Source organism: Arachis hypogaea, chromosome 5, assembly GCF_003086295.3.
Source record: "Arachis hypogaea cultivar Tifrunner chromosome 5, arahy.Tifrunner.gnm2.J5K5, whole genome shotgun sequence".
NCBI classification, from domain to species: Eukaryota; Viridiplantae; Streptophyta; class Magnoliopsida; order Fabales; family Fabaceae; genus Arachis; species Arachis hypogaea.
The window spans coordinates 44545359-44617447 of record NC_092040.1 but is presented as its reverse complement, the minus strand read 5'-3'; the positions used below and the strand labels follow the sequence as shown (position 1 = coordinate 44617447).

Here is a 72089-nt window from a genome sequence, read left to right as displayed (position 1 = left end):
TTTATTTATTATTAATTTTTGAAAACCTTTATAACCTTTTGAATCCGCCTAACTGAGATCTACAAGATGACCATAGCTTGCTTCATACCAACAATCTCCGTGGGGATCGACCCTTACTCACGTAAGGTTTATTACTTGGACGACCCAGTGCACTTGCTGGTTAGTTGTGCGAAGTTGTGACAAAGTGTGATTCACGTTTGAGAGCGCTACTAAGTCTTTGGTGTCATTGTTGATGATCACAATTTCGCCTAGCAAGTTTTTGGCGCCGTTGCCGGGGATTGTTTGAGTTTGGACAACTGACGGTTCATCTTGTTGCTCAGATTAGGTAATTTTCTTTTTATTTTATTTTCAAAAATTTTTCAAAAATCTTTCAAAAAATCTTTACTTCTGTTTTCAAAAAATTATTCTAAATTTTTAAGAATGAACTCTAGTTTTTCATAAAGCATGTTGAAGCTTGGCTGGCTGTAAAGCCATGTCTAACTCAATTGGATTGAGGCTTCCCCTTATCAGTATATGAAGTTAGATGAAGTATCAGCTGTTGTATGTCTGATTTGTATGCTAAAGCTTGGCTGGCCATTGGCCATGTCTAATTCCTGGACCGGAGCTTTAGACTAACATTGCAAAGATTCCTGGAATTCTTATTAAAATTTTGAATTTTTTATTTTATTTTTCCTATATGTTTTCGAAAAAAATTAAAAAAAATCATAAAAATCAAAAATATTTTATGTTTCTTGTTTGAGTCTAGTGTCAATTTTTAAGTTTGGTATCAATTGCATGTTTTTAAAATTTATGCATTTTTCAAAAATTCATGCATGTGTTCTTCATGATCTTCAAGTTGTTCTTGATAAGTCTTCTTGTTTGATCTTCATATTTTCTTGTTTTGTGTCTTTTGTTGTTTTTCATATGCATTTTTGCATTCATAGTGTCTAAGTATTAAAAATTTCTAAGTTTGGTGTCTTGCATGTTTTTCTTTTCTTGAAAATTTTTCAAAAATAAGTCTTGATGTTCATCTTGACATTCATAGTGTTCTTGCATGCATCATGTGTTTTGATTCATAATTTTCATGTTGTGAGTCATTTTTTTGTTTTTCTCTCTCATCATTAAAAATTCCAATCAAAAAAATATCTTTTCCTTTTTTCTCTCATAAATTTCGAAAATTTGAGTTGACTTAGTCAAAAAATTTTTAAAACTTAGCTACTTCTTATAAGTCAAGTCAAATTTTCAATTTTAAAAATCCTATTTTTTCAAAATCTTTTTCAAAAATCAAATCTTTTTCATTTTTTTATTATTTTCGAAAAAAAATTTTAAAATTTATTTTCGAAATCTTTTTCTTATCTTTATTTCAAAATTGAAATTTTACTAACAATTAATGTGATTGATTCAAAAATTTGAAGTTTGTTACTTTCTTGTTAAGAAAGGTTCAATCTTTAAATTCTAGAATCATATCTTTTAGTTTCTTGTTAGTCAAGTAATCAATTTTAAATTTTAAAAATTTAATCTTTTTTAAAATATCTTTTCCAATCATATCTTTTTAAAATATCTTTTTCAAAATCAATTTCAAAATCTTTTCTAACTTCTTATCTTCTCAAAATTGATTTTCAAATCTTTTTCAACTAACTAATTGACCTTTTGTTTATTTCTTATATTTTTCAAAACCACCTGACTACTTTTCCCTCTCTAATTTTTGAAAATTCCTCCCTCTTTTTCAAAATTCTTTTAATTAACTAATTGGTTCAAATTTTGATTTTAATTTTAATTCTTCTCTAAAAAATTTTTGAAAATCACTAACCCTTTTTCAAAATTATTTTTCGAAATTCTCTCCCTCTCATCTTCTTCTATTTATTTATTCATCTACTAACACTTCTCCTCTACTCAAGAATTCGAACCTATCCTCCCCCTTATGTTTGGATTCTTACCTTTTCCTTCTTCTATTCCTTCTTTCTTCTACTAACATAAAGGAATCTCTATACTGTGACATAGAGGATTTCTCTTCCTTTTCTGTTCTCTTCTTTTTCATATGAGCAGGAACAAGGAAAAAGGCATTCTTGTTGAAGCTGATCCTAAACCTGAAAGGACTCTGAAGAGGAAACTAAGAGAAGCTAAATTACAACAAGCTAGAGACAACCTTACTGAAATTTTCGAACAAGAAAAGGATATAGCAGCCGAACCCAACAACAATAATGCAAGGAGGATGCTTGGTGATTATACTACACCTACTTCCAAATTTGATGGAAGAAGCATCTCAATTCCTGCCATTAGAGCAAACAATTTTGAGCTGAAGCCTCAACTAGTTGCTCTAATACAACAGAACTGCAAGTTCCATGGACTTTCATCAGAAGATCCCTATCAGTTTTTAACTGAATTCTTGCAGATCTGTGAGACTGTTAAGACTAATGGAGTAGATCCTGAAGTCTACAAGCTCATGCTTTTCCCTTTTGCTGTAAGAGACAGAGCTAGAACATGGTTGGACTCACAACCTAAGGATAGCCTGGACTCTTGGGATAAGCTTGTCACGGCCTTCTTGGCTAAATTCTTTCCTCCTCAAAAGCTGAGCAAGCTTAGAGTGAATGTTCAGACCTTCAAACAAAAAGATGGTGAATCCCTCTATGAAGCTTGGGAAAGATACAAGCAAATGACCAAAAGGTGTCCATCTGACATGCTTTCAGAATGGACCATTCTGGATATATTCTATTATGGTCTATCTGAGTTCTCTAAGATGTCACTGGACTATTCTGCAGGTGGATCCATTCACCTAAAGAAAATGCCTGCAGAAGCTCAAGAACTTATTGACATGGTTGCAAATAACCAATTCATGTACACTTCTGAGAAGAATTCTGTGAATAATGGGACGCCTCAAAGAAAGGGAATTCTTGAGATTGATGCTCTGAATGCCATATTGGCTCAGAACAAAATGTTGACTCAGCAAGTCAACATGATTTCTCAAAGTCTGAATGGATGGCAAAATGCATCCAACAGTACTAAATAAGCATCTTCTGAAGAAGAAGCTTATGATCCTGAGAACCCTGCAATAGCAGAGGTAAATTACATGGGTTAACCTTATGGAAACACCTATAATTCCTCATGGAGAAATCATCCAAATTTCTCATGGAAGGATCAACAGAAGCCTCAATAAGGCTTTAATAATGTTGGAAGAAACAGGCTTAACAATAGCAAGCATTTTCCATCATCTTCTCAGCAATAGACAGAGAATTCTGAGCAGAGCTTCTCTAGCTTAGCAAATATAGTCTCTGATCTGTCTAAGGCCACTTTAAGTTTCATGAGTGAAACAAGGTCCTCCATTAGAAATTTGAGGCACAAGTGGGCCAGCTGAGTAAGAAAATCACTGAAACTCCTCCTAGTACTCTCCCAAGCAATACAGAAGAGAATCCAAAATGAGAGTGCAAGGCCATTGACATTGTCAATATGGCCGAATTCAAGGAGGAAGGAGAGGACGTGAATCCCAATGAGGAAGACCTCATGGGATGTCTCCCAACCAAGAAGGAGTTCCCTATTGAGGACTTAAAGGAATCTGAGGCTCATATAGAGACCATAGAGATTCCACTAAACCTCCTTCTGCCATTTATGAGCTCTGAGAACTATTCTTCCTCTAAAGAGGATGAAGATGTAACTGAAGAGCAAGTTGCTCAATATCTGGGAGCTATCATAAAGCTGAATGCCAAGTTGTTTGGTAATGAGACTTGGGAAGATGCACCTCCCTTGCTCATTAGTGAACTAGATACATGGGTTCAACAAACTTTACCTCAAAAGAAACAAGATCCTGGTAAATTCTTAATACCCTATACCATGGGCACCATGACCTTTGAGAAGGCTCTGTGTGACCTGGAGTCAGGTATAAATCTTATGCCACTCTCTGTAATAGAGAAACTAGGAATCTTTGAGATACAGGCTACCACATTCTCATTACAGATGGAAGATAAGTCAGTAAGACAAGCTTATGGATTGGTAGAGGACGTGTTAGTAAATGTTAAAGGCCTTTACATCCCTGCTGATTTCATAATCTTAGACACTAGGAAGGAGGAGGATGAATGCATCATCCTTGGAAGACCCTTCCTAGCCACAGTAGGAGCTGTGATTGATATTGACAGAGGAGAGCTAGTCCTTCAATTAAATGGGGACTACCTTGTGTTTAAAGCTCAAGGATCTTCTTCTGCAACCATGGAGAGGAAGCATGAAAAGCTTCTCTCAATACAGAGTCAAATAAAGCCCCCATAATCAAACTCTAAGTTTGGTGTTGGGAGGCCACAACCAAACTCTAAGTTTGGTGTTGAATCCCCACATTCAAACTCTAAGTTTGGTGTTGGGAGTCCACAACATTGACCTGATCACCTGTGAGGCTCCATGAGAGTCCACTGTCAAGCTATTGACATTAAAGAAGCGCTTATTGGGAGGCAACCTAATTTTTATTTATCTAATTCTATTTTTATTTTTATTGTTCTTTTATGTTTTATTAGGTTCATGATCATGTGGAGTCACAAAACAAATACTAAAATTAAAAACAAAATAAAAAACAGTAGAAGAAACAGCACACCCTGGAGGAAGGGCTTACTGGCGTTTAAACGCCAGTAAGGAGCACCTGGCTGGCGTTCAATGCCAGAACAGAGCATGGATCTGGCGTTGAACGCTAGAAACATACAGCAATCTGGTGTTTAAACGCCAGGACTACACCCTGAGGAAAGCTGGCGTTAAACGCCAGAAGCAAGCATGGAACTGGCGTTCAACGCCAGAAGCATGTTGCAGACTGGCGTTGAACGCCCAAAACAAGCATAGAGCTGGTGTTTAATGCCAGAAACAAGCATCAATCTGGTGTTAAACGCCAGAATTGCATGCAGAGGGTGTTTTACACGCCTAATTGGTGCAGGGATGCAAATCCTTGACACCTCAGGATCTTTGGACCCCACAGGATCACCTCAGGATCTGTGGACCCCACAGGATCCCCACCTACCTCAACTTACCTTCACTCTTCTTCACACAATCCAATAACACTCTTCCCCAAACACCCTTCGCCAATCAACTCAATCTCTATTCCTAATTACCCTTTCACCACTCACATCCATCCACTCTTCCCCAAAAACCCCACCTACCTTCAAAATTCAAAATTTCTTTCCCACCCAAACCCACCCTAAATGGCCGAACCTACTCCCTCTCCCTTCACTATATAAACCCTTCTATCCTTCTTCATTTTCACAAACCACAACCCTCTCTTCTTCACCTTGGCCGAAACCACACCCACTCTATTTCCTCCATATTCTCTTCTTCTTCTTTTTCTCTTCTTTCTTCTTTTGCTCGAGGGCGAGCAATATTCTAAGTTTGGTGTGGTAAAAGCATATCTTTTTTGTTTTTCCATAACCACTTATGGCACCTAAGGCCAGAGAAACCTCAAGAAAAGGGAAAGGAAAGACAAAAGCTTCCACCTCCGAGTCATAGGAGATGGAGAGATTCATCTCTAAAGCCCATCAAGACCACTTCTATGAAGTTGTGGCCAAGAAGAAGGTGATCCCCGAGGTCCCTTTCAAGCTCAAGAAAAATGAGTATCCGGAGATCTAACATGAAATTCAAAGAAGAGATTGGGAAGTTCTTACCAACCCCATTCAACAAGTCAGAATCTTAATGGTTCAAGAGTTCTATGCCAATGCATGGATCACTAGGAACCATGATCAAAGTATGAACCCAAATCCAAAGAATTATCTTACAATGGTTCGGGGGAAATACTTAGATTTCAGTCCGAAAAATGTAATGTTGGCATTCAACTTGCCTATGATGCAAGAAGATGCACGCCCCTACACTAGAAGGGTCAACTTTGATCAAAGGTTGGACCAAGTCCTTATGGACATATGTGTGGAAGGAGCTCAATGGAAAAGAGACTCAAGAGGCAAGCCGGTTCAATTGAGAAGACTGGACCTTAAGCTTGTGGCTAGAGGATGGTTAGAGTTCATCCAACGCTCCATCATCCCCACTAGCAACCGATCTGAAGTTACTGTGGATCGAGCCATCATGATCCATAGCATCATGATTGGAGAGGAAGTAGAAGTTCATGAAGCCATCTCTCTTGAATTCTACAAAATAGCCGAAAAGTCCTCCACCATGGCAAGGCTAGCTTTTCCTCATCTTATTTGCCATCTATGCTACTCAGCTGGAGTTATCATAGAAGGAGACATCCTCATTGAAGAGGATAAGCCCATCACTAAGAAGAGGATAAGCCCATCACTAAGAAGAGGATGGAGCAAACAAGAGAGCCCACTCATGGATCCCAAGAGATGCATGAAGAAGCTCATCACCAAGGAATTCTGGAGATGCCTCAAGAGATGCACTTTCCTCCCAACAACTATTGGGAACAACTCAACACTTCTCTAGAAGACTTGAGTTACAACATGGATCAATTAAGGGTGGAACATCAAGAGCACTCCATCATTCTCCATGAGATTAGAGAAGATCAAAGAGCAATGAGGGAGGAGCAACAAAGGCAAGGAAGAGACATAGAAGAGCTCAAGGACATCATTGGTCCATCAAGAAGAAGATGCCACCATCACTAAGGTGGACTCATTCTTTGTTCTTATTTTTCTGTTTTTTTATTTTTATGCTATATGTTTGTCTATGTTTGTGTCTTTACTACATGATCATTAGTATTTAGCAACTATGTCTTAAGGCTATGAATAAGTCCATGAATCCTTCACCTTTCTTAAATGAAAAATGTTTTTTATACAAAAGAACAAGAAGTACATGAGTTTCGAATTCATCCTTGAATTTAGTTTAATTATATTGATGTGGTGACAATACTTTTTGTTTTCTGAATAAATGCTTGAACAGTGCATATTTTTGATCTTATTGTTTATGAATGTTAAAATTGTTGGCTCTGGAAAGAATGATGAACAAGAGAAATGTTATTGATGATCTGAAAAATCATAAAATTAATTCTTGAAGCAAGAAAAAGCAGTGAAGAACAAAGCTTACGAAAAAAAAGTGGCGAAAAAAATATGAAAATATGAAAGAAAAAGAAAAAGCAAGCAGAAAAAGCCAATAGCCCTTAAAACCAAAGGGCAAGGGTAAAAAGGATCCAAGGCTTTGAGCATCAATGGATAGGAGGGCCCAAGGAAATGAAATCCAGGCCTAAGCGGCTAAATCAAGCTGTCCCTAACCATGTGCTTGTGGCATGCAGGTCCAAGTGAAAAGCTTGAGACTGAGTGGTTAAAGTTGTGATCCAAAAAGAGTGTGCTTAAGAGCTCTGGACACCTTTAACTGGGGACTTTAGCAAAGCTGAGTCACAATCTGAAAAGGTTCACCCAGTCATGTGTCTGTGGCATTTATGTATCCGGTGGTAATACTGGAAAACAAAGTGCTTAGGGCCACGGCCAAGACTCATAAAAGTAGCTGTGTTCAAGAATCAACATACTTAACTAGGAGAATCAATAAACACTATCTGAACTCTGAGTTCCTATAGATGCCAATCATTCTAAACTTCAAAGGATAAAGTGAGATTCCAAAACTGTTCAGAAGCAAAAAGCTACAAGTCCCGCTCATCTAATTAGAACTAATATTCATTGATATTTTAGGATTTATAGTATATTCTCTTCTTTTTATCCTATTTGATTTTTAGTTTCTTGGGGACAAGCAACAATTTAAGTTTGGTGTTGTGATGAGCGAAAAATTTATACGCTTTTTGGCATTGTTTTTAGGTAGTTTTTAGTAGGATCTAGCTACTTTGAGGGATGTTTTCATTAGTTTTTATGCAAAATTCACATTTCTAGACTTTACTATGAGTTTGTGTGTTTTTATATGATTCCAGGTATTTTTTGGCTGAAATTGAGGGACCTGAGCAAAACCCTGATAGAGGGCTGACAAAGGACTGCTGATGCTGTTGGATTCTGACCTCCCTGCACTCGAAATGAATTTTCTAGAGCTAAAGAACTCCAAATGGCGCGCTCTCAACGACGTTGGAAAGTAGACATCCAGAGCTTTCCAGAAATATATAATAGTTCATACTTTGTTCGAGTTTAGATGATGCAAACTGGCGTTCAACACCAGTTCCATGCTTCATTCTGGAGTAAAACGCCAGAAACACGTCACGAACCAGAGTTAAACGCCAAAAATACGTTATAAGGCGTTTAACCCCAAGAGAAGCCTCTGCACATGTAAAGCTCAAGCTCAGCCCAAGCACACACCAAGTGGGTCCCGAAAGTGGATTTCTACATCAAATACTTATCTCTGTAACCCTAATAGCTAGTTTAGTATAAATAGAACTTTTTACTATTGTATTCAGTGTCTTTTGGCCACGTTTTATCTTGGGATTATTTTTGGATTACCTTATGATCCTCTGATCACGTTTAGGGGGCTGGCCATTCGGCCATGCCTGGACCACCATCACTTATGTATTTTCAACGGTGGAGTTTCTACACACCATAGATTAAGGGTGTAGAGCTCTACTGTACCTCAAGTTTCAATGCAATTACTACTATTTTCTATTCAATTCAGCTTATTCTTATTCTAAGATATTTGTTGCACTTCAACATGATGAATATGATGATCCGTGACACTCATCATCATTCTCACCTATGAACACATGATTGACAACCACTTCTGTTCTACCTTAGAACGAACGAACATCTCTTAGGTTCCTTAATCAGAATCTTTGTGGTATAAGCTAGAATTATTGGCGGCCATTCTTGAGAATCCGGAAAGTCTAAATCTTGTCTATGGTATTCCGAGTAGGATTCAGGGATTGAATGACTATGACGAGCTTCAAACTCACAATTGTTGGGCGTGATGACAAATGCAAAAGAATCAATGAATTCTATTCCGACATGATCGAGAACTAACCAGCAAGTGCACTGGGTCATCCAAGTAATACCTTACGTGAGTAAGGGTCGATCCCACGGAGATTGTCGGCTTGAAGCAAGCTATGATTATCTTGTAACTCTTAGTCAGGATATCAATAATTCTCAGATTTAATTGTAAAATGTAAAAGAACATGAAATAAATACTTGTTTTGCAGTAATGGAGAACATGTTGAGGTTTTGGAGATGCTCTATCTTCTGAATCTCTGCTTTCCTACTGTCTTCTTCTTCATGCATGCAAGGCTCCATCCATGGCAAGCTGTATGTTGGGTTTCACCGTTGTCAATGGCTACCTCCCGTCCTCTCAGTGAAAATGTTCAACGCGCTCTGTCACAGCACGGCTAATCATCTGTCGGTTCCCGATCATGCTGGAATAGGATCCATTGATCCTTTTGCGTCTGTCACTACGCCCAACACTCGCGAGTTTGAAGCTCGTCACAACCATTCAATCCCTGAATCCTACTCGGAATACCACAGACAAGGTTTAGACATTTTCGGATTCTCAAGAATGGCCGCCAATGGATTCTAGCTTATACCACGAAGATTCTGATTAGGGAATCTAAGAGATACACACTCAATCGAAGGTAGAACAGAGGTGGTTGTCAGGCACACGTTCATAGGTGAGAATGATGATGAGTGTCACGGATCATCACATTCATCAGGTTGAAGAACAAGTGGTATCTTAGAATAGAAGCAAGCGTGATTTAATGAAAAACAGTAGTAATTGCATTAATTCATCAAGACACAGCAGAGCTCCTCACCCCCAACCATGGGGTTTAGAGACTCATGCTGTAGAATATACAATATGAAACGTGTAAAGTGTCATGAGGTACAGATACAATAGCAAAAAGTCCTATTTATGGTGAACTAGTGACCTAGGGTTTACAAAAATGAGTAAATGACGTAAAAATCCACTTCCGGGGTCCACTTGGTGTGTGCTTGGGCTGAGCATTGAAGCTTTCATGTGTAGAGACTTTTTCCTGGAGTTAAACGCCAGCTTTTGTGCCAGTTTGGGCGTTTAACTCCAACTTTTGTGCCAGTTCCGGCGTTAAACGCCGGGAATTCTGAAGCTGATTTGGAACGCCAGTTTGGGCCATCAATTCTTGGGCAAAATATGGACAATTATATATTTCTGGAAAGCCCAGGATGTCTACTTTCCAACTCAATTAAGAACGCGCCAATTGGGCTTCTGTAGCTCCAGAAAATCCACTTCAAGTGCAGGGAGGTTAGAATCCAACAGCATCTGCAGTCCTTTTTCAGCCTCTGAATCAGATTTTTGCTCAGGTCCCTCAATTTCAGCCAGAAAATACCTGAAATCACAAAAAAACACACAAACTCATAGTAAAGTCCAAAAATGTGATTTTTAATTAAAAACTAATAAAAACATAATAAAAACTAACTAAAATATACTAAAAATATACTAAAAACAATGCCAAAAAGCGTATAAATTATCCGCTCATCACAACACCAAACTTAAATTGTTGCTTGTCCCCAAGCAACTGAAAATCAAACAGGATAAAAAGAAGAGAATATACTATAAATTCCAGATTATCAATGAAACTTAGCTCCAATTAGATGAGCGGGACTAGTAGCTTTTTGCCTCTGAATAGTTTTGGCATCTCACTTTATCCTTTGAAGTTTAGAATGACTGGCATACATAGGAACTTAGAATTCAGATAGTGTTATTGATTCTCCTAGTATAGTATGTTGATTCTTGAACACAGCTACTTTATGAGTCTTGGCCGTGGCCCAAAGCACTCTGTTTTCCAGTATTACCACCGGATACATACATGCCACAGACACATAACTAGGTGAACCTTTTTAGATTGTGACTCAGCTTTGCTAGAGTCCCCAATTAGAGGTGTCCAAGGTTCTTAAGTACACTCTTTTTGCTTTGGATCACGACTTTAACCGCTCAGTCTCAAGTTTTCACTTGACACCTTCACGCCACAAGCACATGGTTAGGGACAGCTTGGTTTAGCCACTTAGGCCAGGATATTATTCTTGTAGGCCTTCCTATCCACTGATGCTCAAAGCCTTGGATCCTTTTTATTTTTACCCTTGCCTTTTGGTTTAAAGGGCTATTGGCTTTTTCTGCTTGCTTTTTCTCTCTCTTTTTTTTATATTCACTGCTTTTTCTTGCTTCAAGAATCAATTTGATGATTTTTCAGATCCTCAATAACATTTCTCCTTTTCCATCATTCTTTCAAGAGCCAACAATTTTAACATTCTTAAGACAACAAATTCAAAAGACATATGCACTGTTCAAGCATTCATTCAGAAAACAAAAAGTATTGTCACCACATCAAACTAATTCAACTAGTTTCAACGATGAATTTGAAATCCTGTACTTCTTGTTCTTTTGTGATTAAAGCATTTTTCATTTAAGAGAGGTGATGGATTCATAGGACATTTATAGCTTTAAGACGTGAACTTTAAATTTTATTAACCATGGAATAAGAACAAGACTCAAAGATAATTATAAGAGAAGACTAATAATAATAGAAAAACAGAAAATTAAAAACAGAAATTTAAATGACTCTAAAATTGATTCCTAATGATAGAGGTTATCACAGAGTTAGGACTCAACAACCTTGATTTTGAGAAGTGCATGCTCCCTCAACTTGTGGGGTGTTTGACCCTTCAAGGAAGAGCTTCTGGCGCTTCAGCTCCTGTAGCTCACGCCCCTACTTCTCTTGTTCCTTCAGCGGTTTGCAGAGCATGCAGTTTTGATCCTGCTGTTCTTCCTTAAGTTGTTCCATAGCTTCTTGCAGCTTGGCAACAGATGCTTCTAGACGGGCCCAGTAGTCAACTTTAGGAAGTTCAGGGAGGAACTCCTGCGCCCTCCTTTTGATAGAGTTATCTTGCATTTGTCCTTCCATTGACTTCTTGGTGATTGGATATTCAATTGGGATGAATTCATCTACTCCCATCCTCACCCCAAAATCTTTACATAGCAAAGAGATTAAGCTTGGGTAAGCCAGTTTGGCTTCAGTGGAGTTCTTGTTTGCAATTGTGTAAATCTCACAAGCAATCAGATGATGAACCTCCACTTCCTTTTCGAGCATAATGCAATGAATCATCACTGCTCTCTTGATAATGACCTCAGAACGGTTACTAGTGGGTAAAATAGAATGCCCAATGAAGTCTAGCCAACCTCTTGCAACTGGTTTGAGATCTCCCCTCTTGAGTTGGTTTGGGACACCTTTTGAATTGGTTATCCACTTAGTTCCAGGGAGGCATATGTCCTCTAGAACTTGATCCAACCCCTTATCTACTCTCACCATTCTCCTATTAAAGGATTCAGGATCATCTTGTAGTTGAGGCAGTTTGAAGACCTCTCTTATTTTGTCCAGATGGAAGTAAATAGTTCTCCCTCTGACCATGGTTCTGAAGGTATGGAAAGCAGTTCCATTCATTTTCTGCTTATCTGTCAACCACAGATTTGAGTAGAAGTCCTGAACCATGTTTCTTCCAACCTTTGTTTCAGGATTGGCTAGAATTTCCCATCCTCTATTTCGAATTTGCTCTTAGACCCCTGGATATTCGTCTTCTTTTAGATCAAATTTAACTTCCAGGATCACTGACCTTAGACCCATTATTTTGTGGTAATGGTCTGCACGTTCTTTGGTTAAGAACCTCTCTTGACTCCAAAGATTCTTTGGAGTATTCTCTTTCTTGCCTCTTGAATTGGTTTGTTTTCCTTTGGGAGCCATGGTCTTGATGAGCCTTAGCTTAGTGATCACGGAAAAGCACACCAAACTTAGAGGTTTGCTTGTCCTCAAGCAAAAGAAAGAAAAGAAGAGAGAGAGAGGAGGAGAAGCAAATTCGAATGGTGAAGAGAGGGGGATGGCCAAATGTGTATTTATAAAGGAGGGAGAGGGATTTCAAAAGTTTTGAAAGAGATTTGGGAAGATATGAAAAGAATTTGAGAAAATACTTGAGTTTTTGAAGAAGATTTAGAAAGGATTTAAAAGAGATTTGAGAAATAATTTAGAAAATTGTTGGATTTTTGAAATTTGAGGGTGAATGATGAAAATTTGTAACATGTTTATGTAGAAAATTATGGGTCAAAACATGAAAGTGTGAAAAAAATTGAAGTGGAAAGCAAAATCTCCTTCCCCTGCCTTTCTGGCGTTAAACGCCCAGAATGGTATCCATTCTGGCGTTTAACGCCCAATTGGTGGCCATTATGGGCGTTTAACGCCCAGCCAGGCACCCTGGCTGGCGTTAAACGCCAGAAACCCCTTTATCACTGGGCGTTTTGCTGAACGCCCAGGATGCTACAATTCTGGCGTTAAACGCCCAGAATGGTGCCCATCCTGGCATTTAACGCCCAAAATGGTACCTTTACTGGCGTTAAACGCCCAGAATGGTATCCATTCTGGCGTTTAACGCCTAGGATGCCCTTTACTGGCGTTTTCTTGCCAGCAAGGTCCTTTTCTCTGCTTATTTCACTGAATCCTTCTGTAACTCTGTGAATTCCTTCAATTTCAATGATCAACCTTGAAGAATATATATCAAACTTTTATTAAATAAAACAAATAACCTGCTAATGACTGGGTTGCCTCCCAGCAAGCGCTTCTTTATTGTCTTTAGCTGGACCTTTACTGAGACTCATTCAAGCCTCAGTTTTGAGCATTCCTGCTCAAAATTGCTTTCAAGATAATGTTTGATCCTTGGTCCATTAACAATGAACATTTTGTCAAAATCAATATCCTGAAGCTCAACATATCCATATGGTGACACTCCTGTAATCACATAAGGACCCCGCCACTGGGATTTCAGTTTTTCTGGGAATAGTCTGAGCCTAGAGTTGAAGAGCAGAACTTTTTGTCCTGGCTCAAAGACTCTGGATGACAACTTTTTGTCATGCCACTTTTTTGCCTTTTCCTTATAAATTTTTGCATTTTCAAAGGCACTGAGTCTGAATTCCTCTAGCTCATTTAGCTGGAGCAATCTTTTTTCACCAGCTAACTTAGCATCCATGTTTAGGAATCTGGTTGCCCAGTAGGCTTTATGTTCCAGTTCCACGGGCAGATGACAGGCCTTGCCATACACAAGTTGGTATGGAGAGGTTCCTATAGGAGTCTTAAATGCTGTTCTGTATGCCCACAGAGTATCATCTAAGCTCTTTGCCCAATCCTTTCTACGGGCAATTATAGTCCGTTCCAGGATTCTTTTTAGCTCTCTATTAGAGACTTCAGCTTGCCCATTAGTCTGTGGATGATACGGAGTTGCTACCTTGTGGCTAATTCCATATCGGACCATAGCAGAGTACAGCTGTTTATTGCAGAAATGAGTGCCCCCATCACTAATTAGTACTTTGGGAACACCAAACCTACTGAAGATGTGTTTCTGGAGGAATTTCAGCACGGTTTTAGTATCATTATTGGGTGTGGCAATTGCTTCTACCCATTTAGATACATAGTCTACTGCCACCAGAATATAAGTGTTTGAGTATGATGGTGGGAAGGGACCCATGAAGTCAATACCCCATACATCAAACAATTCAATCTCTAAGATCCCTTGTTGAGGCATGGCGTAACCATGAGGCAAGTTACCAGCTCGTTGGCAACTGTCACAGTTACGCACAAACTCTTGGGCATCCCTATAGAGAGTAGGCCAGTAGAACCCGCATTGGAGGACTTTAGTGGCTGTTTTCTCACTTCCAAAATGTCCCCCATACTGTGTTCCATGGCAACGCCATAGGATCCTTTGTGCTTTCTCTCTAGGTACACATCTGCGGATCATTCCGTCTGCACATCTCTTAAAGAGATATGGCTCATCCCATAGGTAGTACTTGGCATCTGAAATTAATTTTTTTCTTTGCACCCTGCTGTACTCCTGGGGTATGAACCTCACAGCTTTATAGTTTGCAATATCTGCAAACCATGGTTCTTCCTGAATGGCAAAGAGTTGCTCATCTGGAAAGGTCTCAAAGATCTCAGTAGAGGGGAGGGACTCCCCAGCTACTGGTTCTATCCGGGACAAGTGATCATGTCCCTTTTCTGTCTCTTATTTCTATATCAAACTCTTGCAGAAGCAACACCCATCTTTATTTCAAGAGTCCTGAGATAGTCTGCAAAGCGGGAAAATTGCTTATCCTGTTCCGCTTGGCGGAGTGTCTGAGGATAAGGCATCTTGGCTTTATATTTTTCAACCTTAGTGGCTGCAGGTTTATTCCCTACAGAGGTGGTTGGAGAAGATTTCTTAGAGGGGTTACTATCAGCACTCTCAGGTGTCTGATTCCTCATTGGCGTTTAAACACCAGGACTGGGTGCAGGATGGGCATTTAACGCCAGCTTTCCATCCTTTTCTGGCGTTTGAATGCCAGAACTGGGCAAGGAATGGGCGTTTAACGCCAACTTTTCCCCCTTTTCTGGCGTTTGAACGCCAGAAGTATTCCTCTCTGGGCTCTTACTGTCATCAGCAGGATTTTGGTCAGTGGTTTGGTTATCATCTGTCAGTTGTTCCTTTCTTGGATTTTTGCCACTTTGAGCTGAATTATTCAATGTCTTCCCACTCCTTAGTTGAACTGCTTGGCATTCTTCTGTTATCTGTTTAGATAGCTGCTGTTTTGTCTGATTCAACTATGATTCTATATTCTTGTTAGCAATTTTAGTTTCTTGGAGCATCTCTTTAAATTTTGCTAACTATTTTGTCATCAGGAGTAATTGCTGATTAAGCTCAACCATCTGTTCTTGAGGGTTAGGTTCAGTAGTTACTGCCATAGCTTCTTCTTTTATAGAGGACTCACTGCTTGAGTATAGATGTTAATTTCTAGCAACCGTATCTATGAGCTCTTGAGCCTCTTCAATCGTCTTCCTCATGTGTATAGATCCACCAGCTGAGTGGTCTAAAGACATCTGAGCTTTTTCTGTAAGCCCATAATAGAAGATGTCTAACTGTACCCACTCTGAAAACATTTCAGAGGGGCACTTCCTTAGCATACCTCTATACCTCTCCCAAGCATTATAAAGGGATTCATTATCCTCTTGTTTAAAGCCTTAGATGTCTAGCCTTAGCTGTGTCATCCTTTTTGGAGGGTAAAATTGATTTAGGAATTTGTCTGATAACTGTCTCCATGTTTTTATGATTGCTGTGGGTTGGTTATTCAACCACCTCTTAGCTTGATCTTTTACAGCAAATGGAAACAGTAACAATCTGTAGACATCCTGATCCACTTCTTTATCATGTACTGTGTCAGCAATTTGTAAGAACTGTGCCAGAAACTCAGTAGGTTCTTCCGGTGGAAGACCGGAATACTAAAAATTTGCTGCACCATGATAATGAGTTGAGGATTTAGCTCAAAGCTGCTTGCTTTAATGGGAGGTATACAGATGCTACTCCCATATGCAGCTGTAATGGGGTTAGCATATGACCCCAGAGTCCTTCTGGACTGCTCAATTCCACTTAGGTCCATGATGGAAGAAGGGAGATGATGTCGATATTATTTTATTTTATTATTATTATTATTATTTTATCTTAATTAAAAGTAACCGAAAATAATAAAATAAAATGAATGAAAAATAAAATAAAAATTCAAAAACCAAAAGAGAATAAAATCAAAGCAAATTGAAAACTAAATTAATTAATTAATTAAAAAGATTTTGGAATTAGCAATTAAGAAGATATGATTGAAAATTATTTTGAAAAAGATTTGATTTTTGAAATGAGGAAAGAGAAAAACAACAAAATGACACCAAACTTAAAATTTTTAGAAAATCAAACACAAATTTTCGAAAATTTAAAGGAAAACACAAAGAAGACACCAAACTTAGAATTTTTAAAGGTAAAGAAACAACTAAGACTATGCAAATTCGAAAAATTAAGAGAAAGTAAAAGCATGCAATTGACACCAAACTTAAAATATGATACTAGACTCAAATAAAAGACTCTAAACCAACAAAGATAAAATATTCCTAATCTAAGCAACAAGATAAACCGTCAGTTGTCCAAACTCAAACAATCCCCGGCAACGGCGCCAAAAACTTGGTGCACGAAATCACAATCACACTTTTGTAATTCCGCACAACTAACCAGCAAGTGCACTGGGTCGTCCAAGTAATACCTTACGTGAGTAAGGGTCGATCCCACGGAGATTGTCGGCTTGAAGCAAGCTATGGTTATCTTGTAACTCTTAGTCAGGATATCAATAATTCTCAGATTTAATTGTAAAAAGTAAAAGAACATGAAATAAAACTTGTTTGCAGTAATGGAGAACAGGCTGAGGTTTTGGAGATGCTCTATCTTCTGAATCTCTGCTTTCCTGCTGTCTTCTTCTTCATGCACGCAAGGCTCCTTCCATGGCAAGCTGTATGTTGGGTTTCACCATTGTCAATGGCTACCTCCCGTCCTCTCAGTGAAAATGTTCAACGTGCTCTGTCACAGCACGGCTAATCATCTGTCGGTTCTCGATCATGCTGGAATAGGATCCATTGATCCTTTTGTGTCTGTCACTACGCCCAACACTCGCGGGTTTGAAGCTCGTCACAACCATTCAATCCCTGAATCCTACTCGGAATACCACAGACAAGGTTTAGACTTTCCGGATTCTCAAGAATGGCCGCCAATGGATTCTAGCTCATACCACGAAGATTCTGATTAGGGAATCTAAGAGATACACACTCAATCGAAGGTAGAACGGAGGTGGTTGTCAGGCACACGTTCATAGGTGAGAATGATGATGAGTGTCACGGATCATCACATTCATCAGGTTGAAGAACAAGTGGTATCTTAGAATAGAAGCAAGCGTGATTGAATGAAAAATAGTAGTAATTGCATTAATTCATCAAGACACAGCAGAGCTCCTCACCCCCCAACAAAGCCAAAAAGCGTATAAATTATCCGCTCATCAACAACCCACAAGGATAGCATTAAAGATGACAGACAAATCTATGTAGCCTGCATACGGATTAGTGGAGAATATCTTGGTCAAAATGGGTAAGTTCTTCCTCTCAGTAGATTTTGTGATTCCTGACACAGGAGAGGATGAGAATGCCTCTATAATTCTAGGAAGACCATTTCTAGCCACTAGAAGAGCTCTAATTGATGTAGAAGTGGGTGAATTAGTGCTTAGAGTGCATGATGAGCAACTAATCTTTCATGTCTTCAAAGATAAATATTCAGTAGGTGAAAAAGAGAGGTGCATGCAGACTGAGCTTATTAATCCAAATCTTCAAGAACCCCCTAATGATGCACAGTAGAATCTGTAGCTCAAACCTCCTTTAGTGACAATCAATAAAATTCCTCCTGACATCAAACCTAAGTTTGGTGTTGGGAATGCATCATCAACCAAGTTGGAGGGTCCTAAAAAGAAAGTACTCAAAGGATGGAGAAACAAAAAGATCCCCACTGAAGGTTTCTCCCCAAGAATGAAGGTGGTGTTGACTAGCAATCCAGTGTTGACTTATACAGTAAACCAAATCCTCTCTCTAGAGCATATTGAACTACTTTATGGAGACACAAGAAAGAAGTTCAAAGTGAGGGGTGAAGAGATGAGCCCCTATGATCCTCCTCCCTAGAGGAGCTGACCGTCAAGCTAGTGACGGTAAAGAAGCGCTTGTCGGGAGGTAACCGATGTTTTCGTATCCTTTAGTTTGATTTCTGTTGGTTTGATTTTTTTATTTATTTATTTTTAGTTGAGTTTTACTGTTTTTTCTTTGTTTTATGTATGCTTTGATCATGCAGAGTAATTGGAATAGAAACAGGTACCTGAAGACAGAGTTTCGAACACCCTGGAGAAGTTGAGCTTGGATTGGATGGCGCCTAACTTCACCCTTAAAGTTAGGCGCCAGTGATGCATATAAAGTGGAATTTTTCTCTGGAGGGGTGACGCCTAACTTGAGGTTTCTCAAGTTAGGCACCACATGAGGCATTGAGAATGCATTCCTTTCGGGAGCCTTGAAGTTGGGCGCACCAAAAGTTGAAGTTAGGCGCCAGAAGGAGCATGCCATTCAGGACAGCTCACGCTTAACTTCCCAGCAATAAAGTTAAGCGCTAGGACAGATTTCCAAGCAAAGTTAGGCACCATTGGCACCAAGTTAGGTGCCAACTTCATTGCTTTCTATACTTCCAAACCAAATCTCCCTATTCCAGGAACATATCTTTCCTTTCCCCATATCTTATTCCCAGCCTATATATATGATTCCCAATCCTATAATTCTCCTCATCAAGACCCCACCATGAACCCCACCCCCCTTTCCCTCTGTGTGTGTGTGTGTGTGTGTGTGTGTGTGTGTGTGTGCCCCTATCCTCACCATAATCAATCCCCAATCCCCCTCCCCCCAATATATACATATAAATAACTATATATATAAAATAAAACAAAAAAATAAAAAATAAATAAAAAATAAAAAATATATTTTTTATTAATTTTAACCTCTCTTATCCTTTTATTATTTTTTCTTTTTCTATAATAATTTTTTTTACTCCTCCGTGCACTCTTTATGTCTCTCCTCTTTTTCAGATTTTCTTTGCTTGAGGAGAAGCAAACTTTTAAGTTTGGTGTTGTCGCTTCGCTTGTGATTTTTCTGTTTATTTTAATAGCACCAAAGGGAGACGAATCATCTTCACGGAGGAGCACAACCTGAAGAATGAGACGGCCACTAGGATAACTGAGGTGGTTGAGTTCTTTTCATTCTATATTTTCTCCCGTTCTTATTATGTTATGTTCCTATTTTCTGTTGTTTTGTCTTAGTTCCTGCATGATCCTTTGTTATTTCAATTCTAAAGTTCTAGTTTGATTTGCTATTTTAATTCTGTTATTTGATTTTAGTTCTAAAAAGTGTCTCATGTATCTCTTACTGAGCTTGAATTAAAAAGAAAAAGAAAAAGATGTATTGCATGAGAAATAGAGTTTATAACAAAGAATAGTCTTATTTACTTAAATGTGGTGGTATTATCTGTGGTTCTGAATGCATGACATGAACAGTGCATATCTGAATTTGAATCAAAGGATATTGATGTATAAGGAACAAGAATTTAAAGAACTATTATGAATTCTCTAAAGTTAGTGAAAGCTTAATCCTTGAAGAAAAAGAAACAGCATGAGAAAAATAAAACCAAGGTCCAAGGCTCTGAGCATCAATGACTAGGGAGGTCAGTCATGATTAAAAGCTCAGAGAGTTGTTTCCCTAGTCATTTTCTTGTGGTGTGAATGTGTCAAGTAATCCTTGATACAAAGCACTAAGAGTCGAGATCAAATGCATTTAACAGAGTATGCTAAAGGCTTTGAGCACCACTGTCTGGGAGTAACTGGAAAAAAATTTTCAGAACTTACAGAGAGTTCCCCAGTTAAGTGCTTGTGGTGTTTTTGTGTCAAGTGAAGCTTAAGACAAAACATTTAAAGTCACGGCTAGGCTCAAGGTACAAAGCACCAAAGAAAAGAGAATAAAAAGGGAATTGCTTTATTCAAGGATTAAACTGAAGTATAGAAGAGTAGAGAATTCATAATATTCTCTGGATTCTAATTCCGAATGACAGTGACATCCTTCTGATTCAAAAGAGAGTGAGATGCCAAAACTATTCAGGATTGCAGTTGTAAACCCCACTTCAAGAAGATACATGAGCTTAATTAAACTCTCACTCTCATGCAAATTCACATCCTAAGTTTACGTTAGTTTTGGTTGCTTGAGGACAAGCAACAATTCAAGTTTGGTGTTGTGATGCATGATCATCTTTCTTATCTTTTTCTAGTGAATTTGCATTTAATTTGTTGAGTTTAATCAAAAATTAATTATCTTTTAGCCACTATGGATGTTACTTTGAGTCGTATGCAATTCTATTTATTTTAGGTAGCATTTGGCTGGATTTGATGGAGTTTCCGCAGAAAAAGAGAAGAAGACGAATGATGTTGTCAACCCTGACCTCTCTACACTCAAACCTGAATAACTCGGGCTACAGAGATTCAATGGACATGATTTTAGTGGCGTTAGAAAGCTAACTTTCAGAGATTTCCAATGATATATAATAGTTCACACTTCTCTCCCACCAATTTGGCCAAGGCTGCGCCTAACTTGAGATTTCTCAAGTTAGGCGCAAGACAATAACAACAACACGCAACCATAGGCATGACACTTCAAGTAAGGCACACGAATTCTCCAAGTAAGGTGCAAAATCATTCAAGTAAACTAAAAACCATGCGGCCAAGTTCAACTAAGGCGCAAGGTATCCTTGAGTCAGGTGCAACACATGAGCTTGGATAGCCATTCCTCACTGCACCCTTCAAGTAAGGCGCAATGTCAAGCCAAGTTAGGCATGCCTTCATACGAAGCAAGTGGTCCTCATTCATCAGTTGAAAATGTGTGGATTGTTTAATTAATACTGAATTAAAAATTTAATTTCTATTTTAAAACAGGAAAAGATATTATTTTAGTTTTAGAAAATAGATTTTAAATTAATTAGGATTAGATATAAAAGAGAAAAGAAACTTCTCTTCTGGGGATGATTCCACCTCATTCGAAATTTACAGTTTACCAGAATCCTAGTTTTCACTCTGAATCATGAGCAACTAAACCTCCACTGTTAAGGTTAGAAGCTCTATCTATTGTATGGATTGATTCTATTGTTTTTCTATTTTAATTCATGTACTGATTTATAATTCAAGAATTGTTTTCGTTCTTTATTTTATGAATTTGGGTGGAACAGAAGTATGACCCTCTTTCTAATTGAGTTCTTGTATAACTTGGAAAAGCTCTTTACTTGAACAACAGCTTGAAAATATATTCTCCTACATTTCTAATTATCTGGACTTAACAGGATACGTGACATATAATCCTCTTATATTTGGGTAATTAGGATTTCTGTGGTATATAACTAGAATTGAACTTCATCCTCTAATTGGAATCAAGTGACCAAGGAATTGGCGGTTGATGAATTTTAGAGGAGACTAAAAAGGTCTAAGGAATTAGGGTTTAGTCACCTATAGTTTGCCATGAATTAAATCTTGCATGATTAAAATAGTTAGTAAGAAAAGTCAATCCGAAAAATAGATAACTCTGAAGCCTTAACTATTTCTCCATATATTATTCCCAACTTGTTTATCGCTTGCTTTCTAATATTCTGAATTTACTATTAATGCTTTTGAACCTTCAAAACACCATTTTCTGCTTGCCTAACTAAGTAAATTAATCAACCATTGTTGCTTAGTCCATCAATCCTCGTGGGATCGACCCTCATTCACTTGAGGTACTACTTGGTACGATCCGGTGCACTTGCCGGTTAGTTTGTGGGTTATAAATTCTGTACCAATTTGCTAGTCATCTAACAATCAACAAATACTTGTTGCATGAATGCAAATATCATGAGATCTTTCGAGGGTTGTAATGGGGTTAGGGTAAGGATAGGATTAATATGGTTAAGTGGACTAGGGAATTGGATCTTTGATTAGCTCAAGTGTCCCACCTAATCCTATATCTACCTATTTACACCAAAGAAAATAACCTAACTTCCCAGTCATCTCCTTTCTCACATTCACTCATGCATCTTCTTTCTAATTTAACCACATATGCATTCTTTATTTACATTATCATTATCATTTCTTTTCTTTTCTTTTCTTTTTCTTCTCTTTTTTTAAGCAATGGTATATACACCAAAATTTTTCTTTTGTCACAAAAAAAAGATGCATATGTTTTAAGTAATGAATGCATGAGTGTTTACCCATTCTTTCAAAATTTCTCAATGAATACTCAAAGTAAACTAACTACCCGTGTGTCTCTGAAAATCCCCCCACACTTGATTAACACACACTCCTCAATCCAAGCTAATCAAAGATACAATTCATGGCGTTTATGGTTTTTCGCTTAGAGAGAATGATGTGCTTAGAATTAGAACAAAAGGGAAATTTAAAGGCTCAAAAGTGGGTTAAATGATAGATATAAGGGTGTGGCCATATGGGTTAGTGAGTTTTTATTTCAAAAATAGCCTCAATCATACTAAATGCATTCAAAACACCAAATATAGGACATAAAGAATCAAGCATATCTAAGATCACAATCATGAAAGATATAGCACACAAGAACAAATTTTGTGGTTTAAAATGTGCAACCACGCATTAAAGCTCAAATCTCACTTGGTATTTTGTTCTAGCTCTTTTCTATGTTCCATAAGAAAAATACTTCAAACAAGTTCAAAAACAAGTTTTCAAATCTAATTAATGGAACACCCTAAAAGGAAAATATCAACAAATATCTAGAAAACACATAATAATAAAAGCAATAAATATTTCAAAGTGTTCGGAAAGAGATGTTTACGTCCCAAAATTGCGGATCCTCCCCCGCACTTAATCATTGCGCGGTCTTCCGTGCATGCACACAATCCGGGGGTGAAGAACTATGAAGCTCCACCTTTAGCTAGTGGACACTAGGGTGCAGGCTGCTATATAAAATAAATAAACAAAAATTGAGGAAGAGTTCATATGTGTGTGGTATGATAAAAGACAATGTTTGTTTTCTAAATGTGCGTACGGTTTAGAACACACACACATTGGCTGAGTAAAACGATAACCACACAATCAAAAGAAATAGCATGTGTTCCTCGATTAAGTAGCCTAGGTTGCAAGAAAAGAATAAGCAAGAGTTAAGGCACAAACAAACCTAGGTAACCACAACTAAGGTGAATTGAATATTTGATATATTGGATATTGAAATTGTGCAAGTGAAAGCGCAAAATTGATATGGAAGCACAATAAACAATAACCAATGCAATAATAAAAAGAAAACTCCTTATTCATCTTGAAACATAATGAAATAGTCACATGGTAGAGGTACTTGTTGCAAAAAGTGATAAGCTTGATAAGAATCAAGTCAAGTCACTCAAACAAATGCAAAGCATTAACAAGAAACAAGTACCAGATATGCGACTAAATCAATATGAAAATCATAATGAACAAGTAATTCAACTCAATTCACATAATTCAAAATGCAGTTGTAAATAATTTGTCCTAGGATGAAATTAAAAAATGAATATTCAAACCCACTAGGTACTAGTAATTTAAAGCAAAGTATAAGTGCATTGATGAGATTCAATCTTAAATAACCTCAACAATCATCTAAGGTGCACAATTGCTGATTAAGTTGCCAAACGAGGATATAGTTTAACGCATATGGTAGCTACAACATATGAATCAAACTTAAAATTCATTCAGGCAATTAGACAAAGACCTAATGCTTAGTGCACATATTCATAAAAAAATTAAGCCAAGATTCAAGCAAGAAGCAACCCAATCAACAACAAACAAACACTTGCAACTTATTTAATTGATAAACAACTAAACTAAACCTAATATAATTACAAAAATGAAAATAAAATGCAATTAAAAGTAACTAGAATAAGTAAAAAAAACAAGGGAAAAGCAAGAGAAGAGAGGGACGGAGGGGGCAGAAGTGCCTTAGGGCTAAAGTCAAAGTGCAATCAACATTTTGCCCAGAACAGCACTTATGTGTATGCACAGACATGTGTGCGTATGCACACGAAGTGGAAAACAGAAGGTGTGTGGACGCACATGTGTGTGCGAGCGCTTTCAGCAGAGATGGGATTAAGAAGTGTGCGTACGTACAGGAAGGTGCATACGCACAAAAGACTTTTTTTAACTTGAAAAAGGATTATGTGTGCATGCGCACATATGCGTGCGTGCGCACAAAGAGCAAAAATATCAATGGTGCATGCGCACAGGAACATGCGACCGCTCCCAATAGAAGGGGCGCAAGTGAGTTCACATACGTACAAGTGGGTGCATACATATAAAGTGCGTGAAAAGGGGTTGGTGTGCATACGCACAATGGTGTGCATGTGCACACTAAGAGGAAAAAACGGGGGCGCACGCAGAGACGGGTGCGAGCGCTCCCAACAGGGGCTGTGTAAGCTAGTGTGCGTACACACAGGACGTAGAATATGGCAATTTTATGCGTGCGCACAATGCCCTATTTTTTCAAAAATTTTTCTTCAAATTCTAAGGTATTTAAGCCTTAGCTCAACAAAATTTCAACTCCAAACATCTAGAAATCCATAAATGCATGATCCATACAAAAATGACCTAACTAAGCTCAAATTAAACTAATCCTAAACTGACCAAGACAAACAAAAATGCAATTAAGGCAAATTATAAACAAAGAGAAAAGGTTAGAAAGATGTTACCATGGTGTGGTGTCTCCTACCTAGAACTTTTATTTAAAGTCCTTAAGTTGAACTCTCTTGTTATGGTGGCTTATGTTTTCATTCCTCCTTGAATCTCCATCCAAGCTTGCACTCCAAAGCTCCTTCGGGATCCCATATTTTAGTTTTCCATTCTCCTTCTTGTTGATCTCTATGCTTCAAGCCAGATGGACAAACTCTCAAATTACCCTTGAAGCAACCCAATACTCTTCGAAAATCACCCAATTGTACTTTACATCCCACTTGAACTCCAACTCTTGAATTGATTTTCTTGAAGAACCTTGGATTCACTTGGCAACCAACACCCCTTTCTCCAATATGCAACAACCCAAGAAGAATCTTAAGTTGATGGTCCGTCTCTAAGATAGCATATTGATGTGGGTCAATAAAATTCATCGGTGAAATTGGCACCCACTCAATTTTCTCTTGGAACGGAATTGTTTCCCTTGATTCTTGCATGAGGACCGCTACTTCTTGGTTGTCAACTTTTTCCTCACCAACCTCTTCCTCCTCTTCCCCATCACTTAAGTCATACTTTGGAGGTTGTGTGAAGTTCACATCAACCTCTTCTTCAAATCCAAAGGGAGAAGGTCTATCAAGATCATTGAGGGGATTGACCAATGCGGACAAAAAATCATCAATAATGGAATCCATATCTTGATCAATCTCCCTTAATTCTCCCTTTACCTTTTCCGGTTCAAATACTTCACTTTCTTCCTCTTGTTGCAATTCATGCTCTAACTCTTCTTCTTTCCCTTGTGGCTCCATGTTCTCCTCTTCACTACAATCTTTAGTTGATCCTCCACATTCTTCAAGAGGAGTGCCTTGATCAGATGAGCGTAGGAGGACTAAGTGGTTCACCGCTTCGGCTATGGTAGTCATGAATTGTCCTTGTATCCTTCGAAATTCTTCTTGCTCTTGGAGAAAAGCTTGAAGCTTTTGTTCTTCTTGGGACAAGGATTAGAGAACTTCACATTGGGTTTTATTGTTTGGGAGAAAGGTTGTATATATGGGAGGTGATTCATGTTGATGAGTATCTTGAGGGGGTATGTAAGGAGGTGGATGGTGGTAGTGGTGTAGTGTTTGAAAATGTGGTGATTGAGGATTATGTTGGAAGTACGGGTTATATGTATATAGTGGTGGAGGTGCATAATCAAGATGAAATTCACCATATCCTTGGTTTAGGTATGTACATTGTGAAGAGTTTGGCTCATTGTAATATGGTGGAGGTTGCTCCTTCCTCAATTGATTTCTCTATCCCATGGTGCAATCCAAAATAGAAGTTATCATTCCCTACAAAATGATCACAACCATACTCCAAACCAAAAGGGTGATAACTCATAGAGAAATTAGGAAAATAAAAACAAAAGACATCAATCAAAAGAAACAAAATTCTATTTACTAACAAAATCAAACAAACAACCCAAAAAGTTTCTATTCACACTATTCACATATTTACAACAACCAAAATTATAGCACTCATTGCACTAGTTCCCCGACAACGGCGCCAAAAACTTGATGAAAAAATTTATACCGGTTCAGAATTTAGACAAAACAAGAATTACTTCGTTGATAGCATAGTCCAAACTGGCAATGGATCCTCTCAATCAAAGTTTAATTCAAATTGAAATAATCGAGAGTAATTAAACCTTGGGTCGTCTTCCCTAGGAGCTAGTGACCACAAGCGCACAATTTTGGTTGCGAAATCAAAAAGGGGTTTTCAATGATGAAGCGAACAATTAAAGGAATTAAAGAACAATCAAAATTGCAATTAATAAAGTAATAAAGGAATTAAAGAACTATCTATGTAATATGGACAAGTAATACTTTAAAATGATAGAAATGTGGTTAAAAACATAAATGGAGCTTTGACTTGGGATGAGTTATAGAATCACTTCCTTACCATCACCACAACTATGATAATTATGATGGATTAATCTCACCTAGTCAACCCTTAACATCGAAGAGTAAGTCAAGTGAGCATAATTGTTATTAATCCACAAATCCTAGCTAACTTACTAATTACCTTAGTAAAAAGCTAGTGTTAGTAGAAACAATAACAACTAACAACCCAAGAATTATCATTAAATATCAGACATTATGACTCTAGTATTTCATATACTCATTTTTCCAAGGCAAGGAGTGAAAATCTATTCCATATTCAAAATTGGCATTTTAACAAACACATGGTGGGCATATTTATAAAACATGGCAAAATTGAAAAAATGCTTGAAACTAAGAACAATCAATGAACAAAATCAACAATGGCAACTCAACAAACATAAAATAACCACTAAACATCAAATTCTTTAACTAGAAATCAAAATTGCGAAAGCAAATATGTATTGATAAAGGAAATTAAAATATAAGAAAGGGTAGAACAAATAATGTAATAAAAGAGAAACTTAAGAAATACTTACAATAAAAATAACTAGAATCCAAGATCAAAATTGGAAAATACAAACTTGTGATATAAACCCTAACTAAAACTTAAGAAAATTGAGAGAAACCTAAGCTAAAACTACCCTAAACTATCCAAAAATATGTCTAAGTGTGATGTGTGAATGTATGGTATCTATGGTGTGTTGCTAGCTCTCCTTATATGCTCCAAGGCCTTTAGAAATTGGCCAAAAAGTCTCCCAAAACGTGAGCCACATGACTTTTTAATGAAGTCACGCATAGGAACTTGTGCGTATGCATAAGTGTGTATGCACAGAATGTTGTGCGTATGCACACTTGGCTGTGTCCTTCTCCCTTATTTTCTTCGTGTTTTCTCCCAATTGCATGCTTCTCTTCCACTCTTATCAAAGCCATTCCTACCTATTATACCTGAAATCACTCATCAAAAACATAAAGGTATCGAATGGAATGAAAGTGAAATAAAATTTATTAAATTAAGTACAAAATAGCATGTTTTTACAATTGGACATAATTTAGAGAGAAAACACAAAAGTATGCTATTTAAGTGAATAAATACGGATTTATGTGATGAAATCCACTCAATTCAATTCAAAATTTATCATCAAATGTGGATTCATTATGTAGCAGAAAAAAAAGATCTTCTACACACAAAAAAAAATTAGAGGGGGGAGATTATCACGTTGATGGATGCTTCTACTTGGTTTTAAAAAATAAAAAGGATGATCTTTTATAACAATATAATAAAAACATATGTAATCAATTCTCGAATTCAATCGATCAACTCTGATCCAAAACCCAATTTCTCCATGATAAATCATAGAAAATGTCACTCAATTTTGTTATATACTTTACTCATATCTAATTTGATAGCCATCTCACCTTCTAAATTCTTTTTCTTATTTTTCAAATAATAAATACGTTTATGTGCAATAAGAATATTATTAAAAATAAGACGACCTTTTGTGACTGCGCTTTGATTGGGATTGACTAACTTATACATACAATTTTGTAGTTTATGAATTAGAACTTTAAAAATAATTTTGTACATAATCGAAAATATGCTAATAGGTCTTACATGAATAATGTTAGTAGTATTTGAGATCTTTAGAAAGAGATAGATACGAGTGTAATTGAAATTTTTGAAAAATTTTTTACCGTAACAAACATTACGCACTATCTGAAAATATTCTTACTTATTATATCTCAATATAACTCCGCCTATGTTACACTTGCGGTACATAGCCGGTCCCAAGCCCGGATAAAGGAGGAGGGTTGTGTTAGGTCTTCGGCAACCAACGTAAAAATATAGCCGAACCCCCCATGACATGAATCAAAGACATTATTGCGCTAAAGCTAGGTCGTTACCCGGAAGTAACGCGCCGTATGGCTTGAGTACGGTGTCAAAGCAAGAGCCGCTGCATCGGTGCCCGGATGTAGTGTTAAATGAGCAAGGGTTCTCGCGTTTTCGTGAACGGACGAGGGTAAATAAGCTAGTTCACAAAGGAAAAGGTAAAGGTCGAAGCGACAAAAGGTTGAGATTTGGGACATGGAACATAGGCACTCTAACAGGAAAGTCCATGGAGGTGGTGGACACCATGACAAGGAGGAAGATTAACATTATGTGCCTACAAGAAACGAAATGGGTTGGTGCAAAGGCTAGGGAGTTGGATTCTTCTGGTTTCAAACTTTGGTATACAGGAAAGGTGAAGAATAGGAATGGAGTTGGAATAATTGTGGATAAACAGTGGAAGAAGGACGTAGTTGATGTCAAGAGGGTGGGAGATCGGATCATCTCTATCAAACTTGTGGTGGAGGGAGGTGCTTTCCATGTGATTAGCGCCTATGCACCGCAAGTGGGTTCGGACGAACAACACAAGATAAGGTTTTGGGAGGATCTAGAGAGTTTGGTTCAAGGCATACCTTTGGGAGATAAGATTTTCTTAGGAGGAGATTTAAATGGCCATGTTGGGAGAGAAGTGACTGGATATGGGAGTATTCACGGAGGCCATGGTTTCGGGGTGATCAATGCTGAGGGTAAAACTATTTTGGACTTTTCCTCAACTTTTGATCTTCTCATCGCAAATACATGTTTTAAAAAGAGAGACGAACATCTTATAACTTATAAGAGTGGCATGACAAGCTCTCAAATCGACTTCTTCTTGTTGAGGAGAGTCGACCGGAAATTTTGCATTAACTGTAAAATTATCCCGGGAGAGAGTTTGACAACACAACATAGGGTGCTTGTCATGGATTTTCGGGTTGAGCAAAAGTTGAGGAAAAGACATCATACGAAGAACCCAAGGATGAGGTGGTGGCGGATGAAAGGTGAGGAACAAAGAAGCTTCCTAAGACGGGTAGGAGAAGAGGCAAAGTGGGATGGGAATGGAAGCGCGGAAGAGATGTGGAGGGAGATGGCAGAAGTTATTAGAAGAACAGCAAAAGAAAGTTTTGGTGAATCTAAAGGAATAGGACCAAGAGACAAGGAGTCCTGGTGGTGGAATGCGAGTATACAAGAAAAGATAAAGATAAAAAGAGAATGCTTTAAAGAGTGGTCTTTATGCCGCAATGCAGATAACTGAGAAAAATATAAGGCGGCTAAGAAAGAGACAAAAGTGGCTGTAAGTGAAGCAAGAACAAGAGCATATGAGGGTCTCTACCAGTCTTTGGGCACGAAAGAAGGAAAAAAAGGTATATATAAAATTGCAAAGAGCCGGGAAAGAAGAACGAGAGATTTGGATCAGGTTAAGTGCATAAAGGATAAGGATGGAGAGGTGTTGGCTCAAAAGGAGAAGATTAATGAAAGGTGGAAGAGCTACTTCTACGAGTTATTTAATGAGGGACAGAAGACTCTTCCGAGCCTTGGTCGATTATGCACAAGGGAAGAAGATCAAAACTTTGACTACTATCGAAGGATTCGAGACTTCGAGGTAAAAGAGGCTCTAAAGCAGATGAAAAATGGCAGGGCAGTAGGACCTGATAATATCCCGATTGAGGTTTGGAAGGGTCTTGGAGGAAAAGGCATCAACTGGTTAACCAAGCTTTTTAATGAGATTTTAAGGTCAAAGAAGATGTCTGATGAGTGGAGAAAGAGCACCTTGGTACCTATCTACAAGAATAAGGGGGATATACAAAGTTGCGGAAATTATAGAGGGATTAAGCTTATGAGTCATACTATGAAGTTATGGGAAAGGGTGATAGAACGGAGGTTGAGAAAAGAGACACAAGTAACAGAGAACCAATTTGGATTTATGCCAGGCAGATCTACCACTGAAGCGATATACCTATTAAGAAGGATGATGGAGAGGTATCGTAGTAATAAAAGGGATCTACACATGGTGTTTATTGATTTGGAAAAAGCGTATGATAGGGTACCAAGGGAGGTCTTATGGAAGGTTTTAGAAAAGAGGAGAGTAAGGATCGCATATATTCGGGCAATTAAAGACATGTATGATGGGGCCACAACTAGTGTGAAGACTCAAGGTGGTGTGACAGAGGAATTCCCTATTGGTATAGGATTACACCAGGGATCATCCTTAAGTCCATACCTTTTCACATTAGTCTTAGAAGTACTCACAGAGCACATCCAAGAGCCTGTGCCATGGTGCATGCTTTTTGCCGATGATATCGTCCTTATGGGAGAGTCAAGGGAAGACCTAAATAAGAAGTTGGAGTTATGGAGAGAAGCTCTAGAAGTGTATGGTCTGCGCATAAGCCGTAGCAAGACGGAATATATGGAATGTAAGTTCAGTCTGAGAAGGGAAAACTCCAATATAGAGGTGAAAATTGGAGAGAACACCCTACGAAAAGTTAAAAGTTTTAAGTATCTTGGGTGCATCATACAGGATAATGGAGAGATTGAACATGATGTAAATCATAGGATCCAAGCAGGTTGGTCAAAATGGCGGAGTGCATCTGGTTTTATATGCGACAAAAAAGTGCCTTTAAAACTTAAAGGTAAATTCTATCGCACCGCTATAAGACCGGCTATGCTGTATGGTACGGAGTGTTGGGCGGCTAAAGGGGAGCACGAACATAAGCTGAGTGTGGCAGAGATGAAGATGTTGAGATGGATGAGTGGTCATACGCGATTGGATAAAATAAGGAATGAAGATATAAGGGAGAGAGTTGGAGTAGCACCTATTGTGGAAAAGATGGTTGAATCGCGTCTCAGGTGGTTTGGACATGTGAGAAGAAGACCGATAGAACATCCAGTCAGGAGGGTGGATGAGATGGAAGATGGACAAAGGGCGAAAGGCAGAGGAAGACCTAAGAAGACCATCCATGAGGTGGTCAAACGAGATCTACATGTAAACGGTCTCTCTGTAGACATGATACATGACAGAGCACAATGGCGTTGTTTGATTCATGTAGCCGACCCCACTTAGTGGGACAAGACTTTGTTGTTGTTGTTGTTGTTTGTATTATATCTCAATATGAAAATATTTAATAACAAAAATAAATAATTAAAATAGTCATAATTTGTCTTATTTAATATTTATTAATTGTTACCGTTATTTTTGTCTCTCTAATATAACCGATCTCTATTTCTAAAGAAACCTAGCCGACATTTCATAAAACTTTGTAATTTTTTATTTACTGAGCCGTAATTTTAGGTACAAAATCAATAAATTATATAACAATTAAAAATAATTTTTATGTATAACACGAATTATTAGACCTGTTAGCATATTGATATGTAATAGTTACGCGATCTCACCCTTTTTATTAGTGATAGATATACTTTATAAAACAATCCAATATATGTTATTTAACTTTTTTGATAAATAGAACTTAATCAACCATAAATCTTAAAGCAGAAACAATAATCAGTTATTATGGATTTTTATTTTTTAGATGTATAATTTTTTTGTTGATCGATTATTTGTAAAAGAAAAGTTGGGTTTCAAATTAACGTGTAATTTTAAGAAGATCCCGAATCAAATATATCACTTTTAGTTTCCTCAACTATTCCCAAACCCAAACACTTGTACTCCAAAAAAAAACCTGAAGAAGATCGAATTTTATTTTCGGTGCATAATAGTAAAAGATTCTCCCAAAAAGTCAGTACTTTCCAAGGAGTGTGAACTCTGGTCTCTCAAGGACCCCATTGTCAACTTTTTCCCACAATTTGATTTCTTTTCTTTTTTAAATTTACTTTTGTTTTTTCGTGTCACTCTCCTCTTCAAGACACTGTTCTTCCCTCTCTCTCTCCCCACTCTCGGTCTAAACTCCAAACCCTCTTTCTCAGTTCAAAACCAACAACAGAGTGCAGAAAACGCAACATCTTCATTGCAGCACACACATGGGGGCTTCTGAAAACAATTTCCTCCACGTCATTGCCAAGAACTTCGACGTTCTTGCACTGTATGTCTCTCTTTACCCTTTTAGAGCTCTGATTTCATTACATGCTTCAGATTCAGACATTTTTTGAAACTACACTGAGTTGTTGTTTTGATCTGTTTCTTACATTGTTTATTTCTGTTTCCTTTGTTTAGGCCCTTAGTTACCCTCGTTTACCCTTTGTAAGTATGCTTTTTGCTTTTGTGATATTTTATTTTTATTAATATATTTTTTTTAGAGCATTATATGTGTGAATTTTTTTTTTTTGACATTCCCTTTTGTCCTTTTTGAACAGATATGCTTCAATCCAGGCCATAGAGACCAGGTCAATTGCTGATGACCAACAATGGCTCACATATTGGGTTCTCTATTCTTTGATAACACTCTTTGAGCTCACTTTTGCCAAAGTTCTTGAAGTGTATGTTTTTTTATTTTTATTTTTAAATTGTTAAGAGCATTGAAAAATTTTAAACCAAATTGATTACCATGAGGAATAAAAGATGCATAACATTACTTGGGTAGTAAAAAGAAAAGGTAGTTTTGAAAGAAATTATTACATGGGTTGTAAAGAAAAAGTAGTTTTGAAAGCAATTAGACAACATCTCTAACATGCATCCGACGAATTTTAATCACATTAGTTTTTGAATGTTCATTTAAAACTATAATAGTAGTTACTAATATCTAAATAGGAAAAACTACCATTTGTAACCATGAATTTTGCGAACGCTAACAAAAGTACCCATCAAACAAGAAAATTAATGTTGTACCCATGAAAGATGGGTTCCGTGTGACAATAGTACCCAAATCGTGATTTTTCGTTGACTTTTTAATAAAATTTCCAAATTACCCCTTCTATCTTCTTTCCCAAATTCCAAATTTCACAACCCTCATCCTTCGTCTTCCTCCTCTGCTGCTGCCAGCCACCAGGCATGAAGACGTTTCCTCCCTCCGACACCTTTTACTGGTACAAGAATGAAGACTTTTCCTCGTACCGAAGTGGCTTGGAGCTGTGGAACCATCATCATCATCATCACCAACCGGAACACGACCTCATACCTCAAGCAAGATCTTTACAGCTTCGCGGCTGCTCTAGGAGTGGGTCCAACCACCGTGTCCAACGATCAGTCACCCTCGAGATCGGCCTTCCTGGTGACGGCGTCGGCCGTGGGGAGCGGAGCAGCAAGTGGAGCAGGTGGGATTAGCTGCTAGGACTGTGGGAACCAGGCGAAGAAGGATTGCCCTCACATGCGGTGCAGGACATGCTGCAAGAGCCGTGGCTTCGATTGCCAAACCCATGTGAAGAGCACTTGGGTTCCCGCTTCCAAGCGCCGCGAGAGGCAGCAACAACTCACCTCTATCCAACAACAGCTTCTTGCTGCTGATGTTCCCAAGCGCCAAAGAGATCATGCCTGGTGGCTGGTAGCAGCAGAGGAGGAAGACGAAGGATGAGGGTTGTGAAATTTGGAATTTGGGGAAGAAGATAGAAGGGGTAATTTGGGAATTTTATTAAAAAGTCAACGAAAAATCACGATTTGGGTACTATTGTCACACGGAACCCATCTTTCATAGGTACAACGTTAGTTTTCTTGTTTAATGGGTACTTTTGTCAACGTTCGCAAAATTTATGGGTACAAATGGTAGTTTTTCCTATCTAAATAGTTCAAATTCTAAATGTCAATTTTTCATTCTTTAGACAAAAGCTGCCTTGTCTACTACGTTTGAGTGGCACATTGGCTTCACACTTTTAAGAACCATCAATGTTAGTTGAACTCCTATGATGTTTGCCTTTTGTATTTGTACTTTAACAATGCTGCTAATTTTCAGGCTTGCCATATGGCCCTATGCCAAGTTGATACTTAGTTGCTGGTTGGTTCTTCCACACTTTAATGGCGCAGCGCATGTTTATAAGCAATACATTAGACCTTTCTATATGAACCCACAACTTCCGCACCTGCCGCAGATGCCACGAACTTCTCACATGTGGTATGTTCCAAGAAAGAACATATTCAGCAAGCAAGACGATGTTTTGACCGCGGCTGAGAGATACATGGAAGAGCATGGAACAGAAGCCTTTGAAAGACTCATAAGCAGGGTAACAAATATTTGCTATGTTATTACATAATTCAAAATTTTCTCACCCATTAGCTTAGATAATACAAAATCTATAAAATTTCTATATTTAGCTATTTTAGCTTTAACTAGAAAAAGGATTCAATCTTAAAGAATAATACGCACATTGACAAATTATATTCATAAGAGACCATGGCTGAATAGTACTGATATTACTTTGCACATAATCTGATATTATTGTTATGGGAACATCACTAAGCGAGGAAAAGAAACACTAAAGCATGTTGATGGTAAGTGTTTTATATTACATTTTGGTCTTTCTTATGGACTCAATTTATAAGGTGTTCGTGGCCCTTGTCTAATGCTATCTTCACATGAACATATATTTAGTCATGCTTATATAATCATCAAAAAAATAAATAATAAATTAACTTTTACACAATGCTGAAATGCAGGATAGAGAAGCTAGAGCAAGGCATCATGGAGCATACACAAATGGAAATTACACAATCTTCAATGATGATTTTATATATTAGACTTTGTTAACACAAATTTCTCTCATTTGTGGCATTGTCAGTTGCATATATTTTAGTAGTTGTATAATGGTATGAGATACAAACGCTTTTACTGACCTTAATTTCCTTTACATTAATTTTTCAATAGGCATCTACCTAGTACATTGAGATAGCTTAAGTTCTTATGCACAAGGTATGTACTATGTAGTGATCTAATTTTGTTAAGCTTTATTTTTTTGTTCTCCTTTCTTATTGAAGTAAAGTTCAGACATGAGATCGATTTCCTAGTTCCTAGTACTCACCAGTGAATTTCACTTTCTACTGAAACTCGGTGAAAGCCAGAGTTGAGATACTAGAAGTTAAACAACTCCATCACAGAACAAATCAGATTGAGACTATGGTCTTTCTACTTAATGCAAGATTCAAAGAGTTCAAGCCAGAATGCTGCCATAATATAAGCAGAGAGGGTATTCACTCTCTACTATTATAGCATTCAGAAACTATAACCTCACGTGGTGGGTCATGTGTCTGAACGGAGTTTGAAGCCATGTATTATGGACAATATTCTCTTGGAGGGACCTTTATGTGCATAATATAATAGCGCAGGCAGCATCAGATCCTAAAGATGCCGCTACCGGCTAGCATAGAATTATTTGTTTCAACATTTTCCATGTTGGTTTTCAATAGCTGAAAATTTTGTTGAAATATGATCGTTACTTGTTTATAAAAAATCAATCACATACAAATGCCAACTTCATAGAGGGAAATAAGCAAGAAGGCATGTTCCTTAAAATCATAGATATTAGAATTGAATCGGTGATTGAACTGGTGAGATTATCAAGTCATTAGGTTACTAGTTCAACTTACTAATCTGGTTATAATTAAATAACTTTATAAAAGTTTACCTTCTTATTTTCATAATCATTGATTTTTTTAGATTTGCATTTCATAACAACGTAAATGTATTTGCATCTGATTAGATGTATTATAGATGAAAATTACAACTTCTGCTCGCAGTTTACAAGATATGAGACTTAATAATACTGATTTCTTTTCCTGCATTCATCCATATAGTGTACTTGAACGTTAAATTCCATGAACTTGCACAGTGCCTATAACGATGGGAAAAAGCTTGTAACCAGGGATCAATGTTTAAGCATAACTAGTCAAGTTCCTTTTAAGCAAAAAAATATGACATTTCGAGGATCTTAATGTGGCACGATTGAGGTTATCACATGATGATTTTAATGAGACATGATGTAAAAGTTACACAATGGACGTTAAGGCACATAAACTTACACAAGTGCATGTAACCATGAAGCAGAACTTGTAACTTTGTGATTTAGTGCTTCTAATCCTTGACAAATCCATGTACCCAGGGATCAGTGTTCAAATGAAACTAGGTAAGTGCTTATTAGGTAAACAAGTAGGCTAATTTGACGATGTTGGTGTGAAATTAAGAGGCATCATGTGAAGGTTAGACAATGAACATTAAAGCATATGAAGTTGCACAAGTGCTTGTAAGTTGTAACGATGAGGAGAAGTTTGTAACCGTATGATTCAGTGCCTATAAGCCCTCGGCAAAACCTTGTAAGCAGGAACCAATGTTTAAATGCAACTAGTCAAGCCTTTTAGGCAAACAAACACAACGCTTCGAAGGTCTTAATGTGTAACGATTAGGTTGTCACCTGATGGTTATAATGAGGCTCGATGTGAAGGTTATACAACGAATATTAAGGTAGCGTTTCGTTGCTGGCGGTGACACACGATTACTCCTTTCGCTTAAATGGTGATTGCTACGTAAATTCGTCTGTATAACAAGAATTATTGTCACTTTAAAAATTTTAACTGCTTGTAAGTGCAGTTCTCTAATCTCTATTCCTTTCCTTCTTTTTTCAGTTCTCTGTTACCCATATACTTTTTATTGTTTTTACTAGTATCAAGAATTCTCACAGGTGGAAACTCAAATGCAGTTGACTTCACGTGAAGTTGATAACTAAGAGCCGTTAGATGATTTAACTGATTTGACTAAATTTTCATCTAACGACTCAACTATCAACTTCACGTGAAGTCGACTGCAACTGAGTTTTTACCTTCTCCTCACAAAGCATATCTACAACTACTTACTTGAAAACCCTTTCTTTTGTCAATTCCCATCTCAAAAAACAGCAGTAATATGCCATTTCTCATGAATATCACTTCATAAAATCCCATTTGGTACTTTATAAATATCTTACTCAATTCAAATACCTTAATCTGCAAAACCATTTTCTAAAATAAACAATCTTTTTCCTTGCAAGTTTATTAACTTATTATATTAAACATTTATCTATTGACGGATTATAAGCTAACTTTACCAACACAAGGATAGGACGCAAACATTCCAGACAAACATGCAATAGATTGGATGCATTACAAATAATCCGCAGAGATAGGACAACTTAAACCGAAAATGCATAACTTCATGAAGGGTTTTGAGCATTTAACCATGTACTCATGAAGCATATCTGTTGTATAGGTAAGTTGCTATAACTGTCCTCTTATCTGCCAATATTTAAATGATAATACATATACAGAGTGAAAGAGAATACATGATACTACCTTCTCTCAAGGGGAATGTAACTCTTGTCAACAAGGGTCTTCTCCTTGAACGGTTGAGTAGAGGGATCAGCTAGACTGGGAACCCTAGAGACACTACCCTTCCCTTTCTTAGCATTTGGTCCCACCACCTCTATCATATATTTCCACCCATCAATTGGTCTCCTCCGACTAAATATATGAGTCTTGATAAAACTAGCGATCTGCATTCCAGATTCACAAGATTGTGAATAATAAGTGCTGCAAATAAGGACTGAGGAAGAAATTTGAAGATATAACTGACTGACATTATAGAAAACCAGAATGTATCCATGAACTTTATTGTTTGTGAAAATGGTGTTAGTGCCTTGTTTCAGCACTCGAAATGCATAATTTGAATATATTTATAGACACACCTGAAACTTGCTATAAGCAATCCGACGCTCAAATTCCTGGAGAAGTATATCCTCTTCTCTCTGGGACATCTCCCATATGTTTCCATCTTGAGATTTAGATATTGTTTCCCACCCATCAGGCATGTTTTTGAACTCAGAAGTTGGAACTTCTGTGTTGTTCAGATCATTGTTGCCGGAGTCGAAGATGCTACAAGTGTTTAGAGCATTAAGTGCAACATACAGAAATAGTACAGCACTATTGTATATGTATTTGAAATTATTGTAGTTGCTGTAGCATACATAAATTAGGAAAGGAGGAGGAAGCAGATTTGTTTTGTTTTGGGGGTCGGGGGGATCGTGAACTAAAAGAGAAGGTGCATGTTAATATATAAAACTAATCGGAGGATTGATTCTTACAACACCATTTAGCTAAATAAAAAATGGAATTTCATCACATAGAAAAGCACTACACTGAGCTATACTTTGTCCAAACTTCAAGCCTAATTATCTATTATAACATGGGGTGTGTCACAGAATAATTAGAAATGAATCACAGGCATTAGCAAAAAGATTAAGTTATCGGGAAGCTGGTCATTAACAGTAGAAAATGGAATAAACTAGGATTAATTGATAAAATGAGATACTATCAAACACTCCTGAATCCTTGCTAAGAATTTTCAAAAATTATACATGGTGCCATGTTTATATTTAACATGAGAAACTATCGTTTTATAATTTATTAATTTTATTTAGATAGACAACTATGTTGAATGGCAACTTGTCAAAGCAACATATGCATTAACATTCCCATTGACGAGACCACATTCAACACAAATTTGACATGCCCTACGCTATCAAAGTAGCTATAATGCCTCATAAGATTGTGTGCAGTCACCAATAACATAAAGACATTAAGGCCTCAGACCTCAGTGCCTCACAAAGCCGACTTTAGTTCAATTCTTGAGATTTCTCATTGATGGATTATTATAAAAATGTAACAGCAATACTATATGACCAACAAATTTATCATATTTTACCAACACCTGGCCAATAAAAGTATTTTTATACTAAATTCAAAATCCTAAACCCTAAATCTTAATAGTATAAAAATAAAGTGTTACCTAATATTGATAAAAAGTGTTGGCCCCTCACATTTATCAAAATGTAAAATTATAGTAAGTACCTCATTGATCTCAAAGCCATACCTGATCTTAAACTAAGACAACTCTTCCCTGCAACATAAAATTTATGTTTATCTCATAAAACTAGGAACCCTAAACTTCACTAACATGGTCCAATCCCATCTAAAATTCTCCTCACTCATCAGTATTAGGCAACTTCAACTGACCAACTCTGAATACTTACTCATAATCCAATTAGGGGACCATCCACACCATGCATTAACGTTACAAAACCTTCATTATTTGAAGAATAAAGTAACAATTAGATCTTTGAAGATGTTGAACTTGGACTAATTAGTCCTTGAAGAAAAGAAGTACCAATTAGATTCTCCAAAATAGCAAACAGTGAACATATATATCCTTCTGTCAATAAATAGTGTAAAACAAAAGAAATTGTCCATGTATTTCATTATTTATAGTGGTGCATGTCTTGTTACTGTAATTTTGGACAGTAAAATATTTATTATCTTTTGAGTTTTTATATACCCTTTATCTCTCTAATTATCGCAAATGCTATCAAAACAAGTGAAGTTTAGCTCCAAAAATTGTTATCTATATGGCTATCTTTCGTAGATAGGCACGTCAAAGTAATTAACCGTGCATAAACATCACCGGTAAGTTTTAGTTGATAAATTGATAGAAGTTCATCACATGTCTACGGTTTGCTTTTCTGGAGGGCCAAAGTGATATTGTTTTTTTCTTTAGAAACTAATTAGTAGGAAGGCAAAATCTTTGAGACCTAATTGTCCCTTTATTCTTATTTGAAAATAATAAAATAAAAGTACAAATAGAAATGTAATTCCAATTTTCAACACCGAAATTACAAGAGAGAGAGAGAGAGGCATACTCCGAGCAGCTGTCAAGCAATCTCTGAATGTCATCGCCGCCGCCGCTGCCAATGTGATCCCCCAACTTAGCCTCCTCGAGCTTCTCAATCTCCTTAACCCACAGCCCAGCGTGCACCCTTTGCTTCCTCAACCGGTAATCCTTCTTCATATTCTCCACGCTATAAACGGCACCATTTTGCACCTTCTCTTTCTCCTTCGATCCCTTCTTTCTCCTAACCTCCCAATTCTCGTTCATCTCCTCCACGAACGCCTTCGTCTCCGCGTCAGCATGAGTTTCGATCTCCGCCACCGCGACCCCGTCGGAAACGGCGGTGGAGGAAGACTCCGGCAAGGACGTGGAGGGGGAACCAAAGTTAACGTCGGTCTCCCATGGCGCCCGAGACTTGGGCGTGAGATCCTCCGGAAGCCACGCTGACTCCCACGCCTCGTTCCATTCATCTTCGCCGTTGCCGGAATCGCGCCCCGACGACCAGAACCTGGTCGCGGGAACCTTGTCGGAAAGTTTGAGATAGGGTTTGGCGGCAACCGTGAACGACGGTGCGTTTAATTGCTTCGGTTTTGATACTGAGATAGAGGTTGCGATTCTTCGAAACGCTTGCATTTTTTGTTCCTAGAAATTAGGAAGCTAAGTAGCGAAGTAGGCAAGTAGCTAAGCGCTACTCGGACCGTGAAGTAGACATTGGATTCGGAGTGGAAGAGGATAGAACATACCGTAATATGGGTTATTCGTCATTAGGCTCTATATCGCTCGCCCCATTAATGAAAAAGTAGGCCCAATTATAAACGGGTTCCCAAAAACATGAAACGCTACGAGACGGCACCCTTTTTTTTTTTTTTTTTTTAAGTTTGCGAGAGCCGAACAGGCCAATGAATCAGCCGATGAATAGTAGAATAATTGGCTCAATAATTCAATAGTCTTATCGAAATAGAATTATGGTTAAATTGATTTAATTAAATATAAAATAAATATATTAATATTTGAATATAAAATTAAAATATTTAATATAATAATTTTTAAACTAATAAAATTCAAAAATTTTATAATTTTATACAATAATTTATTTATAATTTATCGTTAAAAATTTACAAACATGTATAAATATTAAAGTTTATAACAAAATAATCAAAATATATATAATTGACAAATATATCATGATTTATTACACAAAAATAAAACAATAACAAATTTTTAACTAAAAAAAAACACCACTCATCACAAATCATAATCATAACCACATATAAGAACCACCACAATCTGTTATAGTCAGAAGCGAATTAAATCGAACAATACCAATAGGATGATGATGTTAGTTCAATGGTGACCTGAGTTTTCTATGAAAGGAATGTGACTTTGCTGTTTGCTTTGATAAGGTTACAAAAAATTAGGGTTGGATGTTAGGATGAGAGAGAGAGAGAAGGAAAAGCGGGTATGTTCTGCTTCTAGTCACACAAATTAAAAATTAGGGTTAAATTTTGGGGAGAAAGGGAAAGGCTTCTAGCCCCATTTTTATGCGAAATAGCAAATCAGCCTTTCAAAAAATTGGCCTAGTTCAACTAGTTTACTGATTAACTGTCAGTTCGGCTAATTTTTTATCGATTTTTTACAAACCAATTTTAAAATCAAGAAAACTTGTTAAAAGACCGATATTTAGCTAATCTAATCGAACCGTCAAATCCGGTCTAATTTTTAAAATCTTAATTTTTTTTACTTATATATATATATATCACGAGCTAATATATGAAAAGATATAAAATATTTATTTTTTAAAAAATATAAAAAAAACACAACTAAAATTTTAAATTATAAAGTCACAGTCAATTAAAAAGTTTAATTATTTTTATTATAAAAATATTTAAAATAAAAATAAATATTTTATATATGTTTAAAGTTAAATAAATTATTTATTAACAAAATTAACAATTTAAAATTAATTTAAAATATTTGCATTAAAATTCTATTTTTTAAAGTCTTCTATGTAAAATATATATTATTATTAGTAGAAGTAGTAGATATCTTCTCATAATTAATAAACAAAACTTTTAGTGACTTATATTGTTAACTCTTGAAAATGTTATATATAGCTAATCATATATAAAAATTAATTTGTTTAAGTACAACTAAATTTGGAATAAAAAAATTTTAAGATATTTTTTATTGTTATGACAAAAATATTAAGATAAAATACTGTTTTAGTCTTTAATATTTGAATTAAGTCCAAAATTTTAATATTTAAAACATCTTATTTTAATTTCAAATATTTTATTTTATTCTATTTTAATTTTTTGATCAATTTTTTTTTTCAAAAGTATCATATTTTCTATTATATTTTTTTTAAATAGCAGCAAATTGAAAATCATAATTATAGTTGCCATAATGGTGGTCGTAGTAATTTAAGAGTAAAAATTACGGAATAATAATAATAATAATAATAATAATAATAATAATAATAATAATAATAATAATAATAATAATAATAATAATAATAATAATAATAATAATAATACAGAAAAGGGATATTTGTAAATGGCTAAAACAGGATGAAATAAAATGTTTAGAATAACAATAAGACATTTCAAACATTAGGAACGAAAATTAGGATTTAGCTTAAATATTAACAATTAAAAGAGTATTTTATCAAAAATATTATTATAAAAAATTGTCTTTTGTTAAAATCTAACCGAGACAATTTTATTTATTGATACCATATTTATCCGTAGAATCAAAATAATATGACCAATATTATCACATATTAAAACTTCATATCATTTTCAAGCTTTCTAATTTGCAACTTTATATTATTACAATAACCATTAAATTGATCAATATTCTTTAATGATATACTTGGAAAACCAGCCTTATCTATTAGTTTGTGTTGAAGTAAATCAGAACAACTTATGTTATTCGATTACTTAAACCAATGAAAAATAAGAGTCAATATGGTTCTGTTTTTGAAAAAATATTTTGATGATATGTAACCCTTTCAATTCCATCATCGTATTTAACATAAATTGTTGAAACAACCTCCTTAATCTCATATTTATCAACAATTCTCCTTTTTTTTTCTATAAGCAAAAAAATAAAAAAATTGCTGCAAAGTGGCTATTTACTTTTTTTTAGTAGATTCAATATTGAAAAATTGACGTTACGATATCCACACAAAATCCATCATTCTCACACAAAAATAATAATGGCTATTGTAACGCTAAATACGAGGGATAGAGAATATTAATGCATTATTGAAGTTTTTTCAATTGACTCACTATAACAATGTCCTTGTTGTCTCTCTTTAATTGGTTGACATTGCCAACAATGAATCTTAGTTACTTTAGACGCATCTGTTAAGTTATATATATTTGATGCGTGAGTTTCTTTTTTATATTATTTTACTATTTTAGATGTGAATTTATTGAGTTTTATTGAGATTTTAGTGCTTAAAACCTATTTGGATTCTACTTTGAGGTGCATTGTGGTTTTATTTATTTCAGAAAAAATCTAGACAAATTTGGCAGAATTTGGGCAAAATAAAAAGGAAAAAATTTGAGTTGTCAAGGTGGCGGTAAACACCGCTACCTGGCATTTAGCGCCAAGTGCCTCGTACCGCGTACAAGTTCTCTGTTGAGTTCGCGCTAAAAATCACTACCTAGAGTTTAGTGCAGAAGACTTCGTAAAGCATGTCCAGAATCTCACGCTATCGGCGCTAAACACCGAACCTGGCATTTAGCGCCAGGAAGAGAGAAAGACTAGAAACCTCTCTGCCTCAATGGCGTTAAACACTAGTAGCGCGAATATGATTTTTTAAAGAAGGCTTTGTTGGTTTAGATTTTTTATTAATAATTAGTTTATTTTATTTTCTTTTGGAAATTATTGTTTCAAAACACAATCTTTTAGGTTTAGAATTTATTATTCTATTTTATTTTCAAATCAAATCAGGTAAGATATAAAAGAAAAAAGATTTGGCCCTTCGGGATCCTTCTCTATCTACTACCTTATTCTGCACTCTACACACTTTTGACCCCGAGTTTTTCTCTGAGCCATGGGTAACTAAACTTCGACCGTTAAGGTTAGGAGCTCTGTTTATTCTATGGATTAATACAATTGTCACTCTATTTTAATTATTGTATTGATTTAAATTCAAGGATTACTTTCGTTCTTCATCTTATGAATTTGAGTGTATTGGAAGATAACTCTTGTTCTACATGAATTCTTGTTGATTTTTGGAAAAGTTAACTCACCTGAATAACAGCTTGAAAGTAAATTCCTCCCAAATCACTAACTACCTGGACTTAACGGGATATGTGATATATAATCCTCTTATATTTGGGTAATTAGGATTTTGGTGGCTAATAAACTAGAATTGAACTTAACCCTTTAATCTAAATTAAGTGACCAAGAAATTGGTGGTTTATTAGGTTAGAGGAGACTAGATCCCTAAGGAATTATGGTTTAGTCAATTACATTTTGCCATGAATTGAATCTTGCATGATTAACGTATTTGGTAAGAACCATTAATCCGGAAAAATAAATATCTCAGAAACCTTAACTGTTTTCTCACATACTTTTCATACCAAAATTACTGCTTGCTTTCTTGAATTCTCTGAATTTCTGGTTACTGTAATTTAAACCCAAAACACTATTTTCTGCTTGTCTGACTAAGTGAATTGATGAGCGGATAATTTATACGCTCTTTGCATTGTTTTTACATAGTTTTTAGTATGATCTAGCTACTTTTTAGTATATTTTTATTAGTTTTTAAGCAAAATTCACATTTCTGGACTTTACTATGAGTTTGTGTGTTTTTTTATGATTTTAGGTATTTTCTGGCTGAAATTGAGGGACTTGAGCAAAAATATGATTCAGAGGCTGAAAAAGGACTGCTGATGCTGTTGGATTCTGACCTCTCTGTACTCGAAATAAAATATTTAGAGCTACAAAATTCAAATGGCGCGTTCTCAATTGCTTTGGAAAGTAAACATCCGGGGCTTTCCAGCAATATATAATAGTCCATACTTTGCCCAAGTTTTGATGACGCAAACTGGTGTTCAAATACCAACTTTTAACGGTGGAGTTTCTACACACCATAGATTAAGGTGCGGAGCTCTGCTGTTCCTCGAGTATTAATGCAAAGTACTATTGTTCTTCTATTCAATTCATGCTTATTCTTATTCTAAGATATTCATTCGCACATAAGAACATGATGAATATGATGATTATGTGACACTCATCACCATTCTCACTTATGAATGCGTGATTGACAACCACTTCCGTTCTACATGAAAACAAGCTTGAATGTATATCTCTTGGGTTTCCAATCAACGATTCACATCGACTCCCCTCTGATAATGGGGCATCTGAATCCGAGATTAAAATCTTCGTGGTATAGGCTAGAATCCATTGGCAGCATTCCTGAGATCCGGAAAGTCTAAACCTTGTCTGTGGTATTCCGAGTAGGATCTGGGAAGGGATGACTGTGACGAGCTTCAAACTCGCGACTGTAGGGCGTGGTGACAGACGCAAAAGGATAGTAAATCCTATTCCTACATGATCAAGAACCAACAGCTGATTAGCCATACGATATCTGTGCATGGTATTTTTCATCCGAGACGAGAAATCCGACAGTTGATTAGCCGTACAGAAACCGTAGAGGACTATTTTCACTGAGAGGACAGGAAGTAGCCATTGACAATGGTGACACCCAACAGACAGCTTTCCATGGAAAGGAGTATGAAGGATTGGATGAAGGCAGTAGGAAAACAGAGATTCAGAAGGAACAACGCATCTCCATACGCTTATCTGAAATTCCCACCAATGAATTACATAAGTATCTCTATCTTTATCTTATGTTTTATTTATATTTTGATTATCAAAACTCCATAACCATTTGAATCTGCCTGACTGAGATTTACAAGATGACCATAGCTTGCTTCAAGCTGACAATCTCCGTGGGATCGACCCTTACTCCGTAAGGTTTATTACTTGGACGACCTAGTGCACTTGCTGGTTAGTTGTGCAAAGTTGTGAAAAAGAGTTGAGATTACAATTGTGCGTACCAAGTTGTTGGTGCCATTGAGATCACAATTTCGTGCACCAAGTTTTTGGCACTGTTGTCGGGGATTGTTCGAGTTTGGACAACTGATGGTTCATCTTGTTGCTCAGATTAGGTAATTTTCTTTCTGTTTTAACCATTATTTTATTTTCAAAAAATTTTCTAAAATCTTTCAAAATTTTTCTTCTTTTTCGTTTTTCTAAAAATAATTTTCAAAAAAATCCAAAAAATTAATAAAATCATGAAAACCAAAAAGATTTTGTGTTTCTTGTTTGAGTCTAGTGTCAATTTTTAAGTTTGGTGTCAATTGCATGTTTTTAAAATTTGTGCATTTTTCGAAAAATTCATGCATTGCATTCTTCATGATCTTCAAGTTGTTCTTGACAAGTCTTCTTGTTTGATCTTCATATTTTCTTATTTTGTGTCTTTTGTTGTTTTTCATATGCATTTTTGAATTCATAGTGTCTAAACATGAAAAATCTCTAAGTTTGGTGTCTTGCATGTTTTTCTTTTCTTGAAAATTTTTCAAAAATATGTTCTTGATGTTCATCATGATCTTCAAAGTGTTCTTGGTGTTCATCTTGACATTCAAAGTGTTCTTGCATGCATCATTGGTTTTAATCCAAATTTTTTATGTGTTGAGTCATTTAGTTGTTTTTTTCTTTCCTCATTAAAATTCAAAAATAAAAAAAATATCTTTTTCTTATTTTACTCATAATTTTCGAAATCTTTGGGTTGACTTAGTCAAAAATTTTTAAAATAAGTTGTTTCTTGTTAGTCATGTCAAGGTTTCAATTTCAAAAATTTATCTCTTCAAAATCTTTTTAAAAATAAAATCTTTTTCAAAATAAATTTCAATCATATCTTTTTTTCAAATCATATATTTTTCAATCATATCTTTTTTAAAAATTTGATTTCAAAAATCTTTTCTAACTTCCTATCTTTTCAAAATTGATTTTCAAATCTTTTTCAACTAACTAATTTACTTTTTTTGTTTGTTTTACTATTTCTTATCTTTTTCAAAACTACCTAACTAATTTTCTCTCTAACTTTGGAACACTCCTCATCCTTTTTCAAATTTCTTTTTAATTAACTAATTGTTTCAAATTTTAATTTTAATTTTATTTCTTCTCTTAATTTTCAAATTCTAACAAAATTTTAAAATAAAAACAAAAATATTTTCTTTTTCCTTTTAATAATTTTTGAAAACCCTCTCTCTCATCTTCTTCTATTTATTTTATTTATTTACTAACACTTATCCTCCACTCATAAAAAATTTGAACCCTCTCCCTCTCTCTGAGTTCAAATTTTCCTCATTCTTATTCTTCTTCTCTTCTACTCACATAAAGGAATCTCTATATTGTGACATAGAGGATTCCATACTTTCTCTGTTCTCTTTTTTTTTTCATAAGAGCAGGAGCAAGGACAAGGACATTCTTGTTAAAGCAGATCCTGAACCTGAAAGGACTCTGAAGAAGAAGCTAAGAGAAGCTAAAGCACAACAATCCAGAAAAAACCTTACAGAAAATCTCGAAAGAGAAGTAATGGCCGAACCCAATAACAATGGTGGAGGTTCAAGGAAGATGCTTGGTGACTTCACTGCACCAAATTCCAACTTCCATGGAAGAAGCATCTCAATCCCTGCCATTGGAGCAAACAACTTTGAGCTAAAGCCTTAATTAGTTTCTTGATACAACAGAATTGCAAGTTTCATGGACTTCCATCAAAAGATCATTTTCAGTTCTTGACTGAATTCTTGCAGATCTGTGATACTGTTAAGACCAATGGAGTTGATCCTGAGGTCTACAGGCTTATGCTTTTCCCTTTTGCTGTAAGAGACAGAGCTAGAATATGGTTGGACTCTCAACCTAGAGATAGCCTGAACTCTTGGGATAAGCTGGTCATGGCTTTCTTAGCCAAATTCTTTCCTTCTCAAAAGCTGAGCAAGCTTAGAGTGGATGTTCAAATCTTCAGGAAGAAAGAAGGTGAATCCCTCTATGAAGCTTGGGAAAGATACAAGCAACTAACCAAAAAGTATCCTTCTGACATGCTTTCAGAATGGACCACCCTAGATATATTCTATGATGGTCTATCTGAATTGTCTAAGATGTCATTGGACCATTCTGCAGGTGGATCTATTCACCTGAAGAAAATGCCTGCAGAAGCTCAGGAACTCATTGACATGGTTGCAAATGACCAATTCATGTATACTTCTGAAAGGAATCATGTGAGTAATGGGACGCCTCAGAGGAAGAGAGTTCTTGAAATTGATGCTCTGAATGCCATATTGTCTCAGAACAAAATGTTGACTCAACAAGTCAATATGATTTCTCAGAGTCTGAATGGATTGCAAAATGCATCCAACAGTACTAAAGAAGCATCTTCTGAAGAAGAAGCTTATGATCCTGAGAACCCTGCAATGGCAAAGGTGAATTACATGGGTGAAACCTATGGAAATACCTATAATCCCTCATGGAGAAATCATCCAAATTTCTCATGGAAGGATCAACAAAAGCCTCAACTAGGCTTTAATAATGGTGGAAGAAACAGGTTTAGCAATAGCAAGCCTTTTCCATCATCCTCTCAGCAACAGACAGAGAATTCTGAGCAAAACCCCTCTAGCTTAGCAAACATAGTCTCTGATCTATCTAAGGCCACTCTAAGTTTCATGAATGAAACAAGATCCTCCATTAGAAATTTGGAGGCACAAGTGGGCCAGCTGAGTAAAAGAGTCACTGAAACTCCTCCTAGTACTCTCCCAAGCAATACAGAAGAGAATCCAAAAAGAGAGTACAAGGCCATAACCTTACTTGGTGTGGCCGAACCTAGAGAGGAAGAAGAGGACGTGAATCCTAGTGAGGAAGACCTCATGGGACGTCCTCTGGACAAAAAGGAGTTCCCATTTGAGGAACCTAAGGAATCTGAGGCTCATCTAGAGACCATAGAGATTTCATTGAACCTTCTTCAGCCATTTATGAGCTCTGATGACTATTCCTCTTCTGAAGAGGATGAAGATATTACTGAAGAGAAAGTTGCTAAGTACCTTGGAGCAATCATGAAGCTGAATGCCAAGTTATTTGGTAATGAGACTTGGGTGAATGAACCCCCCTTGCTCACAAATGAACTGAATGACTTGGTTAGGCAGACATTACCTCAAAAGAAACAGGATCTTGGTAAATTCTTAATTCCCTGTACCATGGGCACTATGACCTTTGAGAAGGCTCTGTGTGACCTGGGGTCAGGCATTAACTTAATGCCACTATCTGTAATGGAGAAATTGGGAATCTTTGAGGTACATGCTGCCAAATTCTCATTAGAGATGGTAGACAAATTCATGAAAAAGGCTTATGGACAGGTAGAGGACGTGCTAGTAAAGGTCAAAGGCCTTTACATCCCTACTGATTTCATAATCCTAGACACTGGAAAGGATGAGGATGAATCTATCATCCTTGGAAGACCCTTCCTAGCCACAGCAAAAGCTGTGATTGATGTGGACAGAGGAGAGTTGATCCTTCAATTGAATGAGGACTACCTTGTGTTTAAAACTTAAGGATCTCCCTCTGTACCCATGGAGAGGAAGCAAGGAAAGCTTCTCTCAATGTAGAGTCAAACGAAGCCCCCACAGTCAAACTCTAAGTTTGGTGTTGGGAGGCCACAACCAAACTCTAAGTTTGGTGTTGAACTCCCACATTCAAACTCTAAGTTTGGTGTTGGGAGGCCCCAACAATGCTTTGAACATATGTGAAGCTCTATGAGAGCTCACGATCAAGCTATTGACATTAAAGAAGCGCTTATTTGGAGGCAACCCAATTTTATTTTTCTATGTTATTTTCTTTTTTAGGTTGATGATCATGTGGAGTCACAAAAACAACTGCAAAAATTAAAGAAAAATAAAAATAGCATTAAAAATAGCACACCCTGGAAGAGAAACTTACTGGCGTTTAAACGCCAGTAAGGGTAGCAGAATGGGCGTTTAACGCCCAGTCTGGCACCATTCTGGGCATTAAACGCCAGAAAGAAGCACCAGACTAGCGTTAAACGCCAGAAAGAAGCAACAAACTGGCGTTAAACGCCAGAAACAGGTTGTAGCTTGGCGTTTAATGCCAGGAAAAGAATAAAAGCTGGCGTTTAATGCCAGAAACAGGCAGCAGTCTGGCGTTAAACGCCAGGATTGCACAATAAGGGCATTTTGCATGCCTAAAAGAAGCAGGGATGAAAAATCCTTGACCCCTCAGGATCTGTGGACCCCACAGGATTCCTACCTACCCCACCTCTCTCTCTCTCTCTCTCTCCCTCACACATCTCTATAACATTCCACCCAAAACACCACTCACCAATCAAATCCTATCCTCTTCCCTATATTCTCTTCACCAATCACCTCAATATCTCTTCCCCAAAAACCCCACCTACCTCACTTTCAAATTCAAATAAATTTCCCTCCCAAAACCCACCCCATTCCATTCGGCCACTCTCCATCTCCTACCCCCTTGGCCGAACCCATCTCTCCCTCTATCTCTTCCATTTTCTTCTTCTTCCCCTTCTTTCTTTCTTTTTTTGCTCGAGGATGAACAAACCTTTTAAGTTTGGTAAGGTAAAAGCATTTTTTTATTTTTCCATAACCATTTATGGCACCTAAGGCCGAAAAAACCTCTAGAAAGAGGAAAGGGAAGGCAAAAGCTTCTACCTCCGAGTCATGGGAGATGGAGAGATTCATCTCAAAGGTCCATTAAGACCACTTCTATGAAGTTGTGGCCAAGAAAAAGGTGATCCCTATGCAATTCAACTAGAATTGTCATAGAAGAAGACATCCTTATTGAAGGGGACAAGCCCATCACCAAAAAGAGGATGGAGCAAACAAGAGAGCCCACTCATGGACCTCAACAAGAGCATGAGGAAATTCCTCATGAAATCCCTAAGATGCCTCAAGGGATACATTTTCCTCCACACAACTATTGGGAGTAACTCAACACCTCTTTGGAAGGCTTGAGTTATAACATGGAGCAACTAAGGATAGGAGCACCAAAAGTACTAGGGAGGAGCAACAAAGGCAAGGAAGAGACATAGATGAGCTTAGGCATTCCATTGGACCTTCAAGAGGAGGAACTAACCGCCATCACTAAGGTGGACCCGTTCCTTGAATTCCTTATTTTTTTATTTTTCTGTTTTTTTGATTTTATGCTTTATGTACTATCTATGTTTGTATTTTCACTACACGATCATTAGTTTTTAGTGTCCATGTCTTAAAGCTATGAATAATTCCATGAATCCTTCACCTCTTTTAAATGAAAACTGTGCTTAATTACAAAAGAACAAGAAGTACTTGGATTTCAAATTTTATCTTGAAATTAGTTTAATTATTTGATGTGGTGGCAATACTTTTTGTTTTCTGAATGAATGCTTGAACAGTGCATATTTTTTATAGTGAAGTTTATGAATGTTAAAATTGTTGGCTCTTGAAAGAATGATGAACAAAGAGAAATGTTATTGATAATCTGAAAAATCATGAAATTGATTCTTGAAGCAAGAAAAAGCAGTGAAAAAGAAAAAAAAGTAGCAAAAAAAAAGTGGCAAAAAAAAAGAAAGAAAAAGAAAAAGCAAGCAGAAAAAGCCAATAGCCCTTTAAACCAAAAGGCAAGGGTAAAAAGGATCCAAGGCTTTGAGCATTAATGGATAGAAGGGCCCAAGAAAATAAAATCCAGGCCTAAGCGGCTAAATCAAGTTATCTTTAATCATGTGCTTGTGTCATGAAGGTCCAAGTGAAAAGCTGAGACTGAGTGGTTAAAGTCGTTATCCAAACCAAAAAGAGTGTGCTTAAGAACTCTGGACACCTCTAACTGGGGACTTTAGCAAAGCTAAGTCACAATTTGAAAAAGGTTCACCCAGTTATTTGTCTGTGGCATTTATGTATCCGGTGGTAATACTAGAAAACGAAGTGCTTAGGGCCACGACCAAGAATCATAAAGTAGCTGTGTTCAAGAATCAACATACTAAACTAGGAGAATCAATAACACTATCTAAAATTCTGAGTTCCTATAGATGCCAATCATTCTGAATTTCAAAGGATAAAGTGAGATGCCAAAACTGTTCAGAAGCAAAAAGCTACTAGCCCCGCTCATCTAATTGGGACTAAGTTTCATTGATATTGTGAGATTCATTGTATATTCTCTTCTTTTTATCCTATTTTGTTTTCAGTTGCTTGGGGACAAGCAACAATTTAAGTTTGGTGTTGTGATGAGCGGATAATTTATACGCTTTTTGGGATTGTTTTTACATAGTTTTTAGTATGATCTAGCTACTTTTTACTATATTTTTATTAGTTTTTAAGCAAAACTCACATTTCTGGACTTTACTATGAGTTTGTGCATTTTTCTATGATTTCAGATATTTTCTGGCTGAAATTGGGGGACCTGAGCAAAAATCTGATTCAGATGCTGAAAAAAGACTACTGATGCTGTTGGATTCTGACCTCCCTGCACTCGAAATATAATTTTTGGAGCTACAGAAACTCAAATGGTGCGATCTCAATTGCGTTGGAAAGTAGACATCCAGGGCTTTCCCGCAATATGTAATAGTCCATACTTTGCCTGAGTTTTGATGATGTAAACTGGCGTCCAAATGCCAACTTCCTGCTCTATTCTGGCGTTAAACGCTAGAAACATGTTACAAGCTAGAGTTAAACGCCAAAAACAGGCTGCAAACTGGCATTTAACTCCAAGAGAAGTCTCTCTACACATGAAAGCTTCAATGCTCAGCCCAAGCACATACCAAGTGGGCCCAGAAGTGGATTTCTGCATCATTTACTTATTTCTGTAAATCCTAGTAACTAGTTTAGTATAAATAGGACTTTTTACTATTGTATTAGACGTCTTGGTTATTCTGGTTCCCTCTCTGGGGTCGAAGGCAATGAACACCATTATCACTTATGTATTTTCAACGGTGGAGTTTCTACACACCATAGATTAAGGTGCGGAGCTCTGTTGTTCATCGAGTATTAATGCAAAGTACTATTATTCTTCTATTCAATTCATGCTTATTCTTATTCTAAGATATTCATTCACACACAAGAACATGATGAATATGATGATTATGTGACACTCATCACCATTCTCACTTATGAACACGTGATTGACAACCACTTCCATTCTACATGAAAACAAGCTTGAATGTATATCTCTTGGGTTTCCAATCAACGATTCACATAGACTCCCCTCTGACAATGGAGCATCTGAATCCAGGATTAGAATCTTCGTGGTATAGGCTAGAATCCATTGGCAGCATTCTTGAGATCCGGAAAGTCTAAACCTTGTCTGTGGTATTCGAGTAGGATCTGGGAAGGGATGACTGTGACGAGCTTCAAACTCGTGACTGTAGGGCGTGGTGACAGACGCAAAAGGATAGTAAATCCTATTCCTACACGATCGAGAACAAATAGCTGATTAGTCATAGGATATCTGTGCATGGTATTTTTTATCCGAGACAAGAAATTTGACAGTTGATTAGCCGTACAGAAACCATAGACGATAATTTTCTCTAAGAGGACGGGAAGTAGCCATTGACAATGGTGACACCCAACAGACAGCTTGCCATGGAAAGGAGTATGAAGGATTGGATGAAGGCAGTAGGAAAACAGAGATTCAGAAGGAACAATGCATCTCCATACGCTTATCTAAAATTCCCACCAATGAATTACATAAGTATCTCTATCTTTATCTTATGTTTTATTTATATTTTGATTATCAAAACTCCATAACAATTTGAATCCGCCTGACTGAGATTTACAAGATGACCATAGCTTGCTTCAAGCCGACAATCTCCGTGGGATCGACCCTTACTCACGTAAGGTTTATTACTTGGACGACCCAGTGCACTTGCTGGTTAGTTTTGCGAAGTTGTGAAAAAGAATTGAGATTATAATTGTGCGTACCAAGTTGTTGGCGCCATTGAGATCACAATTTTGTGCACCATGAATCACTCAATTATTGTTGTTTGGTCCATCAATCCTCGTGCAATCGACCCTCACTCACCTGAGGTATTACTTGGTACGACCCGGTGTACTTGCCAGTTAGTTTGTGGTGTTAAAAATCCGTGACCAAGTTTTTGGCGCCGTTGCCAGGAATTGACTGTAATTAATAACTACTCGTTGTTTGATTGTTTAGATTAAATGTTTTTACTTTAATCTTGTTTAATTTTTTTTCTTGAATTTTAAAAAAATTTGCTTTAAAGTATTTAAAAATTTCTTCTCTTTAATTTCTGAAATTAAGTTTGGTGTCCCGCTAATTTCTTTAATTTATTTTCTCCATTTATTTTTTCCTTTAAAATTTTCGAACTCATTAGCTTATTTTTCTTTAATTAAGTTTCGAATTTGTTGGCTTATTTCTTTCATTTATTTTCAAAAATTTTGTTTTATTTATTTGATTTATTTTATTTCCTTTACTTAGGTTACCTCACTGAAATTTTTTTTCACTTTGACGTAGAGATTCCCACTTTTTCTTGTTTTTTGTTTGTTTATGAGTAAGAACAGGAACAAAAAACCTCTTCTTGACTTTGATCTTGAGATTGAGAGAACCTTGAGAAGACGTTTACTTACAAAGCTACTGAGAATCTCAAAGATAATTTTGAGAAGGAAGTTGAAGGAGCTACTATGGATCCAAACAACAACAATAACATTATTAATCCACTGTTAATCCTTATGTTCTCAATGCTCCTAATGTGCCCGAGAAACCAAGAAAGACACTGGGCTCATACACTACTTCTAACCCCAATTTCTATGGCAATAACATTGTTGTACCTCCTGTCACTGCTAATAATTTTGAGTTGAAACCTCAGCTCATCTCTCTGGTGCAACAAAATTGTCAGTTTCATGGACTCCCACAAGAAGACCCAAACTTGTTTATCTCTAATTTCCTGCAAATTTGTGACACTGTGAAAATCATTGGAGTTCATCCAGATGTTTATAGGTTGTGTTCCGAGGGTTACCTGAAACTATAGGTCGATCTCGGACGAGATCTTCTGTGCTGGTCGGAGCCGACGTGTCCGGCAGGTGTGTAGCAGCCGGAGCTAGTGTGTCCGACTTGTGGAACTGAGAATGCTATTGATCCCTTGTCACCGAAGGGTGGGGGGTACCTGCAAGGGACTCCGATGCTTAAGTTAGCAAGGGTATTAAACAGGTATTGAGTAGAATCAGAGTATGAGTTATACCTGCGTGCTCCAGTGTATTTATAATGGTGAGATGTGACCTTCTTTAGATAAGATAAGTTAGTTATCTTATCTTATCTTATCTTTTGTTGAGGTCAGCTTATCTTCCATGGAACCGCCCTTATCTCTATAGGCTTGGACTGCCCTTGGATCGGGATCGTATTCCTTGAGTTGGGCCCTTCTTTGGGCTTTCCTGTCGATTTAGATCGAGTTTTTTGCGAAGAAGTTGGTCCACTTGACCTAAAGAGGTTGGTCGCCTTGTCTGTAGAACAACCCGGGTCGGACAGCTCGACCCAGGGTATGAACAGGTTGCTTTTCTTTCTGTTTGCTGTACGGGACAGAGCCAAGTAGTGGCTTGATATACAGCCCAAAGAGAGCTGGGATACATGGGATAAGTTGGTTAATAGATTTTAACCAAGTTTTTTCCACCTCAGAAGCTGATTAGGTTGAGGAAGGATGTTCAGATTTTTGGGTAGAGAGAGGGTGAGTCTCTTTATGAAGCTTGAGAGAGGTACAAAATAATGCTCAGGAAGTGTCCTCCTGATATATTCTCGGACTGGAGTCAGTTACAAGTTATGGGGTGTGGTGGAGGAGAAAGTTAAATTTGAATTTGGGTTGTTGGGAGGAGAGATTGATGGAATAGATGAGAGTGGATTGGGTGAAGTGAGAAGTTGGTTGAGAGAATCAAGGGAATTCATGGGTGATGGGAATTATGAATGTGGATGGAAAAGTGGGTGAAAGAGGAGAGAGAATGGATAAAGTTTGAACTGGTCAAAAGTGGTTGAGGTTGGGGTTTAACCATGGTTACAAAGCCTTCCTTCCATGCTCACACCCCCCTCTGGGCGTTAAACCTGGCTTGGCATTTAATGCCAGCACGGGGTAAAATTTTTTTTTGAAGCATCCCCGGCGCTAAACGCACGCCCCAAGGGGGTGCAAAAATTGAAGTTGAATGTCCAAAATGGGCGTTAAACGCCCATGCTCTGCTCTTCTCCTGGCGCTAAACGTCAGAGCTGGCGTTTAGCACCCCAGCAGGCTCCACCAGGGTGTGCTGTTTTCTCATCTAAGTGGTCCTGTTCCTTTTCTAAGTGCCATACATGATCATAAATGTCAGAAGAACTAGGAAAACTATGAAAATCAATGAGAAATAAAATGATATGAAATCAAACTAAAATAAACTAAACTAAAAATAACATAAAGTAAAGATAAGCTACAGGATTCTAATGGTTGGGTTGCCTCTCAACAAGCGCTTCTTTACCGTCATTAGCTTGACGGATAGCTCCTCTAAGGAGGAGGATCATATGGGCTCAGATCTTCACGCCTCATAGTGAACTTCTTTCCTATACTCTCATGAATCAGCTCAACATGCTCTAAAGACAGGAATCTATTCATAGTGTGTGGTATGACTGGACTCTGAGTGAAGACTACTCTCATGCCTGGTGAGAAGTCCTCGGTAGAAATCTTCTTATTTATCCAGCGCTTGGGTAGGCCTACTCCATCTTTGGTGGGTGGTGAATGCTCAACACCAAACTTAGGTTTGATGTCAGAGGGGATGGTATGGCTTTCCACCAAGTGAGAAGGCTTAAGGACTGAGCTCTGCATGTTAGTACGATCTTTGTCAGAGAGTGGATGAGGTTTAAAGATCTTGAACAACATATGGTCCTCATGCATTCTCAGGACTAATTCTCTTTTCTCTACATCAATCAAGGCTCTCCCAGTTGCTAGGAATGGCATTCCTAGGATTATGGAGTCATCCTTCTCCTTTTCCTTTTCTGTGTCAAGTATCACGAAGTTTGCCGGGAGGTAAAGGTCTTCAACCTTTACTAGAATGTTCTCCACCAATCCATATGTCCGTTTCAGGGACTTGTCCACCATCTCTAATGAAATCCTTGTGGGTAGGGCTGGAAGTGAGCTGAGCTAGACTAAGCTCAAGCTCGGCTCACGAAAATTAAGCTTGGCTCACGGCTCGGCTCATTAACAATTGAGCCAATTTCGTAAGCTCAAGCTCGGCTCAACGAAAGCTCATGAGCTGGCTCAAATAATAGAAACATAATCTATAATTCTATATCAGTAAATTATAACTTATATATATTAAAAAATATTTAAAAAATAAATTTAGTATATTGTCTATCCATCAATTATAAATTTTTTATTTATGTCCTACATCAACATTATATATAAAAAATGACTATAAAATTTTAAACAATTAAGAACATATGTAAAATTATATATATATATATATATATATGTATGTATGTATGTATATATATTAAATTATTAATACGCATATCCTATATGCATTTAATCTATGCTTTAAATATTATATATATAATTGAGCCAGCTCACGAGCTCAACTTATCGAGCTATTAATCAGTCGAGCTCGAGCTGGCTCATGAGCTGGCTTGACTCACTTCCAGCCCTACTTGTGGGTTGCACCTCTTGGATCACCAGCTTCATCACATAGAGAGGCATCAGATTTATGCTTGATCCAAGGTCGCATAGTGCATTCTCAAATGTGATGGTCCCTATGGTACAGGGAATCAGGAAGCTTTCAGGATCTGGCAACTTTTAAGGCAGCTTCTTCTGCACCAGTGCACTACACTCTTTGGTCAGCACCACAATTTCATCTCCCCTCAAGACCTTCTTCTCAGAGAATACACTTTTCAGATAGGTCATAAAGGGAGGCTTCTTCTCTAACACCTCAGCAAAAGGAATATTTATTTGTAACTTTTTAAAGACTTCCAAGAATTGAGTGAGTTGCTCATCCTTCTCCTCTTGCACATTCTAAAGGAGTTGTACTTCAGGATCCTTCATCACCACTAGGGCATGTACTATTGTACTGCCAGTCTTCTCTTGAGCCTTTTCTCCTTCAAATCCTCAGCAACATGCTCCTCTTTAGACACGACCTCCTTGCCTATGGTGAGGACCTTGCACTCTTCCCTTGGATTCACTTTTATGTTGCTTAGAAGAGTGTTGGAAGGTCTCTCAGGTATCCTATTGCTCAACTGACCCACTTGCACTTCCAAGTTTCAAATTGAAGATCTAGTCTCTTGTATGAAGCTGTGAGTGGTCTTGGAGAGGTCAGAGACTATTATGGCTAAGTCAGAGAAACTGTGTTTCTGAGAGGACTCTTGCTGCTACTGAGAAGGTTGGAACTGTCTGCTGTTGAACCTATTCTAATTGGTTCCACCCTAATTATTGATGAAGATTTGTTGGGGCTTTTGATGTTGCTCCTTCCACCCAAAGTTAGGGTGATTCCTCCATCCCTGATTAAAAGTGTTCGCATAGAGATCATTTTTGGGATTTATAGATGATTTTCCCATGTAATTAACTTCTTCCATGGTGGGCTGAGCAATGTCACAAATGTCCCCTTGGGTGTAGCTTCCAACCATGTCATAGGATGCATCTTGAGTGTTGACAGTTGAAACCTGCATCCCGGTCAAATGCTGAGAGATCATGCTTATCTAATGGGACATGAGCTTGTTTTGAGCCAAATTAACGTCTAGTGTGTCCACCTCGATGACGCCTTTCTTTTGAGTAATACCAGTGTTCACAGGGTTCCTCTCAGAAGTGTAAAGATACTGGTTGTTGGCAACCATCGCAATAAGCTCGTCTACCTCTTCGGGTGTCTTTTTCATATGTAGAGAGCCACCAACTGAGTGATCGAATGACCTCTTGGCCATTTCGGAGAGGCCATCATAAAAGATCTTCAGCTTGGTCCAATTAGAAAATATATCCGGATGGCACATGCTGAGCATCTGCTTGAATCTCTCCCAAGCTTCATAAAGGGACTCTCCATCTTTCTATCTGAAGGTCTGGACATCCACCATAAGCTTAGTCAGCTTCTGAGGTAGAAAAATTTAGTCAGAAATCCTGTGACCACCTTGTCCCACGTGTCCAGACTTTGCTTGGGCTGTGAGTCAAGCCACTGCCTTGCTCTATCCCTTACAGCAAAAGGGAAGAGCATGAGCTTGTAAACCTCAGGGTTCACTCCATTTGTCTTTACAGTGTCACAGATCTGCAGAAAGTCAAAGATGAATTTATTAGGGTCCTCCTACGAGAGTCCATGATACTGGCAATTTTGCTGCACAAGAGTAACTAGTTGAGGCTTCAGCTCGAAGTTATTAGCACCAATAGCTGGTATAGCTATACTGCACCCATAGAAGTCGGGCGTTGGTGCTGTGTACGAGCCAAGCACCTTCCTTGCTTGCTCCCCAGTATTTTCACCATTAGCTTCCATGGTCGGTTCTTCAGCTTCCTTCTCAAAAATCTCCCTGAGATTTTCTCCGGCTTTGTAAGCTCTGGTTTGTTGCAAATGCTACCTCAAAGTCCTCTCAAGTTCAGGATCAAACTTAGGAAGGGATTTCTTGTCTCTATTTCTACTCATAAACAAACAAGACACAAGAAAAAGTGGGATTCTCTATGTCATAGTATAGAGAGCTCCCAGTGAGATACCTAAAAGAAATAATATAAAAGAAAATAAAGCAAACTATTAAGCCAAAAAATCGAAAATAAGGATAAGAAAAAAAAAATTTCGAAAACTAGAAAAAAAGTGCAAAAAAATACTAAACTTTCACAAATAAAGAGAACTAAGGGACACCAAACTTAAAATCGGAAATTAAAGAAAAATAGATAAGATAAAATCGAAAATTAAGAAAAATAAACAAAATAGAAAAAAAATTAAAAAGAAAAAAATAAATAAACAAAAATTAATAAAATTACCTAATCTAAGAAACAAGACAACTGGTAGTTGTCAATCACAAACAATCCCCAGCAACAGCGCAAAAAACTTAGTGCACGAATTAGGATTTCGCACAACTTAACTAGCAAGTGCACCGGGTCATCCAAGTAATACCTCAGGTGAGTAAGGGTTGATCCCACGAGGATTGTCGGACTGAGCAAGCAATAGTTGTCTTGTGTACTTAGTCAGGAAAATTAAAAAGGAGTTTGGTGAATGCTATTTGCATAAAACAATAACCAATAAAATAAAGAAAGCAAGTTTAGCGCGACGAAAATCCTAATTACACAAGACTAACAGGATTATATGTTACATATCCAAATTAGTTCATACAATTAGCGGTTCAAGAGGAATTTATTTTCAAGCTGTAGTCCAAGCGAGATAACTCTCTCTCGAATCACAAGAACTCATGTAGAAAAGGGTCATACTCTCGTTCCACCCAATTCAAAAGATTAAGAACAAAAACAATCCTTAGAATTGAATCAAACATAAATTAAAATAGAAGAATAATAGTTATAATCCATAGAACAAAATAGACAGAGCTCCTAACCTTAACCAAGAGAGGATTAGTTGCTCATACTTACAGAGAAAACACAATTGTCATCTAATGATGCTTGATGCCCAAAAAGGGTGCATCTTATTCCTTAAATACTAACCTAGTAATAAATGCTAGACCTAAAAAGATATTATTTGTAAATAAAGATTACAAAAGAAAATAAAAATAAAATTGAGAAGTTCTAAGTCCAATTGGAAGCCCAAAGAGAAGGTGTCTTCGGCCTGCTCTTGGTGTTTCACGCCAGAGATGGGCGTATAACACCCCATGGGGAATAGAGTTGTTCATGCCTGGATCCCCTGCTGGCACTAGACGCCAGCTGGGCATTTAGTGCCCAGGGAGGGTGCTGCAGTATTTCTTCTTTTTGCTCCAAAACTCCAGAAAATTGCTCCGAATTTCACCTAAAAAATCATAAAAATACCAAAACAATTTAAAGTAGCATCCAAAGAGGATTTTTGCACTAAAATCAAGTAAAACTAAATAAAATCTTACTAAAAACAACTAGAAAATGCTAGAAAAAAGGGTATAAGATGCTCAAGCATCAAATAACTCTCTCAAGAATCACAAGAACTCATGTAGAATAAGGGTCATACTCCCATTCCACCCAAATTCATAAGATTAAGAACGAAAAACAATCCTTAGAATTGAATCAATACATTAATTAAGATAGAAGAATAATAATCTTAATCCATAGAAATAAACAGAGCTCCTAACCTTAACCGAGAGGTTTAGTTGCTCATGACTTACAGAGAAACTAGGGTTCTGAAAACATGCGGAAGAGAGAGGATCCGAATCACAAAAAATCTTTTCCCTTTTATACTAACCTAATTTGATACAAAAATAATATAAAATAATAAATCCTAAGACTAAAAGATATTGTTTGTAAATAAAAATTACAAAAGAAAAATAAAATATAACTAATAAATGCTAAATCCACTTGAGAAGTCCAAAGAGAAGGGAACTCGGACTGCTTGCTGGCATTAAACGCCATAGTGGGCGTTTAACGCTCTAGATGGAGTAAGCCTGCATACGCTTCTGGCGCTAAACGCTGGCTGGGCGTTTAGCGCCCTGGGGGGACTACCAACTTTGTTCTTTTTTTTCCCTCCAAATTCTGCCAAATTGCTCCGAATTTCACATGAAATCATAAAAATACTAAAATAACTCAAAGTAGCATCCAAAGAGGATTTTTGCACTAAAATCAAGAAAAACTAAATAAAATCTAACGAAAAATAACTAGAAAATGCTAAGAAAAACAGTACAAGATGCTCACGCATCACTTACCAAGTATGCTCACCTTATTACCGTGAAATCAGATTTCTCAAGTAATAATGCTGCTGAGAGTTTTGTTATTAATGTGGTGCACTTTCATGGAATGCCTAAGTCTATTGTTTCTGATCAGGACAGTGTTCATTAGTGCTTTTTGGCAGCAATTGTTCAAACAACAGGGCACTAGATTAACCATGAGTTCAGTATATCACCCAACGACTGATGCGCAGATTGAGGTGGTGAATCGATGTGTGGAAATGTACCTTCGTTGCTTTGTTTTTTATCTTTCCAAATCTTGGAATAAATATTTACCTTGGGATGAATTCTGGTATAATACTACTCATCATTGAAGCATTGGCATGACACCTTTTAAGGCTCTATATGGCAGGTCCTCCAAGTATAGCTAGATACGAGCTGACTTTCGCTGATCCACCAGAACTACAACTTCTTCTCCAAGATAGAGATTCAGCTTTAGCATAACTAAAGGCCAACCTACTTAACACACAAAATCATATGAAGCTAGAAGCAAATAAAAAGCAAAGAGATCTTCAATTTGAGCCAGTGATGAAGTGCTACTCAGACTACAACCATACAGGCAACATTCTATTGGTTTTTGGAAAAACCATAAATTGGATTGAGGTATTTTATCCCTTTTAAGGTGCTAGCCAGGATGGGGCAAGTAGCTTACAAATTGCAAATTTCAGACAACTTTAAAATACATAATGCATTTTATGTGTCGATTCTTGAAAAATTCAGGGGTAATTCAAGTATGCATTATTTGCCACTAACTATAGATTGTATTGAAAATGGCCTACTTCTACATCTACAAGTTATTTTGGCTCAATGAACCCTCCTTAGAGGAAATGACCAGGTGCACCAAGTATTGATTTAATGGGACTATATTCAGAGTTTAGAGACAATTTGAAAAGATACCAAACAATTCCAATAGAATTTTTCTAATTTTAACATTGAGGACAAGGTTGTTCTCGAAGGGGAGGGTAATGATGCTGAAACAATGAACACAAGAGTGAATCTTAAAAAACTTAGCACAAAAGAAGAAGACAATTTTGTTAATTGGATATATGATCAAAATAAAAGTTTGAGTTGTTCAAAAAGGCAGTTTAAATTTTCATAATTTTAAAAATGTCATTAAAAGTAAATTTTCATAATAAAGTGCCAAAATAAATAGAAATTTAAAATCTCATTATTGTTAAATTGCCTTATTATTCATTGTTTTATATTGTTACATTTTTTCCTCAACCTCTAGTTTTATTCTTTGCCAAATTGCATTTTTTTTTACTTAGAAATATGGATAAAAATAGAAAATTAAACCTAAGATTAGTCATAACATCATCTTCATAAATGAAACATCATCATAATGCTTTACAAATATAGTTTTCACTTTATCAGATATAATAATAAGTAATAACAGATGGCTGCGCTTCCTGATTTAATGTAGAATCCTTGTTGCTCACTCGCTCCTCTTGAAGATCTACCTGCTAACACCAATTTGCAGCCAATAAAAGCGCAAACATCAATTTGATAAGTATTAACTAACTACAACTGCAACAAATTTTAATTAACATTTTTAGTTATTAGCTCAAATTTTATTAATTTTGAGCAAGGAAATTTTATACTTATATTAATTTTTTCTTTTAATATAAGAAATGAATTTATTTTCTACCATTCTTTAGATGGTTGAATTTATGGTATTTGTTACTTTGTTATTTTTAATCAATCAATTTTTATAAATACTCATATATGTGATGAACCTCAGCTCGAAGATCAATTTCTTCTGCAAGCTAAGACCGAAAAAGAAAAAATGGAATCCAGAAATATTGCCTAACACAAAAAATAAAATAAAATACGAACAACATACAACAATAGCCTGCTAAGACAAATAAGAATAGTTTTTTTTTTAAGAACAGACTTTCATTCATAGAAATTATCAAATGACCCTTACTTATCGCAACAAAAAAACTTAGAATTCATATGAAGAAAGGACAGATAAATATCATCTATGTTAAATTGTGAATTAAGAGGTGACACAATATTTGATTATAGAAATTTTTAAAAGATAAAAATAAAAACAAATTTGAGTTTTTTTCGTTTCTAAAACTATATAGATGTACTGCAACATAATGAAATACTTATTTTTTTTTCTGAGTATAAATTTGAACTCTTTCTAGATCTGCAAAAATTTTCATAAATATCAATTTTTTTTTAGAATGTCTTTTTCTCAAATCTGAAAAGTCTACATTGTCAACTCTAAGACATTCATAGAAAAGTATCATGACACTACAAATTAAAGAAACGATTATACCACAAAATAAAAGAAATAAACCGCTAAGGTTATTGAGATTTGAATTACAAAAGAAGAAAAAGGACAATAACAGAAAATATAACCAAAACACAAAGAGAACCAGAGGTGGGTATTGATGCTTATCCAAGTTTAATGTAAAACTGAAAGACAATGAGTAATGTATTGCTTAATTGCATACAAGCAGAAAAATTTTCTATATAAAAAATTCAAACTAAAAGGCTTGCTTTTAAAAGTGATCCATTATCCTTCTATGATGTCTTCTTTGAGCTTTTAGGTTTGCATACAAAGTTTGCTTCTTCATTTCATTCCTGTGTTTGGTTTGTGTGATGTTTGGCGGTGGCTTTGTGATAAACTCTAATTTTGTGGCTTATTTTGTGTTGAATTTAGGGAATTTTATCAACTTATCTCATATTTATTCAATAAAATAGCATGGTTTCATGAAAATTTTCTAATTGTGTTTAATGGTTAAAAACATGCATTTTAGGCCTTTAATTGGTTAAATTTAATGCATTTTAATTCTACTCGATGCCTTGATATGTTTGTTAGTAATTTCAGGGTTAAAAGGCAAGCAATGGATCAAAGGAGTGAAGAGAAAAGTATGCAAGAAGGACAATTCATGGAAAATAAGAATTTGGAAGATTCAAAGCGACGCGTACGCGTGACTGACGCACACGCGTGAAGAAGGAAATCGTCAAGGCAACGCGTACGCGTGACTGACGTGTACGCGTGATAAGAAAAGTTGCCAGTGACGCGTACGCGTGACCCAGGCATACGCATGACAAGCCGCATGTGACCTCATTAAAGGCAATACACTAGGGGCAATTTCTGAGCTGAAGGAGGCTTGAATCCAACTTATTTCTGATGCTTTTGAACCCAAGAATTGGAAGGGAATGGGAAGAAGTAGTCATACTTTAGTTTTTCATCATGTTTTAGGTTAACATTCTAGAGAGAGAAGCTCCCTCTTCTCTCTAGAATTTAGGGTAGTTTAGGTCAAATTTTCTTAGATCCAAGTTTTAATTTTCGTTTTTTGTTCAACTCTCTTTATATTTTATTGTTCTATTATCTAAATCTTCTTAGTTTTTCTTGTTGATTTCTTTATGTTGTTATTTTTACGTTCATGAACCCTTGTTGGATTTTTATTTTCTCTAATGCAATTTTATGTTTTCTTGTCTTTTTATGTTTATCTTAGTTGCTATTGTTGATTTCTTGTGTGTGTTAGTTATGATTTTCATTAATTCTTGCACTTTATGATGTTTACTTTTATTGCACTCTAGGTATTTGATAATATGTTTGCACTAGTTATGTAGTAGTTTTCTATACTCTTGAACTAGGCTAAGGGAATTGGGTGACCTTGAGTCGTTGGGTCTAATTGAATTGGTGATTTGGGTCCCTTGTTGGTCAATTTGATACCTATTAACACTAGCTTACTACTAAGTTAATTAGTAGCTAGGTTGGGACTTATGGGTTGATGTTGATCAAGCCTATTTGACACGCTTCAAGCATAGAAGTAGATTTGATGGGTTTGGTCCCTCATAATTGTCAATATATGGTTGTTAGACAAGGATGGTGATCTCAATTTCTATGCCTTAGCCAAGAGTTCTTTTTCTTTCCTTTATTAGTTAATTTTCATTTACTTTCTTGTTATTTACTTTTCTTGTCAATCACCAAATCAACCCCCCTTGTTCCTTCATAGCCAATAATTGAGCACTTCATTGCAATTTGTAACACCCTACCACACAGAGCCTTATGCTTAAGTCATAAAAATAGAGGTGGCGAGATATTACAACCTCTAAAAATAAAATATAGTATATATAGTAGTGTGAAAAATGTTTATAACTAGGAACCTTTGAAGAAAAAGGGGGTAAGACAAAATCGTAAATTGAAAAGTGCAACACTCCGATCGATAACGTAACGAAACAGATAAAGGAAAAGCTAACGCAAGTATATATACAAGAGAGTGCCAAAATACGGATATCAAAACTCAAGACCTGATTTGCGAAGATAACCGGTTCGAGCATAGAAGTATACATACATACATACAGACATACATACATACATACATACATACATACATACATACATACATACATACATATATATATATATATATATATATATATGACGTAAGGAACCTAAAAGAAACCCAAAAGACACGTTACAGAACCTATTCTCCAAGATAACCTCTAAGAGGAGTCAAAACAGTATATATGTATATAGTGGAGATAATAAGTATCTAAGTAAATACATAAAATCCAAAATAAAGTTCCGAGAGCTAAGGAGCCTCACGTCCTGCATCTGAAAACCACAAAATCCACATGGGTGAGAACCGGAGGTTCTCATTATGGTAACAGTGCCCACATATCTAACATGTAATGTACTGGAAAAGCCAAAGGCAATCCTAAAACTTCCAACAGAAAATCAAAGCTTATAAATAGACTAAACCATAAATGAAATAGGCAACTAGCTAAAGATCTTCAGTCTAACTAACATTCCCCTTTCCAAATCCTTCGGACCTCCCAACCACCATCAGTAATTTGATATCGCAAACACAATTATATCAAATAAGAAAATGCACAAATAGAAAGCAGATACGGCATTTAGACAGTTAGCAAGTAATATGTAGTCAATTAGGCATTCCAAGCAATTCACATATAATGCACATGATGTATGCCTGTCCTAGTGGCTGATGAGTCTCATCTGTCGGTTATAAAGCCAACCCGACAAGTCCTGGTAGCTAACTATTAGACTGTCCCTGATAAACCACTATTTTATGGTATATCTTGTACTTATTTAAGGGGATTTTATCAATTAATCACACACTTATTCATATAAACTAAATAGTTTTACAAATCCTTCCTAATTTTGTTCCATGATTGAAAACTTGCTTCCTTAGCCTTTAAATTGTTAATTTTTAATTCTCCTTTATTACCATTTGATGTTGTGATGTGTTTGTGAAGTGTTTTCAGGTTTACAGGGCATGAATGGCTTAAAGGATAAAGAGGAAGCATGTCAAAGTGGAAGGAACACAAGAAACTAAAAAGATTAGAAGTGAGGAGCGACGCGCATGCATGGTTGACGCGTGCACGTGAATGGGCGCATTTTACAGCGATGCGTACGCGTGAGCAACGCGTACGCGTGACAAGCACAAAAGTCCATCGAAGCATACGCGTCGCACGCGTCGGCGATGCGTACGCGTGACAGCGCGTCACGTGCTGCATATATCAGAGCTCGCTAGGGGCGATTTCTGGGCTAATTTGGACCCATTTTCAAGCCCAAAAACACAGACTAGAGGCAGGGGTGTAGCGGAGACTGAGGACACACTTCACTTTACTTTCACTTTTAGTTTTGTTTTAGTTTTTGAATTCTAGAGAGAGAAACACTACTTCTTCTAGGGTTCTTAGCATTTTTAGTTTTTGCTTTTGAATGGACATTGAGAGAGCTACTACTACCTTCGATTGAAGTCTTCATCTATATAGTTTGCTTTTTTAATAACTCAGTTACTCTTTTCATTTTGTTGCCTTGTGTTCATACTTGGATATTGTTACTTTTGAATTCTATTAATGCAATGAATTATTTTTATATTTAATTCTATTACTTGTTTAATTTCTTTTAATTAATTATCAGTGCCAAATTCGATTTTATTAATTTAATTTTGATTACCATGTCTCCTACTTACTCCTTTTACATGTTTGTGAAAATAGAATTCATGTTAATGGAGAAGAGCTTCCAACTTGGCTTAGAAGTTGATTAATTAGAAACCCTTGAGTTGTGATACTCAAGTGTAATATGTAATTGAGAATTGCTGGCTAACTCAATTTTTCACTACCTCTAGTCCTTCCCTAGGAAGTGACTAGGACTTGTGAATCAGAGTTAGTGCTACCCACTTAATCTTCCTTTGTAACTGCCAAAGGATAACTGAGTGGAAGCAATAAACCTTTACTATTTCACTTGGAAAAAAAAACCACAAGGATAGAAATTCTAATTATCTCTCCTAACCAAGATCTCTTATTTCAAATACATAACATCTCTTATTGTTCGCTGCTTTAATTTCTCATCATTTATTTTTTCGTTCTCCGCTTCAAAAATTACTCAGAAAATTCCTAACCAATAAATTGCACCTTCTGTCAACTCTTTGGAAAACGACTTGGGAATTCTACTCCCAGTTATTTAATTTTAATTGTGACACAAATTAAATTGATAGTGGAAATTTCGTCGATTAAGACTGTACTAACAACGTTGTTTTTATTAGAAATTCTTAACCTGCATTTTTCCATCCATCAATTTTTGGCGTCGTTACGAGGGAGTTGCAACAGTGTGCTAAATTATTGGTTGGTGTAAATATTTTTATATTTACATAATCATATTTTTTTATTTTATTTTTGTTTGTGTGCTTTTTGTTTATTAGTAGTTTATTATTTAATTTTCCTAATATATTTTATTACCATGAAGTGTTACTCTCAAGGAAGTAGGAACTCCAGATTTTACACTGCAGCCATATTAAGCGCGTCATCCAAATTTGACTGCAAATTTTGAACTGAAGACCGCTTTGATCAACTTACTGCCTAAGTTCCATGGCTTACCTACTTAAGAGCCTATCAAGCACCTTAGGGATTTTCAGACAGCTCAAATACTAAGCGGCATGGTGCGGATGAGACTACCGTCTGGCTATACGCCTTCCCATTTTCTCTAGAGGGAAAGGAGTGGTTCTACACACAACCGGAAGCTATTGTTACTAATTGGGATTTGCTCATAAGGGAATTCCTGGACAAGTTCTTTCTAGTAGAGGTTATAGATAGATTGAGGAAGAAGATCTCCTGTATCATTCAAGGCACATCAAAGACTCTCTATGAGTATTGGGAGTACTTCAGGAATCTCCTAGACTCATGTCCCATTACATGATTGACCAGTTGGTGTTGATTAGCTATTTCTGCTAAGGCATGATACCTCGGGACAATACTCTATTAGATGCTGCGAGTAATGGCTCTCTGACAAAGTACAAGACGTCGACAGAAGCATGGCAACTGATCACTGATCTAGCTGAGTCGACCCAAAATGCAAGGCAAAGGAACAATCATCCTAAAGCGATTGTAGAAGTTTCTTCTAGTAGTGAGATCGCTGCTCTCACAAAGACTCTGGGAGAGATAACCAATATACTCAAGCAGCTCCAGCTGAATCAAGAATAACCCCCACCTCCTCCACAGCAGCAATGTCAACAGTTAGTCCCTCAGAGAGTGTGTGGAATATGCGCTTGCTATTATCACTACATTGATGAGTGTCCATGGTGCGCGAAATTGTGAACAATACTTTTTCACAACTTTCATAATCCCCGGTAATGGCTCCAAAAACTTGGTAGCTCAATACCATGGCATTACACAACTTCGCACAACTAACCAGCAAGTGCACTGGGTCATCCAAGTAATAAACCTTACGCGAGTAAGGGTCGATCCCACGGAGATTGTTAGTACTGAAGCAAGCTATGGTCATCTTGTAAATCTTAGTCAGGCAAACTCAAATGGTAATAGTGATGAACGAAAATAACACAAAGGTAAAGATAGAGATACTTATGTAATTCATTGGTAGGAACTTCAGATAAGCGTATGAAGATGCCTTCCCTTCCGTCTCTCTGCTTTCCTACTGCCTTCATCCAATTCTTCTTACTCCTTTCCATGGCAAGCTCGTGTAGGGTTTCACTGTTGTCAGCAGCTACCTCCCATCCTCGCAGTGAAAACTAATGCTCATACACTCTGTCACAGTGCAGCTAATCACCGGTTTGGTTCCCTCCCCTACCGGAATAGAATCACTCTTTTGCGTCTGTCACTAACGCCCAGTAGGTTATAGGTTTGAAGCACGTCACAGTCATTCAGTCATTGAATCCTACTCAGAATACCACAGACAAGGTTTAGACCTTCCGGATTCTCTTGAATGCCGCCATCAGGTCCTGCCTATACCACGAAGACTCTGATCTCACGGAATGGTTGGCTCGTTTGTCAGGCGAGCACTCGGTTGTCAGGCGATCAACCATGCATCGTGCAATCAGGAATCCAAGAGATATTCACCAAGCCTCAAATGCTTGTAGAACAAGAGTGGTTGTCAGTCACTTTGTTCATGAGTGAGAATGGTGATGGGCGTCAATCATCACCTTCATCAAGTTGAAGAACAAGTGATATCTTGAAACAAGAACAAGCGGAATTGAATGGAAGAACAATAGTAATTGCATTAATACTCGAGGTACAGCAGAGCTCCACACCTTAATCTATGGTGTGTAGAAGCTCCACCGTTGAAAATACATAAGCATAAGGTCTAGGCATGGCCGAATGGCCAGCCTCCCAATGATCTAAGATAGCATAAAAATGAAGATAGCTACCAAAGTCCTCTTAAGATCTAAAGTGATCAAAAGATTTCTAATACAATAGTCAAAGGTCCTACTTATAGAAAACTAGTAACCTAAGGTGTACAGAAATGAGTAAATGACATAAAAATCCTCTTCCGGGCCCACTTGGTGTGTGCTTGGGCTGAGCAATGAAGCAAATTTCGTGTAGAGACTCTTCTTGGAGTTAAACGCCAGCTTTGGTGCCAGTTTGGGCGTTTAACTCCCATTTGGGTGCCAGTTCCAGCGTTTAACGCTGGGATTTCTTGAGGTGACTTTGAACGCCGGTTTGGGCCATCAAATCTTGGGCAAAGTATGGACTATCATATATTGCTGGAAAGCCCAGGATGTCTACTTTCCAACGCCGTTGAGAGCGCGCCAATTGGGAATCTGTAGCTCCAGAAAATCCACTTCGAGTGCAGGGAGGTCAGAATCCAACAGCATCTGCAGTCCTTTTTGGTCTCTGAATCAGATTTTTGCTCAGGTCCCTCAATTTCAGCCAGAAAATACCTGAAATCACAGAAAAACACACAAACTCATAGTAAAGTCCAGAAAAGTGAATTTTAACTAAAAACTAATAAAAATATACTAAAAACTAACTAGATCATATCAAAAACATACTAAAAACAATGCCAAAAAGTATACAAATTATCCGCTCATCACAACACCAAACTTAAATTGTTGCTTGTCCCCAAGCAACTGAAAATCAAATAAGATAAAAAGAAGAGAATATGCAATGAATTCCAAAAACATCTGTGAAGATCAGTATTAATTAGATGAGCGGGGCTTTTAACTTTTTGCCTCTGAATAGTTTTGGCATCTCACTCTATCCTTTGAAATTCAGAATGGTTGGCTTCTTTAGGAACTCAGAGTCCAGATAGTGCTAATGATTCTTTTAGTGAAGTATGATGATTCTTGAACATAGCTATTTATTGAGTCTTGGCTGTGGCCCAAAGCACTCTGTCTTCCAGTATTACCACCGGATACATACATGCCACAGACACATAATTGGGTGAACCTTTTCAGATTGTGACTCAGCTTTGCTAAAGTCTCCAATTAGAGGTGTCCAGGGTTCTTAAGCACACTCTTATTTGCCTTGGATCACAACTCTTTATTTCTTTCTATTTTTTTTTCGATTTTTTTTTGAAAGTGCTTTTTCTTGCTTCAAGAATCATTTTAATGATTTTTCAGATCCTCATTAACATGTCTCCTTTTTCATCATTCTTTCAAGAGCCAACATTCATGAACCACAAAT

At 36.8% G+C, this 72089-nt stretch overlaps 2 protein-coding genes and 1 non-coding gene across 4 annotated transcripts; 1 reads left to right on the top strand and 2 right to left on the bottom strand.

The window, feature by feature from the left end:
• Window positions 1-2554: 2554 nt before the first annotated feature.
• Window positions 2555-2658, bottom strand: LOC112804587 (small nucleolar RNA R71). Its single transcript, XR_003203197.1, has one exon. It is a non-coding gene; the product is annotated as a small nucleolar RNA R71 (small nucleolar RNA).
• A 29577-nt stretch (window positions 2659-32235) lies between these two features.
• LOC112801535 (HVA22-like protein c) lies at window positions 32236-35598 on the top strand. The gene is made up of 5 exons (XM_025844324.2): window positions 32236-32789; window positions 32921-32947; window positions 33061-33183; window positions 34590-34857; window positions 35291-35598. Exons 1-5 carry the CDS (start codon window positions 32728-32730, stop codon window positions 35369-35371), a joined length of 561 nt encoding a protein of 186 aa, XP_025700109.1. The 5' UTR covers window positions 32236-32727; the 3' UTR covers window positions 35372-35598.
• A 2122-nt stretch (window positions 35599-37720) lies between these two features.
• LOC112801534 (protein GAMETE CELL DEFECTIVE 1, mitochondrial) lies at window positions 37721-41102 on the bottom strand. 2 transcript variants are annotated; one of them, XM_025844322.2, is made up of 4 exons: window positions 40351-41102; window positions 38344-38530; window positions 37952-38151; window positions 37721-37857 (listed from the first exon to the last, which is right to left on the bottom strand). In XM_025844322.2, exons 1-4 carry the CDS (start codon window positions 40950-40952, stop codon window positions 37845-37847), a joined length of 1002 nt encoding a protein of 333 aa, XP_025700107.1. In that variant the 5' UTR covers window positions 40953-41102; the 3' UTR covers window positions 37721-37844. The 2 variants fall into 2 exon arrangements, with proteins under 2 accessions (XP_025700107.1, XP_025700108.1); XM_025844323.3 differs by having other exon boundaries at window positions 37721-38151.
• Window positions 41103-72089: the final 30987 nt, after the last annotated feature.

Excerpts from the sequence above, each read along its gene's own strand:
- LOC112801534 (XM_025844322.2), bottom strand. The coding sequence starts at position 40,952 with ATGCAAGCGTTTCGAAGAATCGCAACCTCTATCTCAGTATCAAAACCG. Across the intron at positions 38,531-40,350 it reads TTGCTTGACAGCTGCTCGGA|CATCTTCGACTCCGGCAACA; the intron begins GTATGCCTCTCT and ends AAACACTTGTAG. Across the intron at positions 38,152-38,343 it reads TTGCTTATAGCAAGTTTCAG|ATCGCTAGTTTTATCAAGAC; the intron begins GTGTGTCTATAA and ends TCTGGAATGCAG.
- LOC112801535 (XM_025844324.2), top strand. The coding sequence starts at position 32,728 with ATGGGGGCTTCTGAAAACAATTTCCTCCACGTCATTGCCAAGAACTTC. Across the intron at positions 32,948-33,060 it reads GTTACCCTCGTTTACCCTTT|ATATGCTTCAATCCAGGCCA; the intron begins GTAAGTATGCTT and ends CTTTTTGAACAG. Across the intron at positions 34,858-35,290 it reads TTGAAAGACTCATAAGCAGG|GATAGAGAAGCTAGAGCAAG; the intron begins GTAACAAATATT and ends GCTGAAATGCAG.